Source organism: Osmerus eperlanus, chromosome 1, assembly GCF_963692335.1.
Source record: "Osmerus eperlanus chromosome 1, fOsmEpe2.1, whole genome shotgun sequence".
Classification (NCBI taxonomy): Eukaryota; Metazoa; Chordata; class Actinopteri; order Osmeriformes; family Osmeridae; genus Osmerus; species Osmerus eperlanus.
In genome coordinates this window covers 26,657,130-26,729,218 of record NC_085018.1, presented here as the reverse complement: position 1 = coordinate 26,729,218, position 72,089 = coordinate 26,657,130, and the positions used below count along the sequence as shown (strand labels likewise).

The window sequence follows — 72,089 nt, the reverse complement described above, 5'->3', positions numbered from 1 at the left end:
CCTGGGCAAGATCCTGCAAGGAGGCGCCGCCGAACAGGCGGGCAAACTGGGAGACGGTGAGGGGGGGAGGGGGAATGGGGGAGGTGGTACAGATTGAAGTTAATTGTAAAAACATATTTCTGGCCACATTGCCTTAAAAAGTTGCCAGTATACCATGATTGGTTCTTTCTCTAACTTGTAGTAGACTTTTTATCAAATAATGTGGAACATAAAGAGTCTTAGCACAGAGTTGTATTTTATTGACACAGCTTCTGCTGCACCAGCAATCTTGTTGGATGTTTGACGGGTTATGTTGTTTCTCTGCTGTGTCTCCACAGCCGTGTCTGCCCTGGGCAAGAAGTTCACTTCATTCTGGTGAACTGAAGAGAGGAGGGTAAATCAAATGGATTTGTTTGTTGACACAATGGTTGGATGCTGGCCACTCCACTCAGGCTAACGCCTTGTGTTGATGTGCTGGTGGGGGGTAAAAAAAAAACGAATTCTGTTTATGTTTCTCCAGGGAACAAGGAGTTGAAGGGAGGAAGGAAGATTGGAGTCTTTGTACTGGAAAAACCTATGAATCTGTTTCTGGCATTTTCTACATTTCACACAACCACAGGGAGGACGGAGGAAGGAGGGGGTGGGTGGGGGGCGATTCGGAGTGCATCAGTGAGTATCTTACTCCTCATCTTTTAGATAAGAACCCATCTATCTGTGGACACAAGCTGGGACTGTTGTCTAGTAAAACAGACCACAGAAATGTTTGTTCTGCTTTCCTTTTGTGCTGTATAGAATTTAATAATTTTTTGAATACTTAATTTATTGATTAAGGGCGTGTCCTGTCCATATTGCGTCTCAGGCAGGTTGGTGCGTACGCAAGCTGGAAAGTGCTTTGTCAGTTCCAGGTCATTAGCAACATAACTTAAACAATATTTTTTTTTATTCTTGGCTAGCTTAAACTATTAGCTAATCATTAACGGTTGTTTTTAACTCTCAGAATGTTGAGTGGCTAGCTAAATTCAAAGGAGAAACAGTGATGACACCAGCGCCTTTCTGAAAAGTATAGCCTAGCGGACACGTGACAAAGGCAGACGCTCAATGCAGCGCTTTCTCTCTAGGCAGCGTCATACGTGACGCTGGAACAATTATACAAATATGGTATAAGGACACATGCCCTAATGACACATTCAGCACATAGGCTACATGGATTTGTGCTGAAAATATTACATTTCAGTCATTCCGTAAGTTTTATCCACTTAAACTATTAAGAGCGTTGGTAGTATTTCAGACAGTTAGCGGGTTGCAATGACGTTTCTGACTGTGAGAACATGATGCTACCTGTCACCCTGTTGATTGATGACATATGAGGGCCATATTTGCATTGATTAATATTCAGATCCACATCAGCATAATGAAAGGCCAGGAGTGAAGTGATGACTCATTATCTTGCTTTAATCCCATATTCTGACTGATTTCTTTCTCTGACCGGCCAGGGCCTAAATCAAAGGATGCCTCGTCAATACTGAACTCCCCAGGAAGGAAGGATTGATTCAGGAGGGTTGGGCAGGGGTGCCTGCCTTGTCAGCACAGGGGTCCCCAAGCAGAACCTGAAGATTGAAGAGAGAAAAGGATCTTCTGAAAGAGGGATGGATGGAAGCCTTGTCACAACTGATGTCCCTCAGGCATGAGCAGACGATCACAGAGAGACTTCTGCTTCTCCGTTTTTGCCGGCGGTAAGCAGGGATTACATCCTCATTTTAAAATCTGTGTGTCTCTCTTTGCGTCTCTGTGTGTCTTTACGAGACTGCATGTGTATGTGAGTAGGCTACTATCATGCATTGTATCCATGTTACTGGTGGTTTACCATGTTGTGGCCTTTGCTACCGTGTGTCATGTCTGGATTCTTCGTAGCATGCACATGCACAGGTGAGTCGTCTCACCTTTGGAAGAGGTCAAAGGATGTAGCAGGAAGGGAAGCCTCTCCCTCTCTGGAAACTGGGTCACGACCAGTGGGCTATAATTAGCCAGTGGTTGAGCTGGCTAATTATGTGGCTTTGATGTTCTGCCCATGCACACACACACACACACACACACATATACATACACAGAAAACATGTACACACATGCACACACACACAGTGCCACACCATAAGTCTCCATATCAAAACTGTCTTAAACAGTCGTAAAGGGACTAACACGCATCACACTAGAAACCTCCAAGAAATAGGTGTTCTTCATCCTGCTTACAACCTGTTGTAACCCCAGTGACTCTCGGTGTAATATCACCAGCTTTGCCAGTCATCCCTGTCTGGCTGTCCCTACCCAGGGATCCAGTGAGGGATCTGGAGATAAACCCATCTCACTGGCTCTCTGGGCAGCAGAGAGAGCCCTGCTCAGCCCTGGCGATTACCTCCAATCCCAGAGCCCCCTTGATTGGCTGTGAGGAGCTGTGAGGTCACAGAGGAAGGGGAGGGGTAGCGTACGCCCGTCTCAGGGTGATGATGACGTTGTTAAGAAAGAGTGTGGACTGGGAGAGAGGTGTCATGGTGGGTGTTGTTTATGAGCAGGTACACACAGCTGATATGTGTCGACACAGCTGCAGTTTAGTCAGTACTTTACAGAAAATGTAAATAACATTTTAAGTACTTGATTTGGTCCATGTGCACTGCCCAGGACCTGAGGTATTTACAGTGCGTTACAGCAGCCTTTTCACACGTCTATCTGCACACCTGCACCATCTCCAGCCCTACTCTATGTGCCTCTCCAGGGTGTAGCAGCAAATATGGATAGGCATCTTTTTAGTTTTTGTACTTATTTACTTTGCAAGGTGCACCCGGTGCATAATTTCTTCAAAGATATTTTCGTTTTGGGTAGGCTTGTGACTACCCAGGCCTACCTGTGGTTACGCCTCTGTTGTAATCTAAGGGTACAACATTACACTTCCACATACACACACTTCTACACACAGACTCCAAAACACACACAATTTCAGCCCGCAATCTACATGCTTGTGAAAAGCTTTCATGTTGTGAGATCTCCATGGTAATTGTTTGGTCTCTTTCTACCTCCTTAGATGAACCAAGGTCTGCCTCAGCATCTAGAAAGGCAAGGATGGAAGGATGGAAGGAGACAGAGAGAGAGCAGACGCCAGCTCAGAGAGAGAGAGAGGGAGAGAGAGGGAGTGAGATCCCTCAGTGAAACCTTACATTCCTAACATGTTCAGAGAAGCAGCAAAAGGAGGCTCCTCTACCTGAAACTCCTTCCTCCTCCTCACGTCATGAGAAATGAATCAAGGCTGGCATCTACGATCACTTCCTGTCTCCCAACTTCCTGTCTCCCAACTGGATTGTCGTGCTGCAAGACGGAGGCAGAAGGGAGTGACCGAGGCAGGGCAGCTTGCTCAGAGCGCCCTCTGCAGGGCATCAGGGGAACACCACTCACATTTGAGGAGTTCATGTCTGACAGGAATCGTTTGATTCCACGTTTTAATCTCAGAAGGCCTTTTAAACCACCACGAAAACAAACAGGAGGTACAGACATTAGAGATACACGCATTTCATAGGTTTTACTCGTACCAAAGAGACTTGAGAGAACAATTATGACACCACTTACCAGGAGAAGCTGAGACCTACCACCACTACAGCAAACTATCAAACTGTCCCTTCTATAATCCAACTGTCCCTTCTATAATCCTTGAATGCTTTGTTTCTATGATCTTTCAACATTCCAGTGTAGGGGAAAGACAACCCTTTCTTTGAATGTGTAATTATTTTCTCCTCAACTTGTTTTTGATGTCTAACGAATGCAAACATGTAAACGACATGGGAATGCACGCACACTAATGATTATGAGAAAATAAGTAAACCCATATTGAAACTTTTTTTTTGTCCACCACCTCTTCAAGAGGCCAGGAGGCTGGAGGACTGGGGGGGATCTACCAGTGTGCCCACAAGAGTCACATGACACACAGATGAGTCACATGACAGACAGAAGAGTCACATGACAGACAGAACCAAACGAGCCTGGAGCGTGGCTCTGCCTCCGGAAGCCATCACCTGTCAAACCCAGAACACTTTGGGACTTGTTTGCTTGTTATGTGTTGTGTTTATTTCAATGTTCTTCTTTGTAGTTTATTTTTTTGCTGATTCTTTCTGAAAAAAAGAGCCTTATTCAGTCTTTTTTGTTTGTTTTGTTTTTTTACTCGTATACCTCATTATGTTTCATCCTTATTTAATGTCTTTTTGCACAACTGTATACTACTGTATGTACATAAATCAGTGATCATGTAAATTACTCATTTATGAGTTTGTGTATTTATATTTCTGTTATTTTTATTCTTTAATTTTTTTCCTTTGTTTAGGGTTAGAGTTAGAAACGAACTATTTATATTTACATTTTCTATGTTTGTCACGTATATGATCCTGCATTCCATTAATTTTCTCGTTGATTTTTAAAAGCAATAGCATGCAGAAAATGGTATATAGCACAATGGTGTTAATGTTATTAAAATGATAGATTGGGAGTTGGAGGCCCACATGTGGAAAACAGTAAATGTACAGCTGTATGATGGATGGGTTGTGTATCCATGACACACCATCATACACACACTGAATACTAATGCCTGTCTACCTGTTGGTGCACATAGACATGCAGCGCTACACAAACACACATTTAAACCCTGAGACACACACACACACACACACAGGGTGATCGAAAGAAATTGTCAATTCAAATTTTCTATGCAATGATTCATTTTAATAACTGGAAAGGATTCATAATACAGTTTATTACCTACCGTGACCATTGTTAACTTTGAGAAATTCTACAAAATTGTGAAACCGAAACATAAAAAAAAACTGTTATGAACTATGTTTGTACTTAGCAACTTGTACGTGTGTACGGATCTGACTATGGAACTAGAGTTCTTTTTTATTTCTGTGGCATGTTGTTTAGACCCCTATCACCCCCCTCCCCTCAGGGGGACTTGTTGCCAAAGTCTATGTAGCCTGTCGGTCTTGAACCTCCATCGTGTTGCTTGAAGCATGTAGGGTTGCCTGGCTTCGTCCTCATTAGCTCGTCCGTGTCGTTGGCTGACCTGGGCCCTCTCCTGTTCAGCTTTCAGTGAACTGTCTGTGCTGCTATCAACCTTCGACGCAATTGGTCTGAACCTCTTCTTTCCCCCAGTGCACAGTGTCTGTATTGGTCGTAGGGTGTCCATTTTGTTGGGGGCTCACATTAATTGGCTATTCCTTGGTTGGTCCGATCACTCAACATAAAAGACAGAGAAAGCCTGCTTATCTTTCACTGGGTGTTTCTCTTTATAACTCAGAGTGTGGCATGGAAACACTACAAAACCTATTAAGTCCTGTTCCCCATATCCTTTATAGTTAAACCCTAATTCAGACACAGTGAGCAGACGGCCGCCAGTGTTTGATGTGAGGACCCAGAGAGACAGAGACCCACTTAACCCTGGACCTCTAAACACGTCCGTAAGCACCTAACGGGCATATGGATTGAGCATTAGCATAGCTTAGCATAATCACAACTGGAGTTAGCAGCTGAAGCGGGAGATCAAACACAGTGACAAGGAGGAGATGTGTTATTGATCGTAAGGAAGGTACAATTTGTTATCTGTCATACCAAACGAGAGGCGAGGAAGCGTCCTTAGGGGGTTTGATGCCGGTGAGAAGCTACACGCTCACTGATACCGACTGTAAGCCAGCTTCCTGGTCCCCATTTAAAGAAGTGCATGAGACAGACCACTGCAGCCGTCCAGACAGATACACACACACATTCTTACTGTAAATACAGATGGACTCTTCTGTACAGCTTTTGAGTTTGAGTACTGCCGTCATGTGCATCCCCACGGCGTACCTGCTGCCAACTTTTGTGCTTTTGTGTATAAAACAATATTTATTATGAAGATGATGATGATTATGAAATAAGAACTATTAATGTATGTGGCTGGCTTGTATTGACTGTTGACAACAGTGCAACAAAAATGTGTATTAAGAAACATATCCGGTCTCTGTAGAGTTTCTATACATATTGTGTTTGTAAAAAAAAAATTAAAAAAATAATAAGGAGCTTATAAAATCACTCGTCCTGGGTAGAACCCAGCCCAGGGCATCCTCTGTCAACACTGTCAGGAGGTTTCAAAGATGAAGTGACGCTATCTATGACAGGAGTAATGAAAAAGGAAATGATGAAAAATGCTAACAAAATATCCAGATAATGTCATTCACTGTTGTAAGTGCAATGGGCGAAATGTCAGTCGTGTATCCTTTGTGAAACCTTGTGTTCTATTCAGTGTATTCCTGTAAACAGATCGAACATTTTGGTGCATCATGTAACGTGAAAATACCGACCCTGCAATTTGTTTCCGATCAGGAAAAAAAGAATAAAGAGAAAATATGAACATCTCTTTCGTTCTTCTACCGTGTATTCACTGGAACGGACATGTTTGTTATCTGTATAGTCACACTTCATGACTGCCATGCGCCTGAGGAATACATGCTGCTGTTGGGCGTCTTCAGACCGGAAACGACCAAACCACCAAGTGTCAGCCTGAGCTTCAGCTATGGAAACTATGAGATGGAAACGATCCCTCAGGCCTATGAGATGGAAACGATCCCTCAGGCCTATGAGATGGAAACGATCCCTCAGGCCTATGAGATGGAAACGATCCCTCAGGCCTATGAGATGGAAACGATCCATTTTGTGGCGAAAAGTGGAGCTAAAGGTAGTTAACCACAGTCAGAAACGTCAGGACGTCACACAAGGTTCCAGACCGCTTCCGGGAGGTAGCTGTGTTGTCATTAGAACCCGTGCAGTTGCTCTTGAGAAAATGCGCTCGGCTACACAGCCGGCAGTTCTCGAATCGATCTCACGGTACTTTGATGGCTACGTCACAGTGACCTAGCCTCGGCGCCGTCTCAAGTCGGACAAAAAGTCTAACCAGAATTCACTGTTTCAAGTCAGCCGCCTGCAGCCGGCTGCAGCGCTGCATGAAGTCAGTTCATGTCGAACGCACCTAAAGAGTAGACGCCGCATCGACCGCTACTGCCGACTGGCGCTGACGAGCCGTGGGGCCGCCATCTTGGAACGCGCAAACGCTCCACTCAGTGTAATCTGTTGGGCTGGGGCACTGAGCTGTCAGCACATTTGATTAATCATACTAGGAACTTGCCCTGTCCAAAATGGCGGACGCATTTCTCGTGCCCAGCAGCCAATGCGACGTCTACTCTTTATTATGTCTAACAGCGTGGACGAGAGCAGGGTCACAGACCGTACCTATGGTTTTACCGGTCTTCGAGTGGCAGGTAGAACGGCAAAACGATATGGCTTTGTTCTTCTGATTAGCAGTCCCCCACATAATCTAGTTAGCTCTACTCACCCCGGCATGGAGCGGTGTATTACAATAGCAGCCAGTGCCGTCCAGGTGAGCATAAATAATATTACTAGTATATCATGTCTGCTAGCTGTTACCAAAAGTGTTAGCTAGTGTTAGCTAAAAACGCCTCACGCAAAGCACTGCAGGAGGCAGTTTTCCTTACCTTCCCTACAGTGAGGATAGCCGGTCACATGACCCCCTAGTCATAAGTTTTCTATGAATACAATTCATGGTTATTTACGTTTTTGGAGGCATTCTCAGTACTGCGGCCGCCTCTCAGTACTGCGATCAAGGTACATGTAGGCTACAGTAGAGCCGCGGCTTATACCCCGATTTAAATTTTTTCTTGTGATGTTGCGGCTTATATTTATAAAACTTTTTCATGAATGCTATTTAAATATTAGTTAATTCCCGGGAAATAGAAAACATACATCAAGCACTTACTTGCTTTCGTTTTCGAAGCGTGTTACACAACGGCATGCTGTAAGATCGCCTATACTCGTGCATTGCTTGGTATCATTGTTCCCGTATCGTATGTGGCTTATATTCCAGTGCGGTTTATACTCAGATTTACAAACACAAAACTCCCATTCTGGTGGGGTGCGGCCCTTTACAGTATTTCCCGAAAAATACGGTAAAGTAAGGTCCTCATCAAGTACTCATCAATGATGCAAACCTTTTTTGTGAAACTTTTGTGAAAAATATTGTTTCATTCTTTAGAAACTTTTTTCAAAACCTTTTTTTCCACACATAGTGAAAGGAGAAAGAGAAGAGGAGGAGAGGGACTTTCGAAAAAAAGTTTCACCAAAAAATTTTGGAAAGAGTGAGGTTGAGTGAGTGTGAGTGAGTGTTAGACATTTAATTATTTTGACGAAATGGTTACAAAAAAGAGTTCTCCCTGTAATCTGAATGCTGTGTAATGCTTAGCCTGCATTAACTCAGTAGCCTGTAAACACTCTTCATTTGTCTTAATCTGTTTGTTTTACACTAGGTCTTTGTGTGTCTCAATCAGATCAGTACATTGAAGGTAATGTTTTCAGAATGGGATAGTCATTCATCATTAATCAACACAGAAAACCAGCAAGATGTAATAAAACGTAAACAACCACTTCCTGAAGATATCACATTCAGGATGACGTGATGGTTAGGGTTAGGGTTTCTCCTGGCAAGCAGCTCCTCGCCGGCCGGACCAGCATCCTGCAGCTAGCTGCTCCAGAGAGTTGAGACCAGCATCCTGCAGCTAGCTGCTCCAGAGAGTCCAGACCAGCATCCTGCAGCTAGCTGCTCCAGAGAGTCCAGACCAGCATCCTGCAGCTAGGCCAGAGAGGGGGGGGGGGGTGCATTTCTGGATGTTTCATTCCTGTAGAGTTGAGGATAACACAGCTCTCTCAACAGGTGAGCTGGATCTCTTAGCTAGACATACATTTCAAAAACGAAAGTAGTCTAACTGCGTAATGTATGTTTTCTATTGCCCGGGAATTAACTAATATTCACTTTAAGACGCGTGAGTTCTAAATATTTCCGACGGTCCCCAAAGCGTAAATTATTTTTCCAAAACGGTAGAGCTAGTCAGCTAGCTTTAGTTAGCTTCTGGGCTAAGTTAGCTAGCATAATAGCTTGCGAAAAAAGTGTTTGTACTGTTGTTTTGTTATAAAAACGTGCTAGCCGCATCGAAATATAAGCCCTACTACCACAAGAAAAATAAAAAATCGGGGTATAAAACGTGGCTTAATTTCCGAAAAATACGGTAGGCCTACTTGAAATGTATGTCTAGCTAACATTCTAGACATACAATTCCGCAGGAATATATGCCGTGCATTGCTTGGTATCATTGTTCCCGTACCAACTGCGGCATATATTCCAGTGCGGTTTATATTCAGATTTACAAACACAAAGCTCCCATTCTGGTGGGGTGCGGTTTATAGAAATTGCGGCTTATTTTCCCAAAAATACGGTACTGATTTGATATATTTGACGTATTACTTTTAATGGTTCTTAATTTTTGAGTTATCTGACTGGAACTGGGTATGTATTTAGCCTACACGCCATCCTTGTTACTGTAAGGACATTATGTTATGAGTGAGTGAGACGTTTAAGGTCACACACTCTATCGCTCTCTCTCACACACACATGATTTCCCTGAATCCAAATGCCAAGTCATCCATTAGTTCATCAGTGAGTGTGTGTGTGTGTGTGTGTGTGTGTGTTTGTGTGTGTGTGTGTGTGTGTGTGTGTGTGTGTGTGTGTGTGTGACTCAGCAGTGACTGGAGAGGTAACAGTGGAAGAGCCAGATATCACCTCAGAGAGAGAGAGGAGGACAAGGAGACCAGTCACCTTGGCTGGTGCTACATCACCTCCCTTCCTTTCCCTCTCTTGCTCTCTCCCTCTCTCTCCCCCTCTCTCTCTCACTCTCCCCCTCTCTCTCTTTCTCTCTCACTCTCTCCCCCTCTCTCTCTTGCTCTCGCTCTCTCCTCTCTCGCTTCTTTCTCTCTCCCACTCTCTCTCTTGCTCTCTCTCTATCTCCCCTCTCTCTCTGTTGGGTAGAACAAGACTGTGTCACCATGACAACCTGTGCATAAGACTAGACTCATAAAGACCTGAAAGTGGTTTTGTGTTCATGCTGTGATTGGTTGTGCTGGAATCGAGTGCACAAAACTAATGGGATCGTCCCAAAAGTACTATCTCCCCTAATCTGTACCCCTGGGAGCTACTGTGAACACGAACTGTTGAGTCATTTGAACAGTGTCTGACCCCCCCTCTTAAGCCACACAGGACGGGTGTCAGAGTCACTGTTCTCAGAACCAGGAAGTAGGAACTCCTCTCTTCTTCTGCTCCCGGAGGTTTGACGAAACACCTTCTGACCCAAGTGAGATGCACACATCCATCATGGACCCTGTTTACATCATCTGTGATTTGAGATTCAACGTTTATGTAAAGACTCATATTCAGAGACTGTTCAAGTTTTATATTTTGCTGTGTCCACATCAACCACCAGAGTTCGCTAGAGAGCTGTTCACGCCTTCTCAGCCCCTGGATGCACAGATGAATCACTTTCTCTTATCCAAGGAACCACAAAAGAACACAGTCTGGCCAGCATTGGCCCTCTCCGACTCTCCTTTACGATCTGCCACTCTCAATCCTAAAGCGCCTGCTTGAGATTTCAACAGACAGCACGATCCATAAAGGGTGCTTTGATAATTAAACAATCCTTCACCAGTTCAGGGCCTTCATTCTTTAAGAGGGATTTTTGAAGTTTTTTTTTCTGTCCTCGGAAATGGGAGTTGTAGCAGTCTGGCCTCTGCAGAGATCAATGGCAGAGTATTGATTGCCTATTTCAGGAAAGGAAAAATAACCAGATTAAACGGGTTGGCAGAGTAAGGCAAGGGAGCATTTGTTCTGGCTTCTTTTCCTGTTGCGTTTCTCATCGTACTGTTCTATTCCACCCTGTGGGATTATTGGACTGTTCTATTCCACCCTGTGGGATTATTGGACTGTTCTATTCCACCCTGTGGTATTATTGGACTGTTCTATTCCACCCTGTGGGATTATTGGACTGTTCTGTTCCACCCTGTGGGATTAGTGGTTACCTTGTTACTCATGGAGGAGTGCCTGACTTGTGGCCTGGCTATTGAAATTGATACAGATTACAGTGATGTTTCCTGGAGACATTTCACAGTAAGCTGAATACATCTATCTGGAGGGTTAAGGTTAGGGGTGTGGGCACAAGCAGACGTACATTATGTTTATTTTTGTGTGTGCGGGGGCATATGTGTGCGTGTGCATATGTGTGTGTGTGTGTACTGCTGAGGTTCTGTTCCCAAGGACCAGCCCCTGCCACACACAGTGTGAGTGTAGGCCAGTGTTACACACCCTGACAGGGCCTGGCCTCTCTTAACACAGAGAGGAATACACATCAAATAAAGGCACTGGGTTTTGAAATATAAACAATAAATGATGTGCCAATCTTTGTGGAACACATCAACATAGTCATGTCAAGACCTGTGCTGTAGTGCCCTGTCATGTGTATTTATGCTTCAGTACAATGTACCAGGCAACATGAACATGTCTTTGTTCTGATACTGAGTAGAATTGAGTGGAATATATTTTTATGAGTACCTCTGAGCTGGCATTTATCTGCATCACTGTTCATATAACAAGGACTAAGTGGGTCTGAGGCACTGGTGTTGACATTTATGCTGCTTATCATGAAGAGCCAATTGTGTTTCATTATGACAAGCCTATCCCTCTATCAGAAACATAATCGTTGTCAGTCAATAAAATGAAAATAAAAATCTATATCCCAGTTTCTAAAGCGCCGACCCAGGGGAGTGGTTATGCAGCTACACGAATGTGATTCCTCTAGTTTTGATTCTACAAAATAGCCTGGCATCTCAAGCGAGCAGTCTCATCCGCCTATTCTGTACTGACACTGCTGCTCCCTGGCGTCTAGCAAGAGACAGGAGGAGAGCGCGTGTCCGCTATCCAATGACAGCGCAGGATGCTAGGAGACTGATGGAAGCTGGAAGACGTTCTCTAGAAACGATGATGGAGAGGAATTAACATTAGAAAAGGTAAATGTATTCCTATTTATTTGATTTAAAATCACAGCCATTTGGAAATCTTTTATGAAATGCTTTGTCAAGTAGCGAAGCATCCCACGTCTCGTGCGTTTAATGCTCGACGGTTCGAGGAAATGCATTTGTGCGTTAGTGGTCGTTGAATATCCTACATGGGCGAAAACATGACTAATACCGTCAGCTCGTTAGGTGTAGCTCACGAAATCTATTTTTATAAAAATGTTCACGTGTTTAATTCTGAGAATATTGGAAAACACGCGGTACGATATAGTATCCTATTGGACGCGTGTCATGCACAGAAAAGACTATCGCCGCCTATCTATTACGTTATATATACCAATTTCGTTTAACAGATTTGTGGAAAATAACCGCCGTCGACCTATTATATGAGTATTTTATGCTGGAAACATTTGTATTAATACAGATGTACTGTGTCCAGATGATCGTATTTATCCTACTACACATGTACATTCTCCCTTCCCGATATCTTTGTAAATCTGTAGAAGTCTATATGCTTTCAGTTCAGGCTGTGAGGCAATATTCTTGCAACTGTGGAAAACCAGGCCCATCTCTTATGTTTCATAGAGCACTGAGAGTAGCCTAATAATCAATTTATTGTTGATGATTATTCACATGCAGCATTATAATCCAGTCTCATAATCTGTCAGAACCAGCTACATGTAGCTCGCGTCACACGGACCAGTTATCAATTGACATTGCATAAAATATGTCAAGAGGCAAACGCCACTAACCGTATTGTACAACCTGATCCGATCAACCAATCAATGAAGGCTGTGGGAGGGGCTTACGTTGTGCGGTTGGGTGCCCCAGTCAGGGCCAGTCTGAATGTCTGGCTTGGATCTCACCAAGCTGTCCATAAAAAGCCTGTGCTGTACAGTGTAATAATGGTTTAGCCAATGTGTTCGCTCACAGTGCATTTTTACAGCCGGGTGTGCATGGATTGCATTGAGGACAGACAGGGGCGTGGCCACGTGGTGGCCAGGGGGGGCCACGGGCCACCATTGGTTAGAGAATGGCCACCCTGCCGGCCCCCCCAACCTCAAGGCACAAAAAAAAAACTCCTGAACAGAAACGGTATAAAGCTGAAATAAATGCATTAGTATTTTTTTTATCAAGTCGTCTAATTGTCATTTGTCACTTACAGTACAAGCCCCATATTCGCAACATGTTGGGCCACGCCCCCATGAACAGCGCAAGACACAAACCAACGTGCATTCTGACAGCGCTTCAATGGAGACTAGCAGCTAATCACTGGATACCGTTAGAAAACTGCTACTCTGAGTGATGCAGTGTTTGAGTTTTAAAATAGTCGTTTTTGACAATCAAGTGCCACCCCAAATAAAAGACTGGCCAGAGCGGCCCCCCCAGAAATAATGTCCTGGCTACGCCCCTGAGGACAGATGAGAAGATAAATTCACTGACTGAATTTCAACACACTCTGATTCCACTCCTGTATGACCACGCCTGATTCACCCGCTCATCAGTGACACCACTACTAGTTGAATCAGTTCATGTGAACAAAAGCCAAGCATAGCCCACAGCTCCTTAGCATAAAGACGGGAGAACACTGGCCCAAACTACATGTTCTAGTTGACAAAAGGATAATGGCATGGCTTTATACGAACAGGGGCACGCCAGGCACAGGGTGCACAGGGCACAGGGCACGCAGGAAGGGAAAGTCCTGTTTTCAAAGCCTCCTGTTTGCCTCCTCCCTTCCTTATCACTCGGTCTGTGAATCCCCAGCAGTTGTTACCTCAGTGCATCCTTACTGCTGGTGTTCTCTGGTGCTTCTGCTGTCTCTGGATCACATTCATGAGAACTGTGGTACTTTGTTTTATCGGTGGCTTCTAGAAATGTCACAAAATGTCACCAAATGTCAAGATGTGTAGATTTACATTTAGTCATTTAGCAGACGCTCTTATCCAGAGCGACTTACAGTAAGTACAGGGACAATCCCCTGAGGCAAGTAGGGTGAAGTGCCTTGCCCAAGGACACGTCATTTGGCACAAACTGGTAACCTTCAGATTACTAGCCCGATTCCCTAACCGCTTAGCCACCTGACTGTAGGATTGAGTGGAGGAGTAGGGGAAATTAGTTAAGGGTTAAACAGGCTACACAAGGTCACAAGTAGGTCACAAGTTGATAAGCTCATGAAATGGACAGGCTTGTTATCAGACATCAAGTTATTCAACATCACAAACCTGTAAGTTGTAGTGACATCTTACATCTTGTAAGATGCTGTCACTAGGCCATACTGGCCTTCGTCTAGAAATATCCAATGGAGGTTTGACGGTGGCATCATCCCATTCTGGGTGTGGTTTCAGGGAAACAAGAAGGGGAACTGAAGTATGAATGAATAAAACATTAGTTCATGATGCGACGTGTCAAGGGTGGTGATATGGTGGGCAAGGGTGTTTCTCCCATGCTTGAAGAACGTTGAATGCAACAATGTTGTGTGCGATGCTAAACACATCCCAATACTTTTGATTCTTCCTCCCTTGGCAGCATTTAAAGTACTTTCCCTCTAACCTCAGCCTTGGGTGTTTTCTAATCTACATCTGCAGATGCTTTAGTTTGATGTGGAGCACTGCCTTCTGTGACTTTTAATGTGAACCTCCAATTACAAACATCTGAAGCGTTTTTCCAGGAAACAGATTAAGTCTGAAAAATATGTTAACACATAGTACCCATGAAACAGGCTTCTCAGTAGCATCCTGAACCAAACACACCTACATGCATGTGTCCCTGGCCTTAGCCATGTCGTCCTAGTTTTGTTTAGGATGTGCAAACTGGTAGACACCTACAGACGCACTGCTTCAATAAAACTTTGAACCATTGGAACTGACCTGGCAGTGCCCTGGTGGCTCTGACCTGGCAGTGTCCTGGTGGCTCTGACCTGGCAGTGCCCTGGTGGATCTGACCTGGCAGTGCCCTGGTGGCTCTGACCTGGCAGTGCCCTGGTGGCTCTGACCTGGCAGTGTCCTGGTGGCTCTGACCTGGCAGTGCCCTGGTGGATCTGACCTGGCAGTGCCCTGGTGGCTCTGACCTGGCAGTGTCCTGGTGGCTCTGACCTGGCAGTGCCCTGGTGGATCTGACCTGGCAGTGCCCTGGTGGCTCTGACCTGGCAGTGTCCTGGTGGCTCTGACCTGGCAGTGCCCTGGTGGATCTGACCTGGCAGTGCCCTGGTGGCTCTGACCTGGCAGTGCCCTGGTGGCTCTGACCTGGCAGTGTCCTGGTGGCTCTGACCTGGCAGTGCCCTGGTGGATCTGACCTGGCAGTGCCCTGGTGGCTCTGACCTGGCAGTGTCCTGGTGGCTCTGACCTGGCAGTGCCCTGGTGGATCTGACCTGGCAGTGCCCTGGTGGCTCTGACCTGGCAGTGTCCTGGTGGATCTGACCTGGCAGTGCCCTGGTGGAACTGACCTGGCAGTGCCCTGGTGGATCTGACCTGGCAGTGCCCTGGTGGCTCTGACCTGGCAGTGTCCTGGTGGATCTGACCTGGCAGTGCCCTGGTGGAACTGACCTGGCAGTGCCCTGGTGGAACTGACCTGGCAGTGCCCTGGTGGATCTGACCTGGCAGTGTCCTGGTGGATCTGACCTGGCAGTGCCCTGGTGGATCTGACCTGGCAGTGTCCTGGTGGATCTGACCTGGCAGTGTCCTGGTGGATCTGACCTGGCAGTGCCCTGGTGGATCTGACCTGGCAGTGTCCTGGTGGATCTGACCTGGCAGTGTCCTGGTGGATCTGACCTGGCAGTGCCCTGGTGGCTCTGACCTGGCAGTGTCCTGGTGGATCTGACCTGGCAGTGCCCTGGTGGATCTGACCTGGCAGTGTCCTGGTGGATCTGACCTGGCAGTGTCCTGGTGGATCTGACCTGGCAGTGCCCTGGTGGCTCTGACCTGGCAGTGTCCTGGTGGATCTGACCTGGCAGTGCCCTGGTGGATCTGACCTGGCAGTGTCCTGGTGGATCTGACCTGGCAGTGTCTTGGTGGATCTGACCTGGCAGTGTCCTGGTGGATCTGATCTGGCAGTGTCCTGGTGGATCTGACCTGGCAGTGCCCTGGTGGATCTGACCTGGCAGTGTCCTGGTGGATCTGACCTGGCAGTGCCCTGGTGGATCTGACCTGGCAGTGTCCTGGTGGATCTGACCTGGCAGTGTCCTGGTGGATCTGACCTGGCAGTGCCCTGGTGGATCTGACCTGGCAGTGTCCTGGTGGATCTGACCTGGCAGTGTCCTGGTGGATCTGACCTGGCAGTGCCCTGGTGGATCTGACCTGGCAGTGCCCTGGTGGATCTGACCTGGCAGTGCCCTGGTGGATCTGACCTGGCAGTGCCCTGGTGGATCTGACCTGGCAGTGTCCTGGTGGATCTGACCTGGCAGTGTCCTGGTGGATCTGACCTGGCAGTGTCCTGGTGGAGGACCTGTTTCCTCCAGTACACCACCTCCATCTCTCTCTCCCTCCACCTCTCTCTCCCTCCACCTCTCTCTCCATCTCTCCCTCCAGTACACCACCTCCATCTCTCTCTCCCTCCATCTCTCTCTCCATCTCTCCCTCCAGTACACCACCTCCACCTCTCTCTCCCTCCACCTCTCTCTCCATCTCTCCCTCCAGTACACCACCTCCATCTCTCTCTCCCTCCACCTCTCTCTCCATCTCTCCCTCCAGTACACCACCTCCACCTCTCTCTCCCTCCACCTCTCTCTCCATCTCTCCCTCCAGTACACCACCTCCATCTCTCTCTCCCTCCACCTCTCTCTCCATCTCTCCCTCCAGTACACCACCTCCATCTCTCTCTCCCTCCACCTCTCTCTCCATCTCTCCCTCCAGTACACCACCTCCACCTCTCTCTCCCTCCACCTCTCTCTCCCTCCAGTACACCACCTCCATCTCTCTCTCCCTCCACCTCTCTCTCCATCTCTCCCTCCAGTACACCACCTCCACCTCTCTCTCCCTCCACCTCTCTCTCCATCTCTCCCTCCAGTACACCACCTCCATCGCTCCTTCCATCTCTACCTTCACCTCTCTCCCTCCGTCTCTCCTTCAATCTCCAAAGTTCAATTTGTTATGCTGTACGCAAACGCACATACTGTTTGTTTGGTGGAGAGGTATGTATGTGTGTGTGTGTAGGGGGGGGGGGGGGTCACACCATGGGCAAGCAGGCAGGCAAAAGAACAGTTCCGGAAGGGCTTGTGGCCATCTTGTCGTCACCCTGGCATGGGGCACAGGAGTGGCACAGATGACCACGCCATCTGCAGTTCCTCTCTCTCTCTCTCTCAACCTCATACACACCGGAATTAACTACAATGCCAGAATGGGTCCTTGGCTTGTGATAACGTCTTAGTTGTCATTACGTAAGACAAGCAAGGTGCAACACGGTCACCATGACAACCCCTGACACCGGTAGAGCCCGGAAGGAACTGAGAAACAAAGAAGGAGAACCACCTCACCCCTCACCTCCACCCTCATCCTCCTCACCCTCACCTCCACCCTCATCTTCCTCACCTCCACCCTCATCCTCCTCACCTACCACCCTCACCCTCCTCACCCTCACCTCCACCCTCATCTTCCTCACCTACCACCCTCATCCACCCTCACCTCCACCCTCACCTCCACCCTCATCCACCCTCATGTTGGAAAAATGGAAGATGTAACACATTTATCCTGTATAAGAATGATTCTGTGTTCAGTATTCCTTGGGTGCAAAGAGGCCTACCTCCAAATATGAACTCTGGGTAAACATACAAGACCCTTATCTTGGGGCTGAGGACTAGGAAGAAGGGGGTTGGTTTGGTTGTTTTAAGGAGATACTTTGTGACAAGGACTATAGGTGGAGACGCAAGGTGACCATTTGTTGACACCTATGTGAAGGAGTTTACGACCCCAGGACCGGAGATCCTGTTGTTGTGTTTCAATCAGGGTTGATGTCGTAAACACGCACACACGTAAACACGCACGCACACACGCGTGCCAGGTCTATGCAAGGAGCCAATGAAGAAGAGCCATGGGACATTTGCATGCCTTTGTCTTAACCAATGACTGTAAAGAGCGGGGCTGCTTAAATAGGTAGCTAGCACAACATGCTAGCAGACAAACGTTGTAGCACAATGGCGTGTGATGTTTTTGTCTCCTTGTGGGCCGGCCGCAAGCAATAAAACTTTCTTAAACTTGTTCACCGACTGACTGTGCAATGCTTGATAGATTAATATTTCTGACACCTCATCCACCAACCTCCACCCTCACCGCCACCCTCATCCTCCTCACCTCCACCTTCATCCACCCTCACCGCCACCCTCATCCTCCTCACCTCCACCCTTATCCTCCTCACCTCCACCCTCATCCTCCTCACCTCCACCCTCACCGCCACCCTCACCGCCACCCTCATCCTCCTCACCTCCACCCTCATCCTCCTCACCTCCACCCTCACCTCCACCCTCACCGCCACCCTCATCCTCCTCACCTCATCCTCCTCACCTCCACCCTCACCGCCACCCTCATCCTCCTCACCTCCACCCTCATCCTCCTCACCTCCACCCTCACCGCCACCCTCATCCTCCTCACCTCCACCCTCATCCTCCTCACCTCCACCCTCACCTCCACCCTCATCCTCCTCACCGCCACCCTCATCCTCCTCACCTCCACCCACATCCTCCTCACCTCCACCCTCATCCTCCTCACCTCCACCCTCATACACCCTCATCCTCCTCACCTTCACCCACATCCTCCTCACCTCCACCCTCATACACCCTCATCCACCTCACCTCCACCCTTATCTGCCCCACCATCATCCTTTAAAAACAGCCTTCCATCTTTATCTGTCTTCCTGAGCTACTCTCTGTGATGAAAACATAGATCCGCTTCTGTAAAAGGACAAGATGGACCGGATGCTATTTTTAGCTGTGAGTTGTGAGCAGCAATGTGGCTGCCATTTTGAAGTCTCCGGTGTTTAATGACCAGCAGGAGTTCAGCTCTTCCCACACCTCCCTGCTCAATGAGCCCCTGAGCTGGGACTGGATCACAGTCATTCACAAGCAGTAGGCCTACCTTGTATCAGGGGGAAATGTGTCTTTTTTGTAGCTAAAACACTTTGCTCTTGTATGTGAATATGTAGCCTGCTAGCTAGCTAGCTATATAAGAGAAGCGTAGCAGGAAAGCAATACTCATAGTTTCAATGAAAATCAGAGAAAACCTTTAATTTTACAGTGTAATTCAAGGACTATACCAGACTGTGTCATTAAGGGCTGGTTAAACCAGGTATGCTTTTTAAATCCAAGCCTAGACTAAAGAAGAAATTATTTTGAAAGGCTTACCTAGGTCGTATAAAACTAACACTGCTCTCAAACAGTGGGTTGCATGGTAGTCTGTCCTGTGTGCTCTGTATGCTTGGGGACTGGGTCAGCACTAATGCGGATGGGAGGAGGGCCTGCCTGTGGGAGGGAAGCCAGCAAGATGCTGTGAGTCCCAGTGGGTTCACTTACACATGGAATCCCTTCACGGTGACTCACCCACCCCAGAAGACTGAGCAGAGGAGCTGCCGTGTGTGTGTGTGTGTGGTGGGGGGGGATCTGTGTGTAATTTAGCCACGCCTCGCTTCGTAACTGCCATCGTTGATGCACTACTACATGCCTCGTCTAATGTTCTTTACACTGTCAGGACACTCGTGTCTCACAGCCACGCTGAAATAATCTGCTCAGCGGTGTCTAGATTGTGCTCCTGAAACAGAGAAAACAGGACCAAGAAATCCCAATGATCCATCTGTCCCCCCTGTTAACTGCGCCGGATTGAGACTGTTAGATAGTTAACTGTGCTGGATTGAGACTGTTAGATGCTAAACTGTGAAAAGCATTCGCCAGAAATCATTTTTGATGCCAACAATTTCGAACTTCTCCCTCATATGGCCATAGGTGATGAGGAATGTCTCTATTTTCCTTGGTAACCTTCCCCCTTCTCAAATTTTTTTTCGAAAATATTTTTTCAACCTTTCGCAAAAAAAACGTTTTTTTTGTAATTTTTCAACCTTTCAAACCTTTTTTCCAAAATATTTTTCAACCCCAAAAAATACTGACAACTGATAATCATTTGCATAAATATGACAGTTTTAGCTGTGGTAGGCAGATGGGGGATGTGGAGTCTTCAGTTTTTACCCTTAATGCCCATTGTAAAATCTCTGATGTGAATTCCTTAAATTAACATAATTAAATTGAAGCATTTAAGATGTTTCTGTGGAAGCTTCTGTATATTATGTGTACATTCATGATCTTGCACTTTTTAAAGAGGAGATTGTGCATGGTTGTCCATTTTAGAATTTTTAATTTACTATTATGTGACAACAGCAGTAAAACTTCCTTGGTTTCCGCTTGACAGCTTCTTCCCTATTTTTCCCAGATCTGCCGTTGTCGAGTCATTTCTCTCAGGCGTGCAGTACCATTTCTCCACCACCAGAGAACCCTTCTTGCTCTCCACCACCAGAGAACCCTGCTGCCCTCCTTCTCCACCACCAGAGAACCCTGCTGCCCTCCTTCTCCACCACCAGAGAACCCTGCTGCCCTCCTTCTCCACCACCAGAGAACCCTGCTGCCCTCCTTCTCCTCCACCAGAGAACCCTGCTGCCCTCCTTCTCCTCCACCAGAGAACCCTGCTGCCCTCCTTCTCCTCCACCAGAGAACCCTGCTGCCCTCCTTCTCCTCCACCAGAGAACCCTGCTGCCCTCCTTCTCCTCCACCAGAGAACCCTGCTGCCCTCCTTCTCCTCCACCAGAGAACCCTGCTGCCCTCCTTCTCCTCCACCAGAGAACCCTGCTGCCCTCCTTCTCCACCACCAGAGAACCCTGCTGCCCTCCTTCTCCACCACCAGAGAACCCTGCTGCCCTCCTTCTCCACCACCAGAGAACCCTGCTGCCCTCCTTCTCCACCACCAGAGAACCCTGCTGCCCTCCTTCTCCTCCACCAGAGAACCCTGCTGCCCTCCTTCTCCACCACCAGAGAACCCTGCTGCCCTCCTTCTCCTCCACCAGAGAACCCTGCTGCCCTCCTTCTCCACCACCAGAGAACCCTGCTGCCCTCCTTCTCCTCCACCAGAGAACCCTGCTGCCCTCCTTCTCCTCCACCAGAGAACCCTGCTGCCCTCCTTCTCCTCCACCAGAGAACCCTGCTGCCCTCCTTCTCCACCACCAGAGAACCCTGCTGCCCTCCTTCTCCACCACCAGAGAACCCTGCTGCCCTCCTTCTCCTCCACCAGAGAACCCTGCTGCCCTCCTTCTCCACCACCAGAGAACCCTGCTGCCCTCCTTCTCCTCCACCAGAGAACCCTGCTGCCCTCCTTCTCCACCACCAGAGAACCCTGCTGCCCTCCTTCTCCACCACCAGAGAACCCTGCTGCCCTCCTTCTCCTCCACCAGAGAACCCTGCTGCCCTCCTTCTCCACCACCAGAGAACCCTGCTGCCCTCCTTCTCCTCCACCAGAGAACCCTGCTGCCCTCCTTCTCCACCTTAGCGCGCCCCAGGTAAGGACGTCCCTTTCCATCCAGCCTCTCCCTCCACCCCTCCTCACCGGGACATGTACGGCAGCGCCAGAGCCGCCAGCCACATCGACAGCAGCCCCTCCCGCTCGCCACGCCTGCCTCGCTCGCCCCGCCTCGGGCACCGGAGGGTCCACAGCGGGGGGGGCGGCGGGGGCGGCGGGGGGGGGCGGCAAGACGCTCTCTATGGAGAACATCCAGTCTCTCAACGCCGCCTACGCCACCTCTGGGCCCATGTACCTGAGCGACCAGGAGGCTGTGGGCTCCACCGCCACCTACCCCAAGGGCACCGTGACCCTAGGCCGCGCCTCCAACCGGGCCATGTATGGAGGTCGGGTCACCGCCATGGGCAGCAGCCCCAACATCGCCACAGTGGAGCTGGGCCACCACCACGCCGACCTGCTCTCCTACAGCGACCTGGGCTCCCTGTCCATGCTGCAGCACCACCACCACCACCAGCAGGGGCTGCCCTCGGCACTGCTGCGGCAGGCGGTGCGGGGTGGGGGGGAGCTGCTGGAGATGCAGGCCCAGCTCAGGGACATGCAGAGGGAGAATGAGCTGCTGAGGAGAGAGCTGGACCTGAAGGACAGCAAGCTGGGCTCCTCCACCAACAGCATCAAGAGCTTCTGGAGCCCCGAGCTGAAGAAGGAGAGGGTGATGAGGAAGGAGGAGGCGGCAAGGACCTCCATCTTGAAGGAGCAGATGAGGGTCACCCACGAGGAGAACCAGGTGAGACCAAGCCAACAAGACTGCACACTCTCACCAACACTCAGTGCAGCCCGGCACACCCTGCTTGTGTCTCTCACCCTCACATAGTCCCCTGCACTCAGTCCCCTGCACTCAGTACCAGTCACACTCTCTCTCTCTGAAGGTGCCCTGGGTATGTCCTTTTGTCCAGAGGAATCGACTTTGTGCTTTGGTTTTTCATTTCATGCGGAAACCTTTCTGGAAAGAGGTGTTGGCATTCATGAATGTTTTAACACACATTCAAACGCGCTCTTAACCTCTTTCTGACTATAGCAGGTCTCTTTCAACATGAATGAACAGATATTGAGGACAGCTGTGGATATGAAATGTCCATCTGGAAGAATGTGTTCCTATGACTATGTTTAGCATTGAGAATTTTAGGTGTTTTATCGTGGTAATAACCATCAGTCAGTGTGACGAGGCAGTTTTATAGGGTTCAGTGCTGGCTACTTTCACTGATATCTCAAATATTCATCCTGACAGCTTTTTATGATTCATTTCAAAGTAACGTTTAGACTCCCACTGCATGGGGGTGCGTGAGTGTTCACATAGATCAGGAGGATGGTTGGTCATATTTGTTTCCAAATTTCAATTCTATCAGATCAGGGTTTCCTGCAGCATTTTTCAGTTAAGGCGGTCGCCTAAGCAACACACGCCTGCCGCCTTAACTACGTCGTTTTATTTTAATTTTAAAAGCGATATCCTCCGTGTTACTCTGTCCTGTTTTCTCCCTTCCATTCCAAAAAGCCAGTCTCCCTTTTCTGCAAAACGTATTAGTCTATCCCCCCCCCCCCGCCTGGTCTGACTCCAAACCCCACCCTGCCACCTTAACTAACACATTTTTTTGCGGGAAACCGTGTGTATGGTCTATTGGTGTAGAGAACATTAGAAGACTTCAAATTTGTGTTTCATGGCAAAATCAGTATGTGCTTGTCCTGAAATATGATGTCAAATGATGGTGAGCAGTTGCTGATAATATTCAGTGAGTTGAAGATGTGGGTAAGCAGTGTTTAACTTGTGTGTTGAGGTGACGCACATGGGTTGCCTATAGTGTGGTGATGTGTGTGTGTGTGTGTGTGTGTGTGTGTGTGTGTGTAAAGTCGTGGCCTCGTTAAATCACTCTCTGTGAAGAGAGGAGAAGTGGAGAAGTGCAAAGCCTGGAGAGGAATGTCAAGGACATCGTTGTCTGTCTGCTCTCCCTCCCTCCCTCCCTCCCTCCCTCCCTCCCTCCCTCTCTCTCTCTCTCTCTCTCTCTCTCTCTCTCTCTCTCTCTCTCTCTCTCTCTCTCTCTCTCTCTCTCTCTCTCTCTCTCTCTCCCTCTCTCTCTCTCTCTCTCTCTCTCTCTCTCTCTCTCTCTCTCTCTCTCTCTCTCTCTCTCTCTCTCTCTCTCTCTCTCTCTCCCCCTCCTCTCTCTCTCCCTCCTCTCTCTCTCTCCCTCTCTCCCTCCTCTCTCTCTCTCTCTCTCTCTCTCTCTCTCTCTCTCTCTCTCTCTCTCTCTCTCTCCCACTCACTCACTCACTCTATGTCTCTCTCTCTCTCTCTCTCTCTCTTACATATCTTTAGTAGTTGTCCTCTGGGCACCATATGGGATTCATCTGACATACATTCATTATCAAGTGAAGGTTGATTAGACAAGAGTAGATGTATATGTGTATGTATCCAATTAGACTGGCAAAAACTGAGAATGAAAACCCAGCTCTAGAAGCAGTGATGTCTGGGTAAGCAGAATGTCTGTATGAGAAGGCCTGTCAGCATGTGAGAAGGAAGCTGAGGCCTTGATAGCCACCTGTATGGATCTCTGTATAGCGTGTTTGTTTCATGCAGGTGTGTGTTTGCTCCTCTCACATAGCGATGCAGTCAAAATAGTGCGTGTGTGTGCCAGGTGTGTGTGCCAGGTGTGTGTGCCAGGTGTGTGTGCCTGGACAAGTGCTCCCACCCTGGATGATCTGTTATCTTTGGCTCGGCCGTGTGGGTAGAGGATATGCACACTTTCACATGCACACAGCCACACACGCTCATACACACACACAAGTGTAAACACATACACACACACACGGTCATGCTGTCTCTGATTGTCTCTCTGCATGGGGGCTTGTGCGTTCCTCTTGTGCATTAGGTCTTCGAAGCTGCCTGGCTCGAAGCAGTGAAGCCAGCCTGTAGGACTGTGTATGTGTGTGTATGTGTGTATGAGAGAGCGTGTGTGTCTTTTGTGCAGAAATTGTGTGCGTGCAAACTCTAAATGAAGCGTGCTAATCTGCTGTGTAGAGCGGCTGTGTGTACAGAAAGAAACATGGCTTGATAAAAGGCCACTGTGTCTCCAGAAGCAGGCAGTGTTAGGCGAGGAGAAAAGGGGTCACTGAAGATTAAAAGATGTGAGGAAAAGAGCTAAATTTAGGGCAAGAGTGTAGTCTGGTAAAGAGGAAGACTTTCTGGAGTAAAGGTGAAGAGAGCAGAGAGAAGCCAACCCTCTGAAACATCTTGTGCCGAAAGTGAGAAAGGATATCTGGAGACACAAAGAGCCATACAGGACATGGGAGGCAGGATCAGAGGCAGGATCAGAGGCAGGATCAGAGGCAGGATCAGCCGTTGTGGCTAAGCCATAGTCTATGTGTGTGTGTGTGTTTGCTCACTCATCTCCCACCAGCAGCGAGGCGGAGCTGTGAGGAGGCAGTGAGACGTGAGCAGGTTTAGGTTATTGAACGCCGCAGGCTCTCCCAGCGCGCCCTGGCCCAGCGCTGGCCTAACGAGGTGGACTGGAGCTGTCAGCTGCCTCTCTCCCAGGACGTGTTGGTCCCCGGCCCCCCAGCCACGGCCAGTCTCCCCTGGGAGAAAGACCCAGACAGGCTGCAGCTGTAATGGAGCGACACGGTGACTCTCTGGGAGTTTAGTGAGGTGGTCGCATTGACTGACAGAACGACTGGACATGAAGTTTGACTTGCTACTGATCAAATAGTGGTACATTGATACTTACAAAGCAGTCTAACAGACAGTTTTTTTCCCCTTGTTTGACGTGGTGCTGTCTTTGGTACTGTGTGTAGGAGTCAAGGAACAGGGAGATAGAGGCACATTCTCTTTCTAAGATGAGTCGCTGATTTTCTGGACGCTGTGGTGAAGCAGGAGACTCCAGTACTATAGGAGAGACTCCAATACTGTAGGAGAGACTCCAGTACTGTAGGAGAGACTCCAGTACTATAGGAGAGACTCCAATACTGTAGGAGAGACTCCAGTACTGTAGGAGAGACTCCAGTACTATAGGAGAGACTCCAGTACTGTAGGAGAGACTCCAGTACTGCAGGAGAGACTCCAGTACTATAGGAGAGACTCCAGTACTGTAGGAGAGACTCCAGTACTGCAGGAGAGACTCCAGTACTGTAGGAGAGACTCCAGTACTATAGGAGAGACTCCAGTACTATAGGAGAGACTCCAGTACTATAGGAGAGACTCCAGTACTGTAGGAGAGACTCCAGTACTATAGGAGAGACTCCAGTACTATAGGAGAGACTCCAATACTATAGGAGAGACTCCAGTACTATAGGAGAGACTCCAATACTGTAGGAGAGACTCCAGTACTATAGGAGAGACTCCAGTACTGTAGGAGAGACTCCAGTACTGTAGGAGAGACTCCAGTACTATAGGAGAGACTCCAGTACTGTAGGAGAGACTCCAGTACTGCAGGAGAGACTCCAGTACTATAGGAGAGACTCCAGTACTATAGGAGAGACTCCAGTACTGTAGGAGAGACTCCAGTACTATAGGAGAGACTCCAGTACTATAGGAGAGACTCCAGTACTGTAGGAGAGACTCCAGTACTGTAGGAGAGACTCCAGTACTATAGGAGAGACTCCAGTACTGTAGGAGAGACTCCAGTACTATAGGAGAGACTCCAGTACTGTAGGAGAGACTCCAGTACTGTAGGAGAGACTCCAGTACTATAGGAGAGACTCCAGTACTGTAGGAGAGACTCCAGTACTGTAGGAGACTCCAGTACTATAGGAGAGACTCCAGTACTGCAGGAGAGACTCCAGTACTGTAGGAGAGACTCCAGTACTATAGGAGAGACTCCAGTACTGCAGGAGAGATTCCAGTACTGTAGGAGAGACTCCAGTACTATAGGAGAGACTCCAGTACTATAGGAGAGACTCCTGCACTGTATGAGAGACTCCTGCACTGTAGGAGAGACTCCAGTACTGTAGGAGAGACTCCAGTACTGTAGGAGAGACTCCAGTACTATAGGAGAGACTCCAGTACTGTAGGAGAGACTCCAGTACTGCAGGAGAGACTCCAGTACTGCAGGAGAGACTCCAGTACTATAGGAGAGACTCCAGTACTGCAGGAGAGACTCCAGTACTGCAGGAGAGACTCCAGTACTATAGGAGAGACTCCAGTACTGTAGGAGAGACTCCAGTACTATAGGAGAGTCCTGCACTGTAGGAGAGACTCCGGTGCTGTAGGAGAGACTCCAGTACTATAGGAGAGACTCCTGCACTGTAGGAGAGACTCCAGTACTATAGGAGAGTCCTGCACTGTAGGAGAGACTCCGGTGCTGTAGGAGAGACTCCAGTACTATAGGAGAGACTCCAGTACTGTAGGATGTATCAGGAGAGACTACTATAGGGTGTATCAAGAGAGACTGTACTGTAGGATTTATAAGGAGAGACTGTACTGTAGGATGTAGGGTATGTGAGTCTGTCTGACTCATGAAGTTGTGACTCAAGTTTGTGTGATTGTAACCCACCAATGTTCACTGACGCACAGAAAGGGCTAAGGTACAACAGCAGGGGGGTGAGATATAGCACTGATGTAGTGAGAGAAGGAGGGAGGTGTGGAGAGAAGAGTGAGTGTGTGTAGACTGGTGGAGAGCCCTTGTCATTGTGTTGACACCTTTTAACTGCCTATGAGCCGATTTAGTGTGTGTGTGCATGTGTGACTGCCAGTCTGGGTGTTACTTTCAACAAAGGTGACATTTGTCATCAGTGCAACACAGCTCCAGTGAGCTCTGCTAGCCTGTCTGTCGTCAGAGAGACAATACATCATGTCTGAGTCACCTTCCTTCATCTGCTCCATCTGCGGCCGACCCTCCGACCAGCTCTCCAGTCTGGTGTGGGAGGTTGCCTTGTTCCTAGTCTGGTCATGGGATGATGAGACTAAATGTATGACTATTCCAACTGGATACATCGAAATACTAAACACATCTACATACTTATAGACATCTAAATACTGTTAACATCCAGTACTAATAAGCATCTACATACTGTTAACATCCAGTACTAATAAATATCTACATGCTGCCTTCAGGTCGTTTATCTCCTCATGTCTACTTTGGCCTCCTGCATCCTATTCCCACCTTACTGCTGTAATCACAGGCTGTTGCCCAACATGAAACACACATACACACACACAAAGACAAAGGAAACATCTAAAAGGTGGATTACAGTAAGGGTGGTCTGACTCAACATCTCCCACACACACAAGCGCTCTGTTTGTGAGCGTGTGCCTACGTGTGTGTGTGTGTGTGTGTGTGTGTCAGTGAGCATGTGTGTGTGTGTGTGTGTGTCAGTGAGCATGTGTGTGTGTGTTTAAGAATCAGGCACCTCAGTGGAAATGTAACTTTCCCTCAAGACAAACTCCACGTACCCCTAGAGATTGCTGAGTCACGACAGACAGACAGCAGCCCTCCATCTCCCCTCACAGACCCCTGGTCTGGGCCCTCCAGCTCCCCTCACAGACCCCTGGTCTGGGCCCTCCAGCTCCCCTCACAGACCCCTGGTCTGGGCCCTCCAGCTCCCCTCACAGACCCCTGGTCTGGGCCCTCCAGCTCCCCTCACAGACCCCTGGTCTGGGCCCTCCAGCTCCCCTCACAGACCCCTGGTCTGGGCCCTCCAGCTCCCCTCACAGACCCCTGGTCTGGGCCCTCCAGCTCCCCTCACAGACCCCTGGTCTGGGCCCTCCAGCTCTCACTGACCCCATTCAGTAGGTGGATAGGCAGATGACAGTGGGTGGAGGGGTGGATGAGGATGGAGGGGTGGATGAGGGTGGGTTGAGGGAAGGATAAGGCTTGGTTATTGAAGACTGCTGATTGTAACCCCAGTGTGCAATCATGCAGATGGAGTTATTGGACCGCTTCCCTCAACCACCATGAAAGGACAGAATATTGATCAGAGGAAGAGAGAGGAGTGAAAGAGAGAGATGGAGAGAAAGACAGATGGAGATAGAGGTAGAGAAAGAGAGAGACTGAGAGAGAGATAGAGAAACTGAGAGAGAGACTGACAGAGAGACTGAGAGAGAGAGAGTGAGAAAGAGAGGGGGAGAGAGAGATGACAGTGGGAAAAGCCAATGAGAAATGAAGAAATGTCCTCAATGATCTCCTTGCAGGGAGAGATAGAATTTCTCCTGCAGATTTTGTGTGATCCTGTCTGTGGTTCGGGGAGTTCATTGGGTGGGATGGGGAATTGGACTGAATGTATGCCATTAGAGGGAAAATACAGTTTGTTTTACACATCAACTGCACTGTAGTATGTTATATACTACTAACAGATATACAGTATAAATCTATATTAGGCCTAACTCTTCTGTATATATGTTGTGAGAGATGAGCAGAGAGATGAGCAGAGAGATGAGCAGAAGACAAAAGTAACATCTGATCCTCACCAGCAGAAACCCTCCCCCCTCCTCCCCTCCTCCCCCTCCCCCCTCCCTCCCTCCCTCCTCTCCCCCTCCCTCCCTCCCTCCCCCCCACACACCTCTTTTACCATTTCAGTATGTTTTACTTTTAGTATTTTGATCAAACAACATGACAGAGGTCTTTGTGCAGGACACTGTGTGTGAAGATGCTCTGAAGTGACAGACTGCTGCCAGGTGGTTTCAGTGCCCTGGCCTTGTGTCTTACGTAAGCCCAGAGCCCAGAGCAGCAGAACTAAGATGCTGCTCTCGCTCCAGCACTCCGCTCATCAGCGCCCTGTCTGGGGACACACTGCCCCCTGCAGGACGGGGGGACACACTGCCCCTTGCAGGACGGGGGGACACACTGCCCCCTGCAGGACGGGGGGGGACACACTGCCCCCTGCAGGACTGAGGGGGACACACTGCCCCCTGCAGGACGGGGGGACACACTGCCCCCTGCAGGACGGGGGGACACACTGCCCCCTGCAGGACGGAAGAACATACGTCATCAAATCAGATGTATTCATAAGGGGTGGGGGGAAAAATCGATTCACATTTTACATTTACATTTATGCATTTAACAGACGCTTTTATCCAAAGCGACTTCCAAGAGAGAGCTTTACAAAAGAGCATAGGTCACTGATCATAACAACGAGATAGCCCCAAACATTGCGATCAGCCAAAACATGAAGCATACATTGTCGAAAACCAAATAAGTGCCAAAGGGAAGAACCATAAGAGCATGCAGTTAAACAAGTTACAATTGAACAACATGAAACTCCCCACAAGAGTGCAAGAGTGTACCTGTAGAAAAAAACAATCAACAGTAAAATATTTTACAACGAGTACAAGAATTTGAAACCGTTACAACTAACGAACAAGAGCAACAAGTCTCTCAATACGAGTCATTGTGATCCTGGAAGAAACTATCATCAGGTCCAGCCAAGCATTCCTAAGTGCTGTTGTACTCCCGGAACAAGTGCGTCTTGAGCCTTTTCTTGAAGGTGGGGAGACAGTCAGTGTCTCTGATGGAGGTGGGGAGTTGATTCCGCCATTGGGGGGCCAGACAGGAGAAGAGCTTGTGTTGGGACCGGGCGCTCTTGAGCGGTGGGACCACCAGACGGTTGTCAGAAGAAGACCGTAGGTGGCGGGTGGGGGTGTAAGGCTGGAGGAGAGACTTGATGTAGACGGGTGCAGTCCCGTTCACCGCTCGGAAGGTCAGTACCAGAGTCTTGAATCTGATAAGGGCCGTGATGGGTAGCCAGTGGAGGGAGATGAGGAGCGGGGTAACATGGGAGCGTCTGGGTAGATTGAAGACCAGACGGGCCGCCGCGTTCTGAATCCTCTGGAGAGGGCGGGTTGCGCATGCTGGGAGACCGGCAAGCAGCGAGTTGCAGTAGTCCAACTTTGAGAGGACAAGTGCTTGGACTAGCAGCTGGGTGGAATGCTCAGACAGGTATCTCCTGATCTTCCGGATGTTGTAGAGGGTGAATCTACACGACCGGGAGACCGCAGCAATGTGGGCCGTGAGGGAGAGCTCGTCATCCATGGTCACCCCAAGGTTCCTGGCAGAGGATGAAGGGGTCACCGTCGCAGATGCCAGGGTGATTGAGAGATCGTGGGAGATGGAGGGTTTGGCCGGGATGATGAGGAGTTCTGTTTTGGCGAGGTTCAGCTGGAGGTGGTGCTCGGTCATCCAGGCGGAGATGTCTGTGAGGCAGGCCTCGATCCTAGCTGAGATCCCCGGATCAGTCGGGGGGAACGACAGGTACTGCTGCGTGTCGTCAGCATAACAGTGGTAGGAGAAGCCATGGGAGGTGATGATTGGTCCAAGCGAGGTGGTGTAGAGGGAGAAGAGGAGGGGTCCAAGGACGGAGCCCTGTGGGACACCAGTGGAGAGCTGGCGGGGGCCTGACACTTTGCCTCCCCAGGAGACCTGGTAGGATCTTCCCGACAGGTAGGATGAGATACACTGAAGTGCAGTGCCAGTGATGCCCATCTCAGAAAGTCTGGCCAGCAGGATTTGATGGTTAACTGTATCAAACGCTGCAGAAAGGTCCAGCAGAATGATGACGGATGACCTCGAAGCCGCTCTGGCAGACTAGAGGGCAGTGGTGACTGACAGGAGGGAAGTTTCTGTGGAGTGGCCAGTCTTGAAGCCCGATTGGTTGGGGTCAAGCAGGTTGTTCTGAGAGAGGAAGTTTGAGAGTTGGTTAGATACAGCGTGTTCAATTGTTTTAGAAAAGAAGGGTAGTAGTGATACTGGTCTGTAGTTATGGAGGACAGCTGGGTTAAGGGAGGGTTTTTTGAGTAGAGGGCTAACTCTGGCCTGTTTGAAGGCAGAGGGGAAAGTGCCGGAAGTAAGAGAAGAGTTAAGAACATGGAGAAGAAAAGTTATGATGGAGGGAGAGATGGTTTGAAAGAGGGTTAGGGTTAATCCTAACCCTAACCATCGGGGGTCAGATGGCTGAGTGGTTAGGGAATCGGGCTAGCAATCAGAAGGTTGCCGGATCGATTCCCGGCCATGTCAATGACGTTGTGTCCTTGGGCAAGGCACTTCACCCTACTTGCCTCGGGGAGAATGTCCCTGTACTTACTGTACTTAGGGTGGGGGAGGTGGGTTAATCGCGATTCAGTCTTTTAGCGATTCACATCGATTCACAAATGTTTAAAAAAAGTTTTTTATGTTTTTAATGTAATTTTTTTGTGCTTAAAATAAATAAATCGTGAATAGATTTTTTATCGATTCGTGACCCCAAGAATAGAATCGTGAGGTACCAAAAGCTTCCCACCCCTAGTATTCATACAGTCCTTTTTAAAAGCAATGTCACAGAGAGGATCCGGTGTTACTGGGACACCTCTAGCCCTCAGCAGTGCAGTGAGGTACAGATGTTATAGAAGGGTTCAGTGTCTCCAGGAACAGTGTCTCTCCAGGAACAGTGTCTTCAGGAACAGTCTCTCCAGGAACTGTGTCTTTCCACCAGTGATGGTTCAGAAGTGTCTCTGCCTCTTTCCACAAAGGTTTCCCCCTGAAACTGGAGATGTCCGGTTGACCTGCTGTGATCCAATACTTTCATGCATTTCAGTTTTACACCAATTTCAGGAAGGATGAATGGATGGTTGAAAGATATTTATATTTATTTTTCTCATGGGTAGAGCTTTCACCACCCATCTCTGTTACATGTGTGTATATGTGTGTGTGTGTGTGTAGGGGTGTGTGTAGGTGTGTGTAGGTGTGTGTGTGTTAGTAGGGGTGTATGTGTGTGTGTGTGTGTGTGTAGGGGTGTGTTTGTTCTGACGCTGTGTTCATTCTCTCTGTTGGCTCCGCCCTCGCTAGCTGCTGGACGCCCGCAGGACCAAGGTTTGTCTGCTATGTTTGCCTCCGCTGACGTGGCACAACATAGAGTCTCCCTCAGGGCGACGTGTGTGTGTCCCCGCCCCCCCACTCCCCCGCCAAACCCCAGGGTCCTCAGACACCTGGCTGGTTGTCCCCCCTCCCCCAACACACACACGTCCTCAGATGAGCCCAACACTACAGAGAGGTGTGTGATGTCACCAGACCCTGTACAGACACTGTTGCTTCTGACACACTCTGTCACCGCAAGTGTGTATGTACCCCTCTGTGTAATCCCCCCCTGACACTACCCCTTCTCCTGCCCCTGTCCTGCCCGTCCTGCGCCTTGTCCTCCCCCTGTCCTGCCCCTGTCCTGCCCCCTGTCCTGCCCCTTCTCCTGCCCCTGTCCTGCCCCTGTCCTGCCCCTTCTCCTGCCCCTGTCCTGCCCCTTTCCTGCCCCTGTCCTGCCCCTTCTCCTGCCCCTGTCATGCCCCTTCTCCTGCCCCTGTCATGCCCCTGTCCTGCCCCTGTCCTACCTACATTTACAACAGTAAAATATTTCACAGCGAGTACAAGAATTTGAAACCGTTACAACTAACCAACAAGAAGATTAGATTAGACTGATTAGACTTGACTAAAGTATGTGTTTTCACCTATTCAGTCCTAAACTCAAAGATGGAGGAGAGAAGTGAGTCTGCTGTTTGATGCAGGAGGAGCAGTTACAGCAGGTGCTCTCTGTTTTGATCTACCAAACACGGAGGTAGCTCTTCCCAGCCATCCCATCATCTCTGATGGCATTGTTCCTCTTGGCCTTTCCATTTAATTCCACCAGTTGGAGTAAATCTGTCCAGAGTTTCAATGGTAGACAGACATTTATAGCTTGTTTGTACAAAAATAGTTACCAGATAAACAGTCAATGGATGCTTCAGCAGACAGGACTTGTTTATTTATTTATTTTTTGCATTTTTCCACATGCTCTAGTGTGGTAAGTTTCTTTTTTTTATAAAGTATTTCCCATACTTGGTGTGTGTGTTCTGTATGTGTGTGTGTGTTCTGTATGTGTGTGTGTGTTCTGTATGTGTGTGTGTGTTCTGTATGTGTGTGTGTGTTCTGTACACCTAAACCCTTCCTCTCCACAGAGCCATGAACAGCTCCTCAGTACCCACCTCCTCTGGTTTCTGTACTGTGTTCCCCCTCTGTAGAATGGTTGTATAGCACCAGAATAGGACTGATCAGTTAACCCTGCCTCTTGGAATCAATCTAACATCCCTATGCCTCCCGCCCCCCCTTCTCCCCTCCACCTCCATCTTCCTCCCCATCCTCCCCCATCCTCCCCCTGCCCCTTCTCCCCTCCTCCCCATCCTCCCCCATCCTCCCCCTGCCCCTTCTCCCCTCCTCCCCATCCTCCCCCCATCCTCCCCCTCCTCCCCCATCTCCCCTCCTCCCCATCCTCCCCCCTGCCCCTTCTCCCCTCCTCCCCCATCCTCCCCCCTGCCCCTTCTCCCCTCCTCCCCCATCCTCCCCCCTGCCCCTTCTCCCCTCCTCCCCCCTGCCCCTCCTCCCCCATCCTCCCCCCTGCCCCTCCTCCCCCATCCTCCCCCTGCCCCTTCTCCCCTCCTCCCCCCTGCCCCTCCTCCCCCATCCTCCCCCCTGCCCCTTCTCCCCTCCTCCCCCCCAGCACCTTCAGCTCACCATCCAGGCCTTGCAGGATGAGCTGCGTACCCAGAGAGACCTGAACCACCTGCTGCAGCAGGAGAACCGGCTGGGCTCTGACCACTTCACCTCCATCGAGCTCAACGAGGACAACTTCCGCCGGCTGCAGGCGGAGCACGACCGTCAGGCCAAGGAGCTGTTCCTCCTGAGGAAGACCCTGGAGGAGATGGAGCTGAGGATTGAGACCCAGAAACAAACCCTGGGCGCCAGGGACGAGTCCATCAAGAAGCTGCTGGAGATGCTGCAGAGCAAGGGCCTGCCCCCGGGGCCTGGCCGGGGGGTGGAGGAGGAGGAGCAGGAGCGGACGAGACGCATCGCGGAGGCAGAGGCTCAGCTGGGACACCTGGAGGTCATCCTGGACCAGAAGGAGAAGGAGAACATCCACCTCCGAGAGGTACGGCCCTGTCTCCTCCCTCTGGTGAGCTACGGTCCTGTCTCCTCCCTCTGGTGAGGTACGGTCCTGTCTCCTCCCTCTGGTGAGCTACGGCCCTGTCTCCTCCCTCTGGTAAGGTACGGCCCTGTCTCCTCCCTCTGGTGAGGTACGGCCCTGTCTCCTCCCTCTGGTGAGCTACGGCCCTGTCTCCTCCCTCTGGTGAGGTACGGCCCTGTCTCCTCCCTCTGGTGAGGTACGGCCCTGTTTCCTCCCTCTGGTGAGCTACGGCCCTGTCTCCTCCCTCTGGTGAGGTACGGCCCTGTCTCCTCCCTCTGGTGAGGTACGGCCCTGTCTCCTCCCTCTGGTGAGGTACGGTCCTGTCTCCTCCCTCTGGTGAGGTACGGCCCTGTCTCCTCCCTCTGGTGAGGTACGGTCCTGTCTCCTCCCTCTGGTGAGGTACGGCCCTGTCTCCTCCCTCTGGTGAGCTACGGCCCTGTCTCCTCCCTCTGGTGAGGTACGGCCCTGTCTCCTCCCTCTGGTGAGGTACGGCCCTGTCTCCTCCCTCTGGTGAGGTACGGCCCTGTCTCCTCCCTCTGGTGAGGTACGGCCCTGTCTCCTCCCTCTGGTGAGGTACGGCCCTGTCTCCTCCCTCTGGTGAGGTACGGCCCTGTCTCCTCCCTCTGGTGTCCTGGTGTGCCGCCAGGTGTGCGGCTGTCGGATGGACACCGGTTGGCTCACTAGGAGGATCGTGTCGAGTTCTCACAGGAATTATAAATCAGAACGTAGAGTGAGATCATGAGGGGGTTGACCTCATGGCTGTGAGAGTGTAGAAATATGTTCACAAATTCTAGAATTCCCTCTCTCTGCTTCTGTCTGGCTGGAGTGTTTACTCCCGAACACTAGAGGGCGCCACTAGACTTGAGCTGTGAGAAGGTTGTAGGAGCAGTCAGCATGAGTGCATGTCTCCATGCCGTCACACCTGGGCTCTCCTCGCTCTCTGGCTGCTCTGAACCAACATCTTGACATCCGCTAAACACTTTAACACTGTCTGACTCTTCACAAGTGACTGGGTGAGACCACAGCACAGCAGTTTGTTTTGTTGCCCCCCCGTGTGACTTGAGCTCTTGTGGGTTCTCCAAGGAGCTGCACAGGAGGAACCAGCTGCACCAGGACCCAGGGAAGACCAAGGCTCTGCAGACCATCATAGAGATGAAGGTGAGAGGCACAGCAACATGACATCATAGCAACATGACATCATAGAGATGAAGGTGAAGAAGCACCATATATATATATATAAAGGGTAGATGTCTCGTCCGCGTTGCCGGACAACAGAGTCAAACGTCCGCACATGGCAGCCATCTTGCTACAGTCAACTCGCTCACCCATAACATTGTGTTGGTGCTACATGTACTTTTTAAATGACCATAACTTGCTCAATTTTCAACCGATTTTTAAACGGTTTGGTTTGTTATCAACGTCAGAGATGTCGTTATGCCACTGCATACTTATTAATAATTATGTTATTTTTTTACAAATACAATATAAGTATGCAGTGGCATAACGACATCTCTGACGTTGATAACAAACCAAACCGTTTAAAAATCGGTTGAAAATTGAGCAAGTTATGGTCATTTAAATAGTACATGTAGCACCAACACAATGTTATGGGTGAGCGAGTTGACTGTTCTGGACTAGACTCTGCTGTAAGACATCTAGTCTTTATATATATCTATGAGAGGCACAGCAACATGACATCATAGCAACATGACATCATAGAGATGAAGGTTAGAGGCACAGCAACATGACATCATAGAGGGACATGGGAGTCAGGTGGCTGAGCGCTTAGGGAATCGTGCTAGTAATCTGAAGGTTGAACGTTTTCGCCCGGCCGTGTCAAATGACGTTGTGTCCTTGGCCAAGGCACTTCACCCTACTTGCCTCGGGGGGAATGTCCCTGTACTTACTGTAAGTCGCTCTGGATAAGAGCATCTGCTAAAATGACTAAATGTAAATACAGATGAAGGTGAGAGGCACAGCAACATGACATCATAGAGATGAAGGTGACAGGCACAGCAACATCACATTTAGTTAAACCATAATTTTTTTTTTACACAATAACATTAAACTATTGTATATACATGTAGTATATATACACATGCTGTTTTATCCTAACATGGGAAAATGTGTCGAAACCTTTGACTGGTACTGTATATGGTTGTTATGTCGTGTCAACTTCAGGTGCTCCTTTGATCCTTCACTCCAGTCTTACTGGTTGTTTATTATGTTGCTTCCGGCCCGGCAGCCAGGACAGGTGTGGTAGGGTTCTGGAACGTTCTCTAGGCTACATGCTCTCAGCCTGCATTAACAGCACGATTTGGCAAGTTTGAGCAAAAGTGTCATTTCAGCCGATACAGGATTGCAATTTGAGCTTTCTGCTTGCGGTGCATGAATGTGATTGGACCAGAAGATCAACTTCAGCCAGCTAGCTAGTGATGATGTAATCGCCCATGAAGATGAAGATGGGACTTCTGATGTTGTTTTGTCAAGTTGTTTTAGTTTGTCATCGGCCCTTTCACAGAAATTGTTGACTAAATTAGCGATGATATCAAGCGTAAGAACTGCTATGTAATGACATGCTGTCATTATTTGATCATGTTTACTTCTGAATGGTATAGATAGTTATGCCAATGCATACTATCATGGGGAGTGGATGAGGGGCTCTCCAGAGGTAAATACATACATGAAAAGGGCATAATAATGTTACCAAAACACATCATATTTGGTGAAATTATGTTTTACAAAACAGCGTCACCCCTCTAATGCTAAGCCATAACTGCTGCGTTGCTCTGTCATTAATTTACACCACACATTAATGTACACCACACATGAATGCCCATCTGTAGCTGTAGAAGGTGCTGTGTGTGATGGTGATGCAGGCCAGATGGATCTCAGCGTTGTAGAGCCGCTCTGCTGTAGCAGCAGCTTCAGGTACAACCACACAACTGCCTCACTGTCCGCCTCTCATCTCCTCTGCAGAGCCATGACATCACTTCCTAAAAATAAATCATGACCTCACACCAGGCCTGACACGCACACAGCCCGTGCAGGATTGAAGCGCTGCTTGCTCGAGCGGTCTCCCAGCATCCCTCAGCACGGTCATGTGACCAGCACACCAATGGGTCCCAGCGATCAGAGCAACACCCCCACCCCCCTCTGGAGGAACTCCCTGCTCCTCTCCTTCTCCTCCTCCTCTCCTCCTTTCCTGCTCTCCTCCTCCTCTCCTCCTCTCCTGCTCTCCTCCTCCTCTCCTCCTTTCCTGCTCTCCTCCTCCTCTCCTCCTCTCCTCCTCTCCTGCTCTCCTCCTCCTCTCCTCCTCTCCTCCTTTCCTCCTCCTCTCCTCCTCTCCTGCTCTCCTCCTCCTCTCCTCCTCTCCTCCTCTCCTGCTCTCCTCCTCCTCTCCTCCTCTCCTCCTTTCCTCCTCCTCTCCTCCTCCACAGCCATGTCGATGCTGATGGCAGCATGAGTAATTCCCCCCCTCCCCCCCTCCCCTCGCTCGCTAGAGACAACATAGCGCACTGAACCTGCTTGACTGCTGCTACCATGGAAACAGGTGTGGTTGTTTATAACAGGCAGATACAGAGAGGGAAATGAAAGGGAGCCAGCCTTCCGAGATAGCGTGAGATGGACTCTGATCAGGTGGTGCACCGAACGGATGCGGATAGGAAAGTCTTCGCCCGGCTGAGGTATGATACCATCTCCTGTCGTATTGATGAGCAGCAACGCTGTCTGAGGCGGTGTTTATGGGCTGGTGGGTAAAGAGTCTGGCGAGGCAGGTGTAGACCCCCATAGCTGTGGGTGTCCCAGGACATGGGCCCCCCCACTCTGGAGCACTGTCAGGGGGACACGCTGGAGTAGCCGATCAGCCCTCCACGGCCTGTCCATCTCGCTCACGAGGGAGCGAGGCATGGGGCTTGGTATGAAAGCGAAAGAGAGACGGGGGGGTGAGGGAGGGAGGGGATATAAACAGAGAGAGAGAGGGAGGGATATTATACTATAAACAGAGAGAGAGAGAGAGAGGGATATTATACTATAAACAGAGAGAGAGAGAGAGGGATATTATACTATAAACAGAGAGAGAGAGAGAGAGCGAGAGAGAGAGAGAGGGAGGGACGAGATACAAACAGAGAGAAGGAGGGAGGGACGAGATACAAACAGAGAGAGGGAGTGAGGGACGAGATACAAACAGAGAGAGGTCCCTGTTTGCTCAGTACTCTCTGCAGGAGTAGGAGATGGACCATGGCTAATCTCGAAGACGTTGGATTATTTATTTAAAAAGCTGCAAAGTTAAGGCTGTGCGTAGCGCTGGCAGTTCAGAGAGCTTCTGTACCGATGTGTGGAGGACTAGTAGGCGTCACGTCTGGTCTCTCTGCTCCTCGTCGTGTCTCTCCCTCCTCTGGCTGGTCTCTCCTCTGGCTGGATGTCTGCTCAGTATTATCAGATGGTAATTAATCTTTGGAGAGAGAAAGATGGAGAGAGAGAGAGACTGAGGGAGAGAGAGAGACTGAGGGAGAGACTGAGGGAGAGACTGAGGGAGAGAAAGAGAGAGAGAGAGAGAGAGAGAGAGAGAGAGAGAGAAAGAGAGAGAGAGAGAGAGAGAGAGAGAGAGAGAGAGAGAGAGAGAGAGAGAGAGAGAGAGAGAGAGAGAGAGAGAGAGAGAGAGAGAGAGAAGGAGAGAGTAAGAGAGAGAGGCTTTTGATTTCATCCATGGATATTTCAGTCACTCAGGCTCACAGCTACATCCAGCAAAAAAATATTCTCTCTTTTTTTTAACTCTCTTTTACTCTCTCCTTATTTCTTGTGCTTTTGAACATGGATTGTTGTACTGGATCATGAGCTAGGCCTGATCATCTGTGTGTGTGTGTGTGTGTGTGTGTAGGATACCAAGATTGCGTCTTTGGAGCGCAACATTCGGGATCTGGAGGATGAGATCCAGATGCTGAAAGCAAGCGGTCTTCTGAACTCTGAGGACAGGGAGGAGGAACTCAAACAGATGGAGATCTACAAGAACCACTCCAAGTTCATGAAGACCAAGGTACACACACATCACACACTCACACATTCACACACATCACACACTCACCACAGACATCCAGACTTGGAGCATGGACACAGACACACGAAAAAACAACACCCGACTGACAGAGGCTCCCAGATTCACGTAGCCTAAAACGTTGCTAAAAGACTCATTATTGGCACCTCTGATGTCCAGTGACTTGACAGGGCTGACTGTCAGGCTGAAAGGAGCTAGCTTTAGCGCTAAACGACCTGCTGGCTTCAGCAGTGCTGTGCTGACAGCTATCTGAGATGATGGTTTGTTGATGCTCAGCGTTAAGCATGAGACAGTCAGGAAGAGGGAGGCCAGATTGGAACTTCAATGTGTTTTCAGATTTCTTTTATTTAGAAAACATTTGAATGTTGGCTAATCTACCCGAAACTGTGTTTTTTTAAGTGAAGGACTATCATTTTTTGATAAACGAATTAAAGAATTTTGCAAGGCACGGGAGATAACAGCACAGAAATATCATGATTAGAAACTGTGTTAAGCATGTACATAACCAGGGAACGCATCATCACTGTGTGTGTGATTGTAATTGGTTTATCCGGCTCCGCTCAACTTCAGCCGTCTCTGATTGGCTCTGCCACAGTGTTTGCTAACACAGTTACCTGACTAGGCCCGGTTAGCATGTCTAGCTCGTCTGTCTGGTCTGTGATCTTCTGTGAGTCCAGGTGTGAGATGTCTCATGTCTGCCCGGCTAGCTTCACGGCAGATTTGTCTGTTTACATCCACTCAACACCAGTTTTGTTGTCTTATATTTAGAAGCCTTTTCATCAATCATAGATCAGGGTGCTGGATAATGTATGAAGCGTACAGGGGAGCCAGTCCTGAATGCATCTTTAATGAGAGAGACAGGACTTACTCTGGGCCACAAGCGACTCTCCCCCACACTACCCCCACAGAGGCTGTTAGTCCACGGATCAACCAATCACAACCACACACACGTTGATGACCTGGTCATCCTGGTCCCTTCCCTTCCTGTCCATCCATCTACCTGGCTGTTCTGTGGCTGACCACTCACGCTGCTCATTCTTATTCTTATTTTTATATATTTGTATTTTATATTTAAATTGTTGTGTTCTTAGATTGTTTAGTTCTTAGAAATAGTTAAACTTTTGTACTTTTACTTAATTTAAATTCTGATTGTGTGATGCTGCGCCGGTCACACAGCCCTACAGGCTACCACGGCTTTACTCTGAACTGAGTTGAACTTTGAATCTCTGTGTTTCAACACCCATTGGCACTTTTCTTGATGCATGACTATGTTTAGCCTGTGTTCTGCACCTCTCTTTCACCAACCGTCTCTGGAGTAGAGGATTCCTCACTGAATCACTCCTACCAAGGTTTCTTCAATTTTTTCTCTGAGAGTTTTCCTTGTCTTCCTTGAGGGTTGAGGTTGGTTGAGGGGCAGTTTTATGAAGGTATGTGCGTATGTGAAGCCCTCTTTGACATGAAAAAGGGCGACATAAATAGATTTGAATTGATGATGCGCCCCCTAGTGTTGGTTTGTAACTTATCACAGTGTCATGTTGATATTTCTGTCCTGTTGACCCTGCTGGTCACAAACAGAATACTGTGGTGTGAGGTTGACAGTGTGCCTGTGTGTGTGACAGATCGACCAGCTGAAGCAGGAGCTGTCTAAGAAGGAGTCAGAGCTGCTGGCTCTGCAGACCAAGCTGGAAACGCTGAACAACCAGAACTCCGACTGCAAGCAGCACATCGAGGTGCTGAAGGAGTCGCTCACCGCCAAGGAGCAGCGAGCCGCCATCCTGCAGACAGAGGTAGACTCACACACACACACACACAGAGGACAGATACACACATACACAGAACAGAAACACACACACACACAGAGGACAGATACACACATACACAGAACAGAAACACACACACACACAGAGGACAGATACACACATACACAGAACAGAAACACACACACACACAGGACAGATACACACACAGAGGACAGATACACACATACACAGAACAGAAACACACACACACACAGAGGACAGATACACACATACACAGAACAGAAACACACACACACACACACACAGGACAGATACACACACAGAGGACAGATACACACACACACAGGACAGAAACACACACACAGAGGACAGATACACACATACACAGGACAGAAACACACACACACACAGAGGACAGATACACACATACACAGAACAGAAACACACACACACACACAGGACAGATACACACACACACACACACAGGACAGATACACACATACACAGAACAGAAACACACACACACACACACAGGACAGATACACACACAGAGGACAGATACACACATACACAGAACAGAAACACACACACACACAGGACAGATACACACACACACACACAGGACAGATACACACACAGAGGACAGATACACACACACACAGGACAGATACACACACAGAGGACAGATACACACATACACAGAACAGAAACACACACACACACACAGAGGACAGATACACACATACACAGAACAGAAACACACACACACACACAGGACAGATACACACACACAGGACAGATACACACACAGAGGACAGATACACACACACACAGGACAGATACACACACACAGGACAGATACACACACACAGGACAGATACACACATACACAGAACAGAAACACACACACACACAGAGGACAGATACACACATACACAGAACAGAAACACACACACACACAGGACAGATACACACACACAGGACAGATACACACACAGAGGACAGATACACACACACACAGGACAGATACACACACACAGGACAGATACACACACAGAGGACAGATACACACACACACACAGGGCAGATACACACACACACACACAGGACAGATACACACACAGAGGACAGATACACACACACACACAGGACAGATACACACACACAGGACAGATACACACACAGAGGACAGATACACACACACAGGACAGATACACACACACAGGACAGATACACAAACACAGGACAGATACACACACACAGGACAGATACACACACACAGGACAGATACACACACACACAGGACAGATACACACACACACACACAGGACAGATACACACACACACAGGACTGATACACACACACAGGACAGATACACACACACAGGACAGATACATACACACACACACAGGACAGATACACACACACAGGACAGATACACACATACACGTGCATACACACCAGGCCTCGTTTGGCCTCCAAGCAGGCTGAGTGTTCAACTAAGGAACAGGTGTTCAACTAAGGAACAGGTGTTCAACTAAGGAACAGGTGTTCAACTAAGGAACAGGTGTTCAACTAAGGAACAGGTGTTCAACTAAGGAACAAGTGTTCAACTAAGGAACAGGTGTTCAACTAAGGAACAGGTGTTCAACTAAGGAACAGGTGTTCAACTAAGGAACAGGTGTTCAACTAAGGAACAGGTGTTCTGAGTGTTCAGGTGTTCAGGTGTTCAGGTGTTCTGAGTGTTCAGGTGTTCAGGTGTTCAGGTGTTCAGGTGTTCTGTCTCCAACGTGAGTCTCTCTCTTCAAGCTCTATTATTCGTGTGTTTGTGCACGTGTGTGTGTGTCTCTATTTACATTTACTCATTTAGGAGACGCTTTTATCCAAAGCGACTTACAAGAGAGAGCTTTACAAAAGTGCATAGGTCAATGATCATAAACAGTCATAAAAATAATAAAAAACCTCAAAACATTGCGGGTATCCAAAACATGAAGCATACATTGTGAAAAGCTATGTGATGTGTGTGTGTGGGAGTCAGGTGGCTGAGCGGTTAGAGAATCGGGCTAGTAATCATAAGGTCGCTGGTTTGATTCCCGTGTCAAATGACGTTGTGTCCTTTGGCAAGGCACTTCACCCTACTTGTCTCGGGGGGAATGTCCCTGTACTTACTGTAAGTCGCTCTGGATAAGAGCGTCTGCTAAATGACTAAATGTGTGTCTGTGGTGTGTGTGTGGTGTCTGTGTGTCTGTGGTGTGTGTGTGTGTGGTGTGTGTCCGTCCCTCAGGTGGACGCTCTGCGCCTGCGTCTGGAGGAGAAGGAGTCGTTCCTAAACAAGAAGACCAAGCAGCTGCAGGAGCTGACGGAGGAGAAGGGCTCCCTGGCCGGGGAGATCCGGGACATGAAAGACATGCTGGAGGTCAAGGAGAGGAAGATCAACGTCCTGCAGAAGAAGGTGAACGTCCTTCCTAACCTGACGTGTTCACATCGACTGTTCTTTATCTTGGATGTGTTCAGAATAAAGTTTGAGGCGATCGGACTGTGATTCCCTGGCTGTAGTGTAGGTTATAAACACACACATGCTCTTCATCACCGTGACCTCTACTCTCCCTCCCTCTCTCTCTCTCCATCTCTCTCTCTGTTTCTGCTTCTCTCTCTCCTGTTCTCTCTCTGTTTCTCTCCGTCTTTACACTCCTATTTTTTTAATCTTAACTTCCTCATCTTTACCTTCATATCTGTTTCTTTCTGTCACATGCTGTTTGGAGGGAGTTGAAATCTTTCCTGAACATCAGGTGCTCAGGGCTGTAAACCGTGAAAGGCCTGAACAGGAAATGAGTTGTGTTCCAGAAACTGATTGACAGCGGAGGAAACCAATCCTATGGATCCGGCCAAACTATATGTTTATGTGCAGTTTTGACCTCACGGTGTATATCCCTGACTCCCCCCCTCCCAAACCACCATGCTTGTCCTGACCTCCGACCCTGGTCCTGACCTCCGACCCTGGTCCTGACCTCTGCCCCCCAGATTGAGAACTTGCAGGAGCAGCTGAGGGACAAGGACAAGCAGCTGTGCAGTCTGAAGGACCGGGTCAAGTCCCTGCAGACAGACTCCAGCAACACGGACACGGCCCTGGCCACCCTGGAGGAGGCTCTGTCTGAGAAGGTGCTACCCGCAGCTGCAGCTCTCAGAGCACCAGAGGATGTACTGCTGAACTTACACTACAGCAGCATTAGGACAGGATTTGTGCTACACATGGGCGAGTTGTCGTATGTTTTCTCAAAAGCCCTGAATCTGAAGCTTACACAAGCCAGGCTTGTTACTTTCTTGTCTCTGCTTCACTCTAATTGGTTTTAGGCTTCTATGTTCTCCTCTCCCCTCTCCTTTCACTTTCACAAGTTTTGAAAGGTTGTTAATTTTCCGCAAAAAGTTTTGGAATGTTGAAGAAGTATTTTGCCCAAAAAGTTTTGATAAAAGTTTTTATAGGTTTAAAATAAAATCCCCCAAAAGTAGATAGGTTGAAAAAGTATTTTCTCCTAAATAATTTGAAAAATAAGTACTCTATTGTACTCTGCTCTGCTTTACTCTACTTAGTTTTATGCTTCGATGTTCTCCTCTTTCCTCTCCTTTCCTTTAAAAAATAAAGTTTGGAAAGGTTGAAAAAATATTTTCCCCAAAAAGTTTCCCAAAAAAGTTTTGAAAGGTCGAAAAAGTATTTTCACAAAAAACTTTTTCGAGCTACATCGACAATTACGAAGGTAAGGCTTATTAACTCACACAGTACGAGTAGCTAGCTATCACTAGCTGGCTATCACTAACTAGCTATCGAACGGATTTGAGCAGTGACATTAGCTAGCTAGGCTAGACTCAATCATCTGATTATCAGCCTGCTTGCTAGTTGTTAATGTTAACAGATTAATAATTGGTCGCAATAAGGTAACGAACGTACAAATTGATGTATGACTGCACAGAATAACAATATGAGTCCAACGTAATGTTTATATTACATAAAGCAATTTTTTAAAATGTTATGCTCAAATTAATGCAATGAAATGTGCCTTGCGCACTCGCATGAACTGTGTAAGTCCCTTTCTAAACTCAAAATAAAAACAGGTCCTAGGTTGGGGCTAAACCGTGAATGTTGACAACATCTGGCTCCGCCCCTGGTGCTACAGTTACTTTTGATTGGTGAGTCATTTAGCCAATGCTTTTAAGCAAAATATAAATAGTGCATGAAGAGAAGATCAAGGATCTGAAGTGCAGAGCTCGACAGTGTTTTGGTGGTCAGAGTCAAGGAACGGTCTGAATGTAGCCTACTGCCAACATCACAAAGTTACCTCAGCCACCAGGGACGGTGAGCAATGGTGTTAATGCATTTGTGCGTGTGCATGTGTGCTTGCGTGTGTGTGTGTGTGTGTTTGTGTGTGTGTCAGGAGAGGATAATCGAGCGACTGAAGGACCAGAGAGAGAGGGAGGACAGAGAGAGGCTGGATGAAGTTGAATCCTACAAGAAGGAAAACAAGGACCTCAAGGAAAAAGTCAACACTCTGCAGGTGGAGTTAACAGAGAAGGAGGTTAGTCGTGTGAGTGTGTGTGTATTTTCGGCGTCCTTAACATCTAAAGGGTGTATGCATGTTTTTTAAAGCTCAGTTTTGTGTGTGGGTGCTTGGTATGTGTGTGTGTGTGTTTTGCGTTTTAGTGCTCCACTTAAATATTTTCCTTTGGCCATTCTGCACTATGCCATATAGCAGTGACTGATGAAAATGATTGTCTGACATGATTTGACCAGAAGCAGCTGATTGGACAGATGTGACCCGAATAACATCTACCCAATCATCTGCTTTTTATTTGTTTTTATTTTCTTATGGGCCAATTAGCGTCTTTATGTTGTTCGCGCTAAAGTACATTTAAAATATTAAAAAACAATCCGGCCAATCCGGGGCTCCCTGCACACGCGGGGCCCCTAGGCTACAGCCTAGGCAAGCCTGTGCATTAATCCGCGCCTGCTAAGAGCACTATAATTTCAGCTACTAAAACGAATATTCTACTTCTACTACTTCTACAGTTTAACAGTTCAGCTTTCAGCTTCTCCCGCATTGTATTTCAGCTCTTAGCATTGTTAGATGATGCAGTTCAGTTTCCACACTGCCTCTTTTGTGTGACTTTTTTGAAATTCCTTTCAGCTTGCGGGTATTTTCTAATTTCTGTATTTTCAGCAATTAAAAAATAATAATTTCAGCTTTCAGCATTCCAACGCATTTTCTGCAGGAAATGCACTTTCTAGTTACTGTAAGTCGCTCTGGATAAGAGCGTCTGCTAAATGACTAAAATGTAAATGTGTGCTCCAGTCCAGCCTGATAGACCTGAAGGAGCATGCCTCGTCGCTGGCTTCCTCTGGGCTGAAGAAGGACTCCAAGCTGAAGACCCTGGAGATTGCAATCGAGCAGAAAAAGGAGGAGTGCAGCAAGCTGGAGACACAGCTGCAGAAGGTGGGTGTGTCCTCAGCTACGCCCCTAACCCTAACCCTCCAGAACACTGCAGGTCGACTACAGAACAGGGCAGGTAGACTACAGAACAGGGCAGGTAGACTACAGAACAGGGCAGGTAGACTACAGAACACTGCAGGTAGACTACAGAACAGGGCAGGTAGACTCCAGAACACTTCAGGTAGACTCCAGAACACTGCAGGTAGACTACAGAACACTGCAGGTAGACTATACAACACTGCAGGTAGACTATACTATAGAACACTGCAGGTAGACTCCAGAACACTGCAGATAGACTACAGAACACTGCAGGTAGACTACAGAACAGGGCAGGTAAACTACAGAACACTGCATGTAGACTACAGAACACTGCAGGTAGACTCCAGAACACTGCAGATAGACTACAGAACACTGCAGATAGACTAGTACCTCCAGAACACTGCATCTAGACTGAAGCAGGTGGATCTTGAGGTTAGAGGTCGACTGAGGAAGACGTAGTGGTGATTGTGGTGGTTTCCAATGAGAAGTTTACAGTAACTGAATTTGAACAATTTACCAGTGTTATTTCTGCTATGACATAGAAGGAAAGTTCCGAAAGAAATGATCTTATCGACCTGTTGATTTCTAGGCTCATTTGACTGACTGGTAAAGTTAATTTCCTGGATGGTTTGAGTTTCGACACTTTAATCCCTGCATGCTGCTGAACTTAGTTTGAGAGCATGAGTCATGTCCTTCATGGCAGATATTAAGACTTTATCTTACAGCCTCATTTGAAATATTGTTGGCCGCTCTCAAAAGAATAAGTGATTAGAATCTTTTGGTAACAATTCAATGCCAAATTATACAAAGTTTAGTTGCATCAGTGATTTATTTACTGTTAATTATGGGCTGTGAACTTAAGTCTCTCAGGACTGAATCCTTGTTTTCCTGATCATACCAGCACCCCATCTTCACCCAATGTGCTGTTCGGTTTCACGCTGTTTAAAGTACAATTGTTGTTTAAATATTGTGAAAAACCAAAACAATATAGTAATTGTTCCTAATACTTACCAACATGCAGGGGGTCAGATGGCTGAGCGGTTAGGGATTTGGGCTATTAATCAGAAGGTTGCCGGTTCAATTCTGGCTGTGCAAAATGACGTTGTGTCCTTGGGCAAGGCAGTTCACCCTACTTGCCTTGGGAGAATGTCCATGTACTTACTGTAAGTCACTGGATAAGAGCGTCAGCTAAATGACTAAATGTAAATCTAATGTAACATGCTGTAATGAAATTAACATAATGTGAAAACAGAATTGAAGAAAAGTATAAAACTTAATATCTGCGTTCATGACATGTGTGCTGAGGAGATGGTCCTGTCTCCTGTCATACCGTCTCTGCCCCGGGGGAGTTAAATCCCCCCCGGTCTCCCCCTGATCCCCCCCTGCCCCCGTCCCCCTCCTTCCCCCTGCCCCCGTCCCCCCCCTTTCCCCAGCAGTCCCCCCAGGAACATGTCAACCTGTCTGCTGTCTGACCTTCCTTTAACATGTACCATGTAACACATCTACTTCTGCCCTGATCCCACTAACGCTACAGTACATGCTAACAATCCTTTCCTTGGGTCTGCCCCCTCCCTCCATCCCTCCATCCCTCCTTTCTTTCCCCCTCTCCCCCACACCTTTACTATGTAGCAAGCTGAGCAGCTTTTCAGTCAGATGAACAACCCTGTAAGTGTTCCTCCCCAGCTGTCTGTGGTCGTATTAAAGCATGAGGATCGTGTCTGGCTCCTGGAGTGTTTGTAACGTGATGGTGTGGTTCTCACGGCCCGACGCTCTGACACCTACATGCATGCTGGTCTTGGCACTCTGCAGGCCCCTGTTAGACCTGCTCAGCACACATAGACACGGTTAGCATTAGCATTGTTAGCGTTAGCATTCTATAAGACAAGACATGGTTAGCATTAGCATCGTTAGCGTTAGCTTTTCTTTATCAAGGAAAATTTGTTTGAGCTATACCTATAGCTCTATAGAGCTATACCTATATCATGAGTTGTAGCTTGTGATGTTAATTAGGAATTTTTGGATTGAGTGTAATCTTTTTTAACCCTTGTGTTATCTTCGGGTCATTCTGACCCATCAGTCATTGTGACCCACCGTCGTATTGCGACAAATTTACTGCATACAAAAACAAAGTGAAGCATTTTCTTTTAACCCCCCACATTGCAAAGGTTAAAAGAATATTATTTTAATTTGTTTTTGTATTGGGTAAAATTGGGTAAACACAACGATGGTTCGTTATGAACCTTTGGGTCATGGGACCCGAAGGTAGCACAAGGGTTAATTCTCCCCAACAGACAGTGCTGGCCATATCACTGAGGGATGACATTTGTGTACTTTTGTTGTGGTTATAGAAGAATTTGTTTTTGAAAATTTTAGCTGCTTAGCTCTTTGTGATAGAGAAATGCCGAAGCTTTTGGGAGAAAGAGTTCTTAATCAGAATAATATTTTCATTTATATACAGTATAGTATTGTGTATATAAGAAAAGATCTGCTGTGTTATCTCCAGCATGACAATCTTACAGGATATATATCCTCAGCCATTAGATGTGTGACCACCATGACTGTGTTCCCCATGCTTCTGATATGTAGCTTTGTGTTGCCGTGGTGAAGCGGTACGACCTGCTCTGGAGGACAGGAGGCATATAGAATGTTCTCCTGTCAGGGTCCTGCATGGGTGTGGCTCTACACTGCATGCCATCCAGTCACTGTGCCACGCTTGACTGTGTGTGTGTGTGTGTGGTCACTGTGTCATGCTTGAATGTGTGTGTGTGGTCACTGTGTCACGCTTGAATGTGTGTGTGTGTGTGGTCACTGTGTCACGCTTGAATGTGTGTGTGTGGTCACTGTGTCACGCTTGAGTGTGTGTGTATGTGGTCACTGTCATGCTTGCTTGTGTGTGGTCACTGTCATGCTTGAGTGTGTGTGTGTGTGGTCACTATCATGCTTGAATGTGTGTGGTCAGTGTGTTGTGTCGTAGGTGAGGTCCCTGTGAGGGTGGGTGTGGTCAGTGTGGTGGTGGGTGTGGTCAGTGTGGTGGTGTGTGTGGTCAGTGTGATGGTTACTGTGGTGGGGGTTGTGGTCAGTGTGGTGGTGGGTGTGGCTAGTGTGGTGGTGGGTGTGGCTAGTGTGGTGGTGGGTGTGGCTAGTGTGGTGGTGAAGCTCCGCCTCTCATGCTGCGTCATGTTGCCCTAGATCCTCATGGATGATGTGTTTAAATGATGTTGAAATGTTCTAAATGGGTTTTCGACTTGTTCTGGGGTGATGGTAAGAAGATGAAGTGTTGATCTACTCTGACAAACTGATAGTTTGTAAAATACTGTAATATAAAATGAACACATCAAGAGTACAGATATAAGATATTTTGTGTTGGTATCATCAATGCGCTCAGACACATGCACAAACACATACTGGCACACCACACACACACACTTGCAGCAGTGGTAGCCTCAGAGGGCTGGTAATGGGATGAATAAAAGGTCTGTTAAACGTAATGAGCCAGCGACCGTGATGATGCTCCTGTTCTCTCACAGCTCACAACACACATTCACTGACTACAACTGTGTGTGTGTGTGTATATGTGTGTGTGTGTGTGTGTGTGTGACAGCAGAAGGCCCACGAGGTGGAGCAGCAGGTGGGGTCCCGGGGGGCACCAGAGTACGGGGAGCGGGTGAAGCAGCTGGAGAAGGAGCTATCCTTCTACAAGGACGAGTCAGGCAAGGCTCAGGCGGAGGTGGAGAGACTGCTGGACATCCTGAGGGAGGTGGAGACAGAGAAGAATGACAAGGACAAGAAGATTGCAGAGCTGGAGAGGTGGGGGAGTCCTCATGTACCTACATGTGGAACCATCTTTCATTTAGAATGTGTTTTAAATTGTAAATGTGCTTCTCCTCTGACTTCTCATATTCCTGAAAACGTCTCGAATGATTCGAGAGATGTAGGTTTGGGGGCTGATTCTCCATGCTGTACACATGGAAGCAAACCGTTCATCTTGATTCTAGGTTTGTTTGGCGGTCTTCATAGCCTGTGCTTTCTTAGTATCCCTGAACACGCACTGCCCAGAAAGGTCACTTCAACAGCCGTTCACAGCCTGAAGTACTAGTTTGGTCACAGCAAACAAAGGTCTTTTGGACGAACGTGTCTGAAGAGTGTTGTGTAATTAGTTTATCTCCGTCCCCTTGATCTTGCCGCTCTCATCGAGAAGTACCTTATTAGCGTTCTGCGGATTGATAAACGACCCCTGTGTGGTGAGTCTGTGTGAACGCTTCCCAGACCCCCCCCCCCACCGCTGTAGTTATTCTTTAATTCATTATTTAATCTTCACACTTAGTCTTGAGATTTTTGAGGCTGTAGTAGCCAACCTCTTTTAAGGAAAGTTTATTTTGTACATTAAGAAAACAGAGACCCAACATTAGGAGTGTTTGTGTGTGAGCATGCACCCAGGATGGGTCCAGATGCAGGACTGCTGCACCTGGTGCCCCCTGCAGGAACAGAGAGGTGCTGCACTCTAGTGTGTCCACTGTGTCCAGCAGCTGTGTTTAATCAACTCTGTGTTTCTGTCCTTCTTTGCCATCCTCGTCCAAATGTTCCTCTTTTCCTGTCTCCCTGTTTACATCTCACCCTCCTGTATCCTGTCTCCCTGTTTACATCTCACCCTCCTGTATCCTGTCTCCCTGTTTACATCTCACCCTCCTGTATCCTGTCTCCCTGTTTACATCTCACCCTCCTGTATCCTGTCTCCCTGTTTACATCTCACCCTCCTGTATCCTGTCTCCCTGTTTACATCTCACCCTCCTGTATCCTGTCTCCCTGTTTACATCTCACCCTCCTGTATCCTGTCTCCCTGTTTACATCTCACCCTCCTGTATCCTGTCTCCCTGTTTACATCTCACCCTCCTGTATCCTGTCTCCCTGTTTACATCTCACCCTCCTGTATCCTGTCTCCCTGTTTACATCTCACCCTCCTGTATCCTGTCTCCCTGTTTACATCTCACCCTCCTGTATCCTGTCTCCCTGTTTACATCTCACCCTCCTGTATCCTGTCTCCCTGTTTACATCTCACCCTCCTGTATCCTGTCTCCCTGTTTACATCTCACCCTCCTGTATCCTGTCTCCCTGTTTACATCTCACCCTCCTGTATCCTGTCTCCCTGTTTACATCTCACCCTCCTGTATCCTGTCTCCCTGTTTACATCTCACCCTCCTGTATCCTGTCTCCCTGTTTACATCTCACCCTCCTGTATCCTGTCTCCCTGTTTACATCTCACCCTCCTGTATCCTGTCTCCCTGTTTACATCTCACCCTCCTGTATCCTGTCTCCCTGTTTACATCTCACCCTCCTGTATCCTGTCTCCCTGTTTACATCTCACCCTCCTGTATCCTGTCTCCCTGTTTACATCTCACCCTCCTGTATCCTGTCTCCCTGTTTACATCTCACCCTCCTGTATCCTGTCTCCCTGTTTACATCTCACCCTCCTGTATCCTGTCTCCCTGTTTACATCTCACCCTCCTGTATCCTGTCTCCCTGTTTACATCTCACCCTCCTGTATCCTGTCTCCCTGTTTACATCTCACCCTCCTGTATCCTGTCTCCCTGTTTACATCTCACCCTCCTGTATCCTGTCTCCCTGTTTACATCTCACCCTCCTGTATCCTGTCTCCCTGTTTACATCTCACCCTCCTGTATCCTGTCTCCCTGTTTACATCTCACCCTCCTGTATCCTGTCTCCCTGTTTACATCTCACCCTCCTGTATCCTGTCTCCCTGTTTACATCTCACCCTCCTGTATCCTGTCTCCCTGTTTACATCTCACCCTCCTGTATCCTGTCTCCCTGTTTACATCTCACCCTCCTGTATCCTGTCTCCCTGTTTACATCTCACCCTCCTGTATCCTGTCTCCCTGTTTACATCTCACCCTCCTGTATCCTGTCTCCCTGTTTACATCTCACCCTCCTGTATCCTGTCTCCCTGTTTACATCTCACCCTCCTGTATCCTGTCTCCCTGTTTACATCTCACCCTCCTGTATCCTGTCTCCCTGTTTACATCTCACCCTCCTGTATCCTGTCTCCCTGTTTACATCTCACCCTCCTGTATCCTGTCTCCCTGTTTACATCGCACCCTCCTGTATCCTGTCTCCCTGTTTACATCGCACCCTCCTGTATCCTGTCTCCCTGTTTACATCTCACCCTCCTGTATCCTGTCTCCCTGTTTACATCGCACCCTCCTGTATCCTGTCTCCCTGTTTACATCGCACCCTCCTGTATCCTGTCTCCCTGTTTACATCTCACCCTCCTGTATCCTGTCTCCCTGTTTACATCTCACCCTCCTGTATCCTGTCTCCCTGTTTACATCTCACCCTCCTGTATCCTGTCTCCCTGTTTACATCTCACCCTCCTGTATCCTGTCTCCCTGTTTACATCTCACCCTCCTGTATCCTGTCTCCCTGTTTACATCTCACCCTCCTGTATCCTGTCTCCCTGTTTACATCTCACCCTCCTGTATCCTGTCTCCCTGTTTACATCTCACCCTCCTGTATCCTGTCTCCCTGTTTACATCTCACCCTCCTGTATCCTGTCTCCCTGTTTACATCTCACCCTCCTGTATCCTGTCTCCCTGTTTACATCTCACCCTCCTGTATCCTGTCTCCCTGTTTACATCTCACCCTCCTGTATCCTGTCTCCCTGTTTACATCTCACCCTCCTGTATCCTGTCTCCCTGTTTACATCTCACCCTCCTGTATCCTGTCTCCCTGTTTACATCTCACCCTCCTGTATCCTGTCTCCCTGTTTACATCTCACCCTCCTGTATCCTGTCTCCCTGTTTACATCTCACCCTCCTGTATCCTGTCTCCCTGTTTACATCTCACCCTCCTGTATCCTGTCTCCCTGTTTACATCTCACCCTCCTGTATCCTGTCTCCCTGTTTACATCTCACCCTCCTGTATCCTGTCTCCCTGTTTACATCTCACCCTCCTGTATCCTGTCTCCCTGTTTACATCTCACCCTCCTGTATCCTGTCTCCCTGTTTACATCTCACCCTCCTCTATCCTGTCTCCCTGTTTACATCTCACCCTCCTCTATCCTGTCTCCCTGTTTACATCTCACCCTCCTCTATCCTGTCTCCCTGTTTACATATCACCCTCCACCTCCTGCTATCTTTCCCTGCTTGTTACCTGTTCTGTCCTTCCTCTTCCTCAACCACTCTTCACTCCTTTCTGTCCACCTTCTCCCCCCCCCCCCTCTCCCCACCCCTCTTCCCGGTGGGCCGCTCCCCCCTCCTCCAGCCCCCCCCTCTCTGCCCCTCACCCCCTCCCCCGTCCTGGAGGCAGGGCCCCCCCTGACCCCGCCCCCCAGCAAATAGGGGGGATGGTTTGGGACTTCCTGGGAAAGTGAGTGCTCTGCCCCCTGGATCTTCAGCTGGGCTGCCTGGTCCCCTAGAGTCTGACTGGCCCAGTGACCGCATCTCTGCCTGTCTGCCTGTCTGTCTGCCTGCCTGCCTGTCTGTCTGTCTGCCTGACCCATCTGCCTTCCTGCCTGACCTGTCTGCCTGCCTGACCTGTCTGCCTGCCTGACCTGTCTGTTTACCTGGGTCTGTCTGTCTGCTTGTCTGCCTTACCCTGTCTGCGATCTCTTGATAAGGAGATCGCTGGATCACACCAAGTCTAGTGAATGTCTGCATTCATTCATTAATCATTTCAGTGCGAGTCACTGAATGTGTGCAAGTGACTGTGTAACTGCACCTGAATAGTTCTGAGAGCATGTTGTGTTGTGGCCTTCTTCTGAGTGTAGCTGCTTCTCTGTGTAACATAAGGAATGAGTCATCTGAGATGATCTGAGATGATCTGAGATGATCTGAGATGATCTGAGATGCTTCAAGCATCAAAGGTCTAAAAGGAATGTGTCCCTTTATGACCATGAACTAGAGGAACTAGAGGAATGAACTAGAGCAGGGGTAACCAAACTTTTTTCTGCGAGGGACAAATAATTTTTCCTTTCTTTAATGTGGGGCTGGGTCGGTCTGTAACAGAAAATAACATGGGCCGGATTTTCTTGCTGGCTCGTGTGCACCTGCTCGATCACTATGGAACATTATGTTGAATGTACCATTCTGTTGGTGGGTGACTCTAACAAATGATTTGTTTACGTTAATATTTATAGTTAATAACGAAGGGAAATTTTAATAGGTAATAACTAAGGGAAATTTTAGTTTGAAAGCCAACCTTCATTATCAAATACAGATATGATATTATTAAAACATATAGGCCTATTTAAAATTTAATTTTCTAAATATGTCTGGCATTGTTCAGAGGGCCGGTCCAAATGTGTGGGCGGGCCATAGTCTGCGTGCAGAGCATAGTTTGGGGACCCCTGAACTAGAGGAATGCTGGGTGTGATGTGACTGTTTGTCACCTGTGCTGTGCTGAACACAGTTAGAACTCCAGCTATACACATGAAACACAGACATATTACTGTACCCTCCTGTGGGTGTCTACTCCATCTCAGTTGTAACAAATGTGGTTTAGCTTGTTATACAGCTGTTTACACACACCAGTTTTCTTCTGTGTGTTTTTGTGTGCTGGCTGTTTGATGTTGCTTTCATGATGTGGGAAGGTCTTATCTTTAGAGAGCTGAATCCTCCTCCCTCCTGCTCCCTCTCCTCCCTCCTGCTCCCTCTCCTCCTCCCTCCTGCTCCCTCTCCTCCCTCCTGCTCCCTCTCCTCCTCCCTCCTGCTCCCTCTCCTCCTCCCTCCTGCTCCCTCTCCTCCCTCCTGCTCCCTCTCCTCCTCCCTCCTCCCTCTCCTCCCTCCTGCTCCCTCTCCTCCCTCCTGCTCCCTCTCCTCCTCCCTCCTGCTCCCTCTCCTCCTCCCTCTCCTCCCTCTTCTCCTCCCTCCTGCTCCCTCTCCTCCTCCCTCCTGCTCCCTCTCCTCCTCCCTCTCCTCCTCCCTCCTCCCTCCTGCTCCCTATCCTCCTCCCTCCTGCTCCCTCTCCTCCTCCCTCCTGCTCCCTCTCCTGCTCCCTCTCCTCCTCCCTCCTGCTCCCTATCCTCCTCCCTCCTGCTCCCTATCCTCCTCCCTCCTGCTCGCTCTCCTCCTCCCTCTCCTCCCTCCTGCTCCCTCTCCTCCCTCCTGCTCCCTCTCCTCCTCCCTCCTCCTCCCTCTCCTCCTCCCTCCTCCTCCCTCTCCTCCTCCCTCCTGCTCCCTCTCCTCCTCCCTCCTGCTCCCTCCTCCCTCCTGCTCCCTCTCCTCCTGCTCCCTCTCCTCCTCCCTCCTCCCTTCTGCTCCCTCTCCTCCCTCCTGCTCCCTCTCCTCCCTCCTGCTCCCTGCTCCCTCTCCTCCTCCCTCCTCCTCCCTCTCCTCCTCCTCCTGTCAGTTAACCTAGACAGGAACATTCCTATCCAAACCTCTGGAGCATCTACAGATCAAGCATCAAATAAACAGGATCCATGTTGGCTCAAATCAGAAGCCAGTATTAGTTTCAAACTCATCCACACCCTCACCTTCACACCTAACCTTAGCCTCACCTCGCCCCTCTCCCTCCTTCCACCCTCCTGTTCTCCCCATCTTGCTGTACCAGATGTTAAAGGAATGTGCTCAGTCTTAGCGGGCCTACATGCTGAGAGGGGTTAGACTAGGTAGGGCTCAGTCTGAACTGAATCAGGGAGTTCAGGAGGTGTGTGTGTTTGTAGTCCCTCCCTGCCTCCCTCCCTGCCTCCCTTCCTGCCTCCCTCCCTGCCTCCCTCTGTTCTCGCTTTTTCCTGTCTTGATGGTCCTATTGCCTAAAAGTGAGACAGTAGTCTCTCTTTTTCTGTCTCTCTCTGTCTCACCTTTGCTCAACCCCCCCTCCCCTCCCCCCTCCTGTCTGGGCTGGCTGGACCCCCCGCCCGTATGACTGCATGTAGAAACACCCCCCTCTCCCTTGGTTCTACACACGCCACACACGCGCTACACACACACACCAAACACACGCCACACACATGCTACACACACACGCCACACACACGCTACACACACGCCACACACACGCCACACACACGCCACACACACGCCACACACGCTACACACACACGCCACACACACGCCACACACACGCCACACACACACGCCACACACACGCCACACACACACCACACACACGCCACACACACGCCACACACACGCTACACACACACGCCACACACACGCCACACACACACCACACACACGCTACACACACACGCCACACACACGCTACACACACGCTACACACACGCTACAAGCTCCCTTGCTGTCAGCTTGAGGAGGAGAGTCACAGGGTCTCCCGCTGGCTGCTTCATGCACAAATTACCAGGGGGTCCAGTAGAAATACTGAAATACTGCAGTATGAGACTGTTCCTCTGTTCCGCTCCCCTGGCCGGCTGCTGCGGGTGAAGCGCCTGATCCCTGTATGATGAGCATCACGTCACGGCTGATCCCTGTATGATGAGCATCACGTCACGGCTGATCCCTGTATGATGAGCATCACGTCACGGCTGATCCCTGTATGATGAGCATCACGTCACGGCTGATCCCTGTATGATGAGCATCACGTCACGGCTGATCCCTGTATGATGAGCATCACGTCACGGCTGATCCCTGTATGATGAGCATCACGTCACGGCTGATCCCTGTATGATGAGCATCACGTCACGGCTGATCCCTGTATGATGAGCATCACGTCACGGCTGATCCCTGTATGATGAGCATCATGTCACGACTGATCCCTGTATGATGAGCTTCACGTCACGGCTGATCCCTGTATGATGAGCATCACGTCACGCCTGATCCCTGTATGATGAGCATCATGTCACGGCTGATCCCTGTATGATGAGCATCACGTCACGGCTGATCCCTGTATGATGAGCATCATGTCACGGCTGATCCCTGTATGATGAGCATCACGTCACGCCTGATCCCTGTATGATGAGCATCACGTCACGGCTGATCCCTGTATGATGAGCATCACGTCACGGCTGATCCCTGTATGATGAGCATCACGTCACGGCTGATCCCTGTATGATGAGCATCACGTCACGGCTGATCCCTGTATGATGAGCATCACGTCACGGCTGATCCCTGTATGATGAGCATCACGTCACGGCTGATCCCTGTATGATGAGCTTCACGTCACGGCTGATCCCTGTATGATGAGCATCACGTCACGACTGATCCCTGTATGATGAGCTTCACGTCACGGCTGATCCCTGTATGATGAGCATCATGTCACGCCTGATCCCTGTATGATGAGCTTCACGTCACGGCTGATCCCTGTATGATGAGCATCACGTCACGGCTGATCCCTGTATGATGAGCATCACGTCACGGCTGATCCCTGTATGATGAGCTTCACGTCACGGCTGATCCCTGTATGATGAGCATCACGTCACGGCTGATCCCTGTATGATGAGCATCACGTCACGGCTGATCCCTGTATGATGAGCATCACGTCACGGCTGATCCCTGTATGATGAGCTTCACGTCACGGCTGATCCCTGTATGATGAGCATCACGTCACGGCTGATCCCTGTATGATGAGCATCACGTCACGGCTGATCCCTGTATGATGAGCATCATGTCACGGCTGGGCCCAGATTGCTGGACAGGCTGGTGTTTTGTGGGTCTTCTTTTTGTTGTTTCTGTCCAAGTTCTAATGTCTGTTTGTTTCTTGTATTTGCTATTTCTTCCTCTTGTCCTACCATTCCTCCTCCTCCTATCCTTCGTCTGAAGCCTTGCTCCCAGGTAAGGAGCGTTTTTTCACCATGACGACTGACCCTATCATGACCCCTGACCCCAGCATGACCCCTCCACCCGAGCATAACACCCTGACCCCAGTATAACCACTGATCCCTTAACCCTAAATCCATCTCCCTCCACCTCTACCTCATTTTCTGTGCCAACTACAAAAAAGATGACACACAAAACAGGAAAGTCTGAACGCTTTTTATACAGGATAAAGAGTTACATCTTTAACTTTTCTAACAGTGAACTTGAAGGTTGCATGCAGGGTGCAAATTATGGGGGGGTCTGACTCCCCTAATTAAGACTTGGACCCCCCCAAAAGAGATAAAAACAACAGGTCGGGGGGTCGATACACGCCCTGGAGAAGAAGTTGACCCCCCCGATTGTCATTGTATAATTCACACTCTGGTTGCATGGCTCATGTCATCTTCAGCTCATTTGTCTGTTTTACATCCAATAACATCATTCTAAATCAAACTTTTTTTAACAAAAGCATTATTTTTTTCAATCTTGAATTCCAGTTTCCATAGTTTTGTACACAGGTTGTATGAGGTTGTGACTGTAAGGACAGGATGAATGACTGACACATTCCTCATCATTACACTAACAGGACTGTGCAGAGAGCTAACCCAAAGAGAGAGGATGGTGTGAGGTCAGATTGAGAATAAATGTATTATCCGGAAAGCATTTAATTTGTTTGTTTTCACAGGCAAGGCAAGGACCAAGTAACCAAGAAGGGTCCAAACATCAAGCTGGGGCCTCAAGTGGAAAAGAAAATCATAGGTCAAGACCCTCGCAAGGACAACACCATGGATAGTAGCCAACACGTGAAGGTGTGTTTGAGTGGGGATGCAGTTTGAGAGAGCCAGGAGAGAGGGTGTGGTAGTGTGGAGACAGTTGTTGCATGTTGAGGTAGGGCTGGATGATAAAACCATGTCGGTCCGCTACCTACATAAACGCCACACGAACAGCCTATTCTCCTACGACTACTCCCGGACCACACACAGCTAGTTAGCTAACTTCTACTACCGGGCCATACACAGCTAGCTAGCTAACTTCTACTTCCGGACCACACACAGCTAGCTAGCTAATTTCTACTACCGGGCCATACACAGCTAGCTAACTTCTACTCCCGGACCACACACAGCTAGCTAGCTAACTTCTATTACCGGGCTACACACAGATGGATAACTGTGTGTGTGTCTGCGTGCATGTGTGTGTCTATGTGTGTCTGCGTGCATGTGTGTGTGTTCCAGCTGGAGGAGTTGATGAACACGCTGGAGAGGACCAGGCAGGAGCTGGAGGCCACCAAACAGCGTCTCTCCTCCACGCAGCAGTCCCTGCACGAGCGGGATGGACACCTGACCAACCTGAGGCAGGAACGCAGGAAACAGCTGGAGGAGATCCTGGAGATGAAGTGAGTCCATCTTGGGCGGGATGACGACAAATGGCACCACTACTTTTTATTTACGGCCGCATCCTCAAAAAAGGTCAGATAGCTGAGCAGTTGGGGAATCGGGCTATTAATCAGAAGGTTGCCGGTTCGGTTTGATTCTTGGCCGTGAAAAATGATCTTGTGTCCTGAAGGATTTAAATAATTTGTGTCCAATTCCAATATGTAATGATAGTATTCAATGACACAAGTCTGTGTTCTAGAAAGAGTGGTCTGGAGTCGCAGAGGTCTGATAATATCAGCTTTAATGCAGCAGTTGGAAATCAACAAGTACAGAGCTCTGGGGTTGTCTACGTTTTCCTACCCGCAACAGAGTTTGGGTTGGTTCACGAAGTCCAACTCACTATCTGTCCCTGCCCCAGCATATATTATACAGTGCAGTAAAACAAAAAACACAAGAAGAGGGTTGAGCTTGTTCTCCTGTGAAGCAGGGAGTTCTTGCCGACGCGTCCCACCTGCTCGGGTGCCGTCTCCACCCGGTTTCAAGGTTGTTTCTGAAAATGAAGAGATAGAGACACAAAATACAACCTTTTTCCCAAACTGTGGTCGAGAATCGTCTGTATTGTTCCTCTCTCTCCGCCCGCACCCCTGACTCCCCCCGCCCTGTGTGAGTCACAATGTTTAAGCCTGAGCACACTTCTAAGTTTATAAGACAGAACTTTAATAAGCACAATGCATAACTTTAATAAACACAATATATTCTTTAGTCCTTGGACAAGGCACTTCACCCTACTTGCCTCGGGGGGTATTGTCCCTGTACTTACTGTAAGTCGCTCTGGATAAGAGCATCTGCTAAATGTACAGTACCAGTCAAAAGTTTGGACACATTTTCCCATTCAATTGAATCAGTAATTCAAATTACTATTTTTTTCTCTAATTTTTTTTTTTACTTTAATCTTGCAAATGCGTGACTTTATAATCTCGGAGAAACTCAGAGTTTCTTCCCCCGATAAATTACTAGTTTTTTTCTTGCAAATTTACGACTTTAATCTTGGAAATTCAGACTTTTTTCTTCGCAAATGTACAATTTCTTTCTCTGAATATAACCCCCCCTCTTACCTACAATGGCCCTAATACGCCGTTGTAGATATAGACTTGCTTTTACCCTATTATTTACCGATTTTAGTGGATTTTTTTGTTCTGTTTGCTTTGATTAAGTCGATCAGTGTACATGTACTTTAACTTATACTCTTGTACTAACTGGTGTCTTTACTGTGACCTATATTGTGTTTTCTCTTTGTGTTAACAATATAGCTGGTTGTAGGTTTCGGTTTTTGCTGTGCTAGGCCAGCTATATTACTGTGTTTATGCTAAGCTAACTCGTTATTCTGTGTTCCCCAGGCAGCAAGCCTTGCTGGCAGCCATCAGTGAGAAGGATGCTAATATTGCCCTGCTGGAGCTGTCTGCTTCCAACAAGAAGAAGAGCCAGGAGGAGGTGCTAGGGCTGAAGAGGGAGAAGGACAGACTGATGCACCAGCTCAAACAACAGGTAACAACTAGCTCTCTGCCTTGTGACTGTGCTGTGACTACCCTTACAAAAAATATGTATATTAAAGTATACTATAAGTATACTAAAATGGATAGTACACTTTCAGTTCACTTTTGATATACTTTTAAGAAGTATGCTTACAAAATAGTTCCCTTTTGATATACTTTTAAGAAGTATGCTTAGAAAATAGTTCACTTTTGATATACTTTTAAGTATGCTTAGAAAATAGTTCACTTTTGATATACTTTTAAGAAGTATGCTTAGAAAATACTTCACTTTTGATATACTTTTAAGAAGTATGCTTAAAAAAATGGTATACATTTCTTCTGGAGTAGGATGTACGTTTTCTTTTATTATACAGCAAAAACAGTCAAAATACTTTTACTTTTAAGTACATTACAAGTTACATTTTTTAGATCCATCTTGTATATTCTAATTATTCATGTCTAGGAGAATCTATTATGCATTGCACATTGAATCTTTTTTGTTACTGAAGCTGTAACCTTAATTACTGCCAAAACATTTTAAAGCCCTATACTCTTATACTATACTAATAATTATCAATTGGAGTATTATGAAAAAAACGAAAAAGCAATTTGAAAAAGAAGCAGACAGAAGGGTGGCATTATGCATTTGAAGGTTATACTGTCAAACTGACTGAAGAACAAAATAACGACGTGAAAAAATGAAGATAGCGTGGCTCATTGGCTTGTCAATTCCCATGATGCAAGGCGGTAAATAGAGTGTTGTTGATACATTTTTTTACGCGTCTGCTTAGAATCTGTAGTGTTTTGTTGCATGGGAATTGTCATTGTTGTGCTGGTTTACCATTGAAACCATGAGTTAAATGACTATTACGTTTGATAAGAGGAGCTGGATTATTACAATGTGAAACCATACGCAGTAATTTGCTTCTTTCATCTGATAATCTGCAGCGTCACTTGGCGAGGGCCCCAGTTCTCCTCAAGTGACGCAAGATCGGTGGCGTTTGAGGGGCCCCTAAACATTTAAATATATTAGTAAATGATAGTTAATGGACATTTATTAAGTTAACTTCTTGAAGTACTTACATTAATTGAAAGTGCACTTGAAAGTATTCCAAAGTATACTTTTAAGTACTTTAGGAAGTATACTCCATAAACTAAAAGTGCACTACACAGCTACTTTAAAATATTCAATAGTGAACTTACAACACACTATAACTGTACTTTAAAGTGTACTAAATAAACTAAAAAGTGGGACAATTCAGTTTACTTAGTATAAAAATAGTATATAAATAAGTACACTGCTAGTATACTTTAAGTGCCATGATAATAGTATACTTTTTATACTTAAGTATACTTACAAATTAAACTTGAAGTATACTTTTTTTGTACGGGTAGGACTGTCTCTGTTCGTCCTAGTTGTTTGCTAGCTAGCTAACTATCTCTGTTAGTTGGCTAACAACCAGGAATATCTCTGTGCTGTTAGTTAGCTAACAGCTAGGACTATATGTGATGTTACCTACAGTGCTGTACTTGCAGCCAGTATTTGCGTGGCTAAACCAATATTCCTCCTCCGGACCACAGACCCAGAGCAGGATGAAGCTGATCGCTGACAACTATGAGGATGACCACTACCACCCCCACTCTGCCCCCCAGCCCTCCCACCCCCAGCCCTCCCAGCCCCAGTACCCCCAGCCCCAGCAGCAGCCCCCATATCCTCACGCCCCCCACCCTGGACACCCCCAGGCCCCGTCCCAGCACCCCCACCCTGGACACCCCCAGGCCCCGTCCCAGCACCCCCACCCTGGACACCCCCAGGCCCCGTCCCAACATCCCCACCCTGGACACCCCCAGGCCCCGTCCCAGCACCCCCACCCTGGACACCCCCAGGCCCCGTCCCAGCACCCCCACCCTGGACACCCCCAGGCCCCGTCCCAGCACCCCCACCCTGGACACCCCCAGGCCCCGTCCCAACACCCCCACCCTGGACACCCCCAGGCCCCGTCCCAACACCCCCACCCTGGACATCCCCAGGCCCCGTCCCAACACCCCCACCCTGGACACCCCCAGGCCCCGTCCCAACACCCCCACCCTGGACACCCCCAGGCCCCGTCCCAGCACCCCCACCCTGGACACCCCCAGGCCCCGTCCCAACACCCCCACCCTGGACACCCCCAGGCCCCGTCCCAACATCCCCACCCTGGACACCCCCAGGCCCCTCCCCAGCACCAACATGGAGGGCCCAGACCACAGCAGCCTCACCCTCAACAACAGCACCCCCAACAACACCCTCAACAGCACCCTCACCCCCAGCAACACCCCCAACAACACCCTCACCCCCAACAGCACCCCCATCCTCAACACCCTCACCCCCAACAGCACCCCCATCCTCAACAGCAGCATCCGCACGGGCCGCCTCAGCAGGGCCCGCATCCCCACCACCCCCCTCACGGACCTCCTCACTCTCAGCAACCACGCCACCCACCCCCCCATCACCGAGGAGGCCCCGCCCGAGGACCCCCCCACGCAGGGCATCGCCCCTCCCCTGACCAGGTAAGCTCTCATCCCTCCCCTGACCAGGTAAGCTCTCATCCCTCCCCTGACCAGGCAAGCTCTCATCCCTCCCCTGACCAGGTAAGCTCTCATCCCTCCCCTGACCAGGTAAGCTCTCATCCCTCCCCTGACCAGGTAAGCTCTCATCCCTCCCCTGACCAGGTAAGCTCTCATCCCTCCCCTGACCAGGTAAGCTCTCATCCCTCCCCTGACCAGGTAAGCTCTCATCCCTCCCCTGACCAGGTAAGCTCTCATCCCTCCCCTGACCAGGTAAGCTCTCATCCCTCCCCTGACCAGGTAAGCTCTCATCCCTCCCCTGACCAGGTAAGCTCTCATCCCTCCCCTGACCAGGTAAGCTCTCATCCCTCCCCTGACCAGGTAAGCTCTCATCCCTCCCCTGACCAGGTAAGCTCTCATCCCTCCCCTGACCAGGCAAGCTCTCATCCCTCCCCTGACCAGGCAAGCTCTCATCCCTCCCCTGACCAGGTAAGCTCTCATCCCTCCCCTGACCAGGTAAGCTCTCATCCCTCCCCTGACCAGGTAAGCTCTCATCCCTCCCCTGACCAGGCAAGCTCTCATCCCTCCCCTGACCAGGTAAGCTCTCATCCCTCCCCTGACCAGGCAAGCTCTCATCCCTCCCCTGACCAGGTAAGCTCTCATCCCTCCCCTGACCAGGTAAGCTCTCATCCCTCCCCTGACCAGGTAAGCTCTCATCCCTCCCCTGACCAGGCAAGCTCTCATCCCATCTGTAACCTCTTCCTCCCTTTGTCATGTTGTAGGTCTAATTGAAGGGTGATTGTATTTCGGCATACGTACAGTTGGCTATTAAAATCTATGCATATCTGTGTGTCTCCACACTCCTGTATCGCTTTTCCTCATTCAGACCCGCTCAAATACATACTTATAAAACACAAATATAAAACATTTGTTGGACTGAAAACTAAACTAACACTTTGTTTTCCCTCAATCTGCTTTTTATTTATTTAAATTTGAACTTGGATCTTCTACTAATTCCAGTAACATTCTGCTTTTTACTAAACGCTGCCCCCTGCTGCTGTGCTGTAACACTAGGATGATGAGGAGGGGATCTGGGCGTAATCCTTGTCTATGACAACTAAAGCTTTGATGTTGTTCTGAGGGGTGAGCTGTCTTTTCCTGCATTCATGTTTCTGACCTACCCCCAGATATCCTTGTCTCTCTCTGTGTCTCTCTGTCTGTGTCTCTCTCCATATCTCTGTGTCTCTCTTTCAATCTCTTTCACTAACTCACCCTCTCTGTGTGTAATAGGCTTTTTACTATTCTTCAAGATAACAGTATCTCCCTCCCTCCCTCCTCTCCTCTCCCTTCCCTCCCTCCCTCCCTCCCTCCTCTCCTCTCCTCTCCCCCCCTTCCCTCCCTCCCCCCCCCTCTCTCTCTCTCTCTCTCTCTCTCTCTCTCTCTCTCTCTCTCTCTCTCTCTCTCTCTCTCTCTCTCTCTCTCTCTCTCTCTCTCTCTCTCTCTCTCTCTCTCTCTCTCTCTCTCTCTCTCTCTCTCTCTCTCTCTCTCTCTCTCTCTCTCTCTCTCTCTCTCTCTCTCTCTCTCTCTCTCTCCCCCCCTTCTCTCTCTCTCTCTCTCTCTCTCTCTCCTCCGTCTCTCTCTCTCTCTCTCTCTCCTCCGTCTCTCTCTCTCTCTCTCTCCTCCGTCTCGTGCAGATGATTCATTCACCACTGGAGCAGCGCAGGCATGCCATGATGCTGAAACACATCGAGTACCTGACCAAGTCTTTGTTTGTTAATTCCACACTCTACATTGGGGCCTTTATCTTTACTGAGGAGGAGGAGGAGGAGAGGGGGCGGGGGGGGCTCAGGCAGGAGTGCTGGGCGAAGAGTCTGACCGCTGAGCAGGTACAATGAACTTCTTTGGTGGAATATCAAAAGTTGTGCTTCCTGTTTTATCTCCTTCTCAACACACATTAGATTGCAGGAATGTCAAATACATATCTCCAATTAGAAATGTTAATAAGGAAGGATATTGAGATTTGGGGCAAGATACATTGATGAGGGATGTTATGTCTGACTGTGATGATGTTTATGCCTGACTGTGATCTGATGTCTGACTGTGATGATGTTTATGCCTGACTGTGATCTGATGCCTGACTGTGATCTGATGTCTGACTGTGATGATGTTTATGCCTGACTGTGATCTGATGTCTGACTGTGATGATGTTTATGCCTGACTGTGATCTGATGTCTGACTGTGATGTTGTGTCTGCAGATGTGACGAGAGCCCAGCTGACCCCCTGCCCTCCTGCCTGGACCCTCAGCAGCACGACCAGCCTGGGAGCCGGAACAGGAAGTGACACATCAGGAGCCCGCAAGCTCAGACTGTCTGACTGTGGATTGGACAGACAGACAGACAGACAGACATATCAGCTGGCCTATCAGTTGTCAGGATTATAGCCCATTTCCACCCCCACTGGCTTCTGGTCACACTGCTTACCTGAGCTGTCTGTCAACATCTGAGCCAATCATGCACATCGCCTCACACTATTCCTGCCTCCACATCTCTACCGCCGCCCTGCTGGTCCGCCCATGAACTCTGATGGGTTCACCATCATGCCACTTCCTGTCTAGAAGGCCACCTACACCTTATTGGTTGACCTGCCAGACTATGACTGGCTCACAGGCTTCTCCTATGATTGGTTCAAAAGTATGGCTTCATTCTCTAATTGGTTTGCATTCCTGCCTTCTGCCTGTGATTGAATCTGATGTACTAGTTAACTGTTTTCCCTCGACCTTTTAAGAAGAACCTGGCTCAGCCTGTTCCTGGTGTTGTTGTTGACACTCTTGTTTTGCGCAGCAGAATCACAAACGTTGCTTACTCCATCATTGTGTTGTTTATTTTCTCTTCATTCTGGGGCCAAACCTCACCTGCTGTTTATACAATCAAGTGCCACACAGTTGCCACTTGTGTTTACATTTGTGTTTACTGCCAACCTCCTGGTGGGAGCTCTTTTACTGTGTCTCTAAAAACAAACTAGCGGCCATCTTCATGTCCTGTCCTTGAATACTGGAACACTGTTGGGCAGGTTCAAACACAGGACTGCTGGGCTTGGGTGTCAAGTCCATCACTGTTGGGCAAAACAAGCCAAGCTTTTCACACAACCGACAGAAGATGTCTGTCTCTGAGGGCCCCTGGAGCCGGCCAGAGCCGGCCGGGGAGGCCCCGGAGCCCGCCGGGGCCTCCCCGGAGCCGGCCGGGGCCTCCCCGGAGCTCGTTGGGGCCTCCCTAGAGTCTCCTATCCTGAGAGGGCTGTGTTGGGTCTTTGGGGTGAGGTGCCATTTGTAAAAATCATCATTACCTCATGAAAAATCAGAAGCCGTCCCATATTCAATCTATGCAGATGTCAGAGTCAATGCAGCTTTGTTTCCAGTCACTAATCAAGGGCACTGCATTCCTATGCATTTCTCAGTTGCGCCAGTCCAATCAGAGTGGTCCATCTGAGTGGTTGAGAGAGTATTCACCAATGAGACGACTGTGTTTATAAGAGTACGCACCTATGCACCTCCTACCCTTGTGCAGGGGAATTTCTATTGGTGCTTTCACTGGTGCTCACACAACAATGAGGCAGATGACAAGGAGAGACACGGCCATTGTCCAATAATATCACAGATACAGGGTTTGACCTTTAACCTGCCCAAACCGTGGGAGACCTGTTAACTGTAGGATCTAATAAGTTGGAACTTCAATGATGAAGACAGGCAGTTACGATGATTTTCTATGTATATTGTCACTATAGATACCATTATAGACTGACATGGTATTTAATAGGTGTTTAGTAGTACAAGTGTATCACCCAGTCTATTGAACACCAGTTTCAGATGTTACTGTAACTATAATCACCCTCAGTCTTCTTCTCCTCCTCTGAAGGTCCACCTCTCTGTCCTCCCCCAAAACACAAACATACTGACCTTTCACCTTTTCCTCCGGATAAACAAGGCATGGACCTCGTTTAAGATTTGTATACATATATATATATATATAGAGAGAGAGAGAGAGAGAAAATATATAGAGCGTGTCTATATGTGGTCATGTATATTGTGTAAAAAAAAGAACTGGACATTAGAGTCCCGTTATCTAGTGTGTCGAGTGTTGTGTTTTGTACGTGGCAAGAAAAATAAAGTCCTAAGCAGCAATCAACGTTGTCAGATGACGGTGCAGGAAAGGATGGCCTGTCCAAGCTCAGCTGTTGTGAGAAACACAGAGCAGCCATCTGATTGGTCTGCTAAGAGCTAACGTTACATTCCTAGCACGGTGTGAGAACGTATGGATGTCACACTGATGCTTTATGAGGTCACCGGCTACACCTGGTCTCGGAGCTACGCCTGGTCTCCAGGCTACACCTGGTCTCGGGGCTACACCTGGTCTCGGAGCTACGCCTGGTCTCCAGGCTACACCTGGTCTCCAGGCTACACCTGGTCTCGGGGCTACACCTGGTCTCGGGGCTACACCTGTTCTCCAGGCTACACCTGGTCTCCAGGCTACACCTGGTCTCGGGGCTACACCGGGTCTCCAGGCTATACCTGGTCTCCAGGCTACACCTGGTCTCGGGGCTACACCTGGTCTCCAGGCTACACCTGGTCTCCAGGCTACACCTGGTCTCGGGGCTACACCGGGTCTCCAGGCTACACCTGGTCTCCAGGCTACACCTGGTCTCCAGGCTACACCTGTTCTCTGGGCTACACCTGGTCTCCCTGCAGAGAGGGGGAGACGCCGACCACCTTGTTTTTGCTGCTCACAACTAGAGCAGCAGAGAGGTCATGACCCTGTAGCCTGGCGAGGTCACGACCCGGAGAGACTTCGGGACTCACACACCTTCCCTCTCCTGTTGGGTTTTCCTTTTGGCTGTCCTTGTGTGTAGACGTAGTGACATTCGTGGTTGTGACCGTGAGAGTGAAACACAAACCCTAAGATGACCAAACCCTTCAGACTGTTCCTGCTCCGCCCCTTCCCCCCCCGCTGTGCCTATGACCAAACCCTTCAGGCTGTTCCTCATCTACCCAACCCTCCCCCCGCTGTGCCTGTGTGTGTCTCCCTGTGGATGATGTTGTTAAAAAAAAGTGTCCCGTATCCCATGGAAACCTACGACGTGGCCAAGAACAGACCTTTCCTCCTCCGGCCCTCCAGGTGTCAGACCAGGTGACCTCGCTGAGGAACCACCCCCTTCTGCCCTGATGTCGTTTGGTGTTTGTGTTTGCAAACATCAGGAAAGCGGGCGTGATTTCACAGAAGAAGAAAAAAGAAAAAAAGGCTAAAAGACAGGAGGAAGAATGAAAGGTCTCTTCACCATCAGGGTTAGGGAATGTGAATCCTCTATTTTCAGGTCCTTATATATACCGAATACTTGAAGTAGGGAGATCTCCTACCATGACATGTAAGCTAATACTTCACATGGTAGAAAACTTGGAACACGTCAATATTGCTCACACATGGTAATGTTTATGTGATGTGCCAACGGAGCGTGTTGATGTAATCAACGCAGGGTCATTTTCTGAGGGAGGATCTCCTGCCATCCAAGCAGAGAGAGATCTTCAGGTGGATTTAAATAACTTCAGACTCGTAAGAGGCCTAGCAGTTAGGGCTGTATTACTGGATTTAAGACTAACACTTATCAGAGATTACAAATATGTTTAATTGAAAGTCTTCTGTGAAAGTGTGATGTTCCTGTGGTCCAGGGCTCCTCTGTGTCTATGACCAGGAAACAGGAAGACCGTAGAACACAAGGCCTGCAGACTCTCCAAGACTTTGGGAAAGTGATCGGTTATGTCTGTTTTCCTTTGAACATTTCGTACTGTAGTAACAGCTACAGCACAACCAACCATCTGTCTAGTTCAGACATTATTTTGCTGTGAAATCTTGCCTTGAATAGTATAGATCACTTTAAGCCTTTTTTCTGTTTGCATATCATATTTTATCTAACTTTGTAATCGGTTGATATCGCATGACTAATCACTTTCCCAGCGTCAAGCTACCGAAAGAGTTAATGGCCTGTTCTTGCTGATGGGAGCGGGATAAAAGTGCACATTTTAACATCCATTGTTGTGTGCAAGTTGCATTTTATTTATATTACAATGTTGAATATGCCCTTTGGATCTAACAAAACACTGTGACCAAAGCAAGAAACATTTTGTTCAACTGTTTTTACTTTTTTTATTAATTGTAATTTTTTTGTTTTGTACGTCGTCTTTATTCTTTCCCAGCTGTTTGATCTTATTGAAAATGTCAGTTTGGAACTAAACTATTTGTATGAGTAAATGAACTTGTTGCTAAGTCGTAACTATACAGCAGAAAACAATGTGAGTCTCCAGCATGCTGAATGAATATTTGTATGAACGTGGGTTTAATATCTATACATGCATATATCTGCAATATATGCATCAATCCCCATACATGAATTGCATCTGCATCGTGCATAGTGGCGGTGTGATGTGTTTGAGAGTGGTGTCTTCACACCCCCACCCCCCTTCAGTAGGCAGTCCGTGATGTTTGATGAGAGGCAGCATGTTTTTGGGAGTTTTGCTGGTCTAAAAGCATTCAAGTGATCGTTGAGTGTGTGTGTGGTGCGTATGCATGTGAAGCGAGAGAGTGAGTGTGAGACAGAAAGAACAAAGTTAAACTTAATGCAGGGAGTCCCAAAAGAACGAGTTGTGAGTTGTGTGCAGCATGGATACTCCGTGTCATGTTTGGTGTTTTTCAACCCTATAGGAGGCCGTCTTCACTGCCCCTGAGGTGTGATACTGGATGTGCTATATCAGAATATTACTATTGTGTTGGCCAGCTTGTTTATATCCATGAAAATAAAGGTTAATTTCTTTACTCTTTTGTCTCCTTGTAACTAAAATTAATTTTAACATGCATATGACATTCCCGATGTAAGTTGTAGGCTAATGGTCAATATGCCTAAATCGCGACAATCCAATAGAATAAAAGTCTCACAAGTGCTGTAATATTTTCACCTCAGTTTGTGAACTCGTGAACTCGCGAATCGCGATACAGTCCTTAACAGCGTTGTATTTTGTATAGGGAATCCCAGGGACATCCCAACCTGCAGAAACTCATTTCAGGGAGGTGAGATGTCCTTGCAGAGGCAGAAAGTCAGATGTCCCTAATAAAACAGAATATGCGTCTCTCTCGTTCTGTCTCTACATTTCCCTTATTCTAATCAAAAAGCCAAACAATTTGCTGAATAAGATGCTCAGTTATTCACTCAGTTCAAAAAGCCTACTCTTACAATGCCAGAGACAAAGTTCATTTTGGTAGCGAAACGGTTATGAAGTTTCAATACTAGTGTACTGTATCTTAAAATAGCTAAATTCCATCCATCCATCATCTGCCGCTTTTCCGGGGGTCGGGTCGCGGGGGCAGCAACCTAAGCAGGGAGGCCCAGACTTCCCTCTCCTCCTCTTTTTTTGTTTTGTACGTCGTCTTTATTCTTTCCCAGCTGTTTGATCTTATTGAAAATGTCAGTTTGGAACTAAACTATTTGTATGAGTAAATGAACTTGTTGCTAAGTCGTAACTATACAGCAGAAAACAATGTGAGTCTCCAGCATGCTGAATGAATATTTGTATGAACGTGGGTTTAATATCTATACATGCATATATCTGCAATATATGCATCAATCCCCATACATGAATTGCATCTGCATCGTGCATAGTGGCGGTGTGATGTGTTTGAGAGTGGTGTCTTCACACCCCCACCCCCCTTCAGTAGGCAGTCCGTGATGTTTGATGAGAGGCAGCATGTTTTTGGGAGTTTTGCTGGTCTAAAAGCATTCAAGTGATCGTTGAGTGTGTGTGTGGTGCGTATGCATGTGAAGCGAGAGAGTGAGTGTGAGACAGAAAGAACAAAGTTAAACTTAATGCAGGGAGTCCCAAAAGAACGAGTTGTGAGTTGTGTGCAGCATGGATACTCCGTGTCATGTTTGGTGTTTTTCAACCCTATAGGAGGCCGTCTTCACTGCCCCTGAGGTGTGATACTGGATGTGCTATATCAGAATATTACTATTGTGTTGGCCAGCTTGTTTATATCCATGAAAATAAAGGTTAATTTCTTTACTCTTTTGTCTCCTTGTAACTAAAATTAATTTTAACATGCATATGACATTCCCGATGTAAGTTGTAGGCT

General features: G+C 48.4%; 2 protein-coding genes across 2 annotated transcripts in view; both read left to right on the top strand.

The window, feature by feature from the left end:
* bsnb (bassoon (presynaptic cytomatrix protein) b) overlaps nucleotides 1–3,166 on the top strand; it is a 63,625-nt gene extending 60,459 nt beyond the window's left edge. Inside the window, exons 11-15 of the mRNA XM_062461448.1 lie at nucleotides 1–56; nucleotides 318–373; nucleotides 500–648; nucleotides 1,473–1,712; nucleotides 3,053–3,166. The exon at nucleotides 1–56 is cut by the window's left edge and continues 91 nt beyond it. Coding sequence (XP_062317432.1) covers nucleotides 1–56; nucleotides 318–358 — 97 coding nt within the window. The 3' untranslated portion in view covers nucleotides 359–373; nucleotides 500–648; nucleotides 1,473–1,712; nucleotides 3,053–3,166. The remainder of the gene's footprint in view (nucleotides 57–317; nucleotides 374–499; nucleotides 649–1,472; nucleotides 1,713–3,052) is intronic.
* Nucleotides 3,167–21,447: 18,281 nt separating this feature from the next.
* LOC134029627 (ERC protein 2-like) lies at nucleotides 21,448–65,741 on the top strand. The gene is given in 18 exon segments (XM_062473875.1): nucleotides 21,448–21,644; nucleotides 21,646–22,212; nucleotides 33,903–34,331; nucleotides 35,451–35,525; nucleotides 39,247–39,402; nucleotides 41,040–41,207; nucleotides 43,466–43,633; nucleotides 44,203–44,340; nucleotides 45,609–45,749; nucleotides 46,524–46,664; nucleotides 48,330–48,365; nucleotides 50,302–50,507; nucleotides 59,154–59,277; nucleotides 59,701–59,861; nucleotides 61,239–61,386; nucleotides 62,955–63,923; nucleotides 64,995–65,063; nucleotides 65,615–65,741. Coding segments are annotated over 17 exon segments (3,777 nt in total). The 5' UTR covers nucleotides 21,448–21,521; the 3' UTR covers nucleotides 65,022–65,063; nucleotides 65,615–65,741.
* The last annotated feature ends 6,348 nt before the right edge of the window (nucleotides 65,742–72,089 follow it).